Source organism: Talpa europaea (assembly GCF_964194135.1).
Source record: "Talpa europaea genome assembly, chromosome: 7".
Classification (NCBI taxonomy): Eukaryota; Metazoa; Chordata; class Mammalia; order Eulipotyphla; family Talpidae; genus Talpa; species Talpa europaea.
The window spans coordinates 3,859,303-3,928,515 of NC_140074.1; the positions used below are offsets into that span (position 1 = coordinate 3,859,303).

Sequence of the window (69,213 nt, forward strand, 5' to 3'; positions counted from 1 at the left end):
GCCCATCCGCCAGCCCCAGCGCCAAAGGCCGGCTCTGGTCTCCTGCTAGGCAGGGGTCATTCTCCCCATTTTGAGGAGAGGAAGCCGAAACGCTCATGCCCAGCTCTGCGGACGCTCGACGCTGAGACTAACGGTCAGCTGCGGTCTACAGTTGAGAAACCGGTTCAGAGAGGGACACCTACCCAAGGCCGCACAGCCACCCCTCCCCCACCCAGGGCTGCTCTGGGGGTCCAGGCCAGCAGAGTCTCCAGAACACCGGCCGTGTTTCTGGCCTCTGCCTCTGCCACGGCTCTGGCTGGCTCTTCCCCTGGCCCGGGCTGCTTTGGGGCGCCAGCTGAGCTGACGCTGTCCCTCTGGGAGCCCCTGAGGTGGAAGGGAGCAGAGACTGATTTTTCCCTCTTCTCTGCTTCTAGCCGGGCTGGCAGAACGACCAAGACGAGATCCTTGCCTTTGCTGAGGTCTCGCTCAAGCCCAAAGGGGGTGAAAGATGGGGGTGAGGATTTCAAAGCAGGAGATAACAAGAACGGTGCGCACGCTGTTGAGGCTTCTGTTGAAGAGCGGATGGATCTTTGGGGGAGCTCAGTTCAGAACAATCAAGCCATTCACCGGGGAGTCCCTGGGAAAGCACAGATGCTGCAGACCGCGGGGCGAGAGGTCTGGCTCCCGAGGTCCGCGGGCACCAGGCATTTATTTCGTGGCGAATTTCTTATCTCACAGTTCTGCAGACTGCAAGTCTGGGCTGAAGTCAAGGTTCAAGGCTGGCTTCTTATGGATGCTCTTGGGGAGACTTTGCTTAACTTGCAGCTTCTAGAGGCTTCTCGTGTCTTCTCTCCCGACTTGCTTCTGTCTTTATAGCTTTGCTCCCTCTTTGGAGGAACTTTGTGATGGCGTTGGAGTCACCCAGAAAATCTAGGATAGTCTCCCCATCCCAAGATCCATATTCAGTGCCATCTGCAAGGTCCTTTTGCTGTGGATGGCAGCATATTCGTGTGTCTGGCGGTTGGCAGGAGGGCAGTCTGGGGGCCACTGTTCAGGCAACCGCCCATCTGTGTCAGTGTCCAGGTTGCTGTGAGGGTGGACAGCTCAGGCTCTGTATGTGCCGGGACCCTCAGGAACACTGCGTCCTGGGAGTTCCCGGTCGGTGACTGGCTTTACCTCACCCCCAGAGGCAGGCACTGCTGAATACCTTCAAGATCGTAGATTTTGAAAATTTGTGAGAATTTGTCAGGGGGGTGTGGTCCTGGCCTGTGGCTACTTGGCTACTTCGCGCAAGCTCCATCCCCTCGAGCATCAGGGGCCGGAGTAGCTCAGCGCCCCGCTCCCCATGGGCTGTGGGCGGTGCTGAGAGCTCTGGCCTCCCTCCCTCTTTTGCGCCTCCTCCCACTTTATAGAGATCCAGCAGCTGCCTGCTCTCTCGTCTTCCCAGAGCTCCTGCCACCCAGATGCCTCCAGCAGCCCTGGCCCTGGCCATGGAGGGCAGCCAGGCGCTTCCGGCCTTCCTGCTCTGCAGCACGTTGCTGGTCATCAAGATGTACGTGGTGGCCGTCATCACGGGCCAAGTGAGGCTGCGGAAGAAGGTATGTCCTGGCACGCATCCCCTCCCGCTGGCTGCCTCCCACAGGACGGGGGCAGGGATGGGGACTTGGGGAGCAGGACTGGGGTTCTGAGTGCTCCCAGCAGGCTTTGGCTGCTTCCCAGCACACAGATCTGATATTTTTGGGGTGGAGTGGGAACCAGCACATCAGGAGTCTGAGAAATATTTAAGTGGAAATTCCCAACTCCCCAGCCAGGTTGCTTAGAAAGTCAGCAGAGGCCAGCTCCAAAGCAGGCTCTGTCGAAGCCTTGCAGGCGGAGTCTCCCCCTTTAACCCCAATCCTTGAGTCAAAACAGCACAAAGAGGCCAAAAGCTGAGGTGGGCAGAGAAGGATCGGGCAGCCCGTGGGGACGGCAGGCCCTGCACCGAGGGCGCTACCGCCCTCCTGGTCATTGCGGGGCTGCTGACCACCCTCCCAGGCAGGCGGAGACCAGCTGTTCCTGGCCACTGTGCCCCGGCGGGCCCCTTAGTCCAGTTCAAAGGCAAGGACAGGCTGGCTCTGGCATCACCTGGGGGGTAGGGGGAACTTGGGGCATCAGGGATTTTGCCAGGAGCCAAGCTCAGCCCCCCCGCACAGGTACAGGCAGGACTGAAGGCAGGGCAGCCCCCCACATGAAATAAGTCAGCTTCCCGACAACTCTTCTGGGCTGAGCCGAGCTGAGCCCTGGCTGGGCAGTCTTGTGCTCCAGTTCTGTCTGCAGGGTGTGCAGCCACGTGGGCTCCAGAGAGCTGCCCACTGAATGCCAAGCCCCCCTGAGGGTGTCTCGAGTGCACAGACCCCGGGCAGGGTCACCAGAGCTGAAGGCCTCCTGCCACAGGGCCCATGGAGAGGCACTCTGGGCTTGGGGGCTCCTGTTCTGGACGTCCCTGCTGGAGTGGGGCAGTGGCAGGCCCCCCAGGCCGAGCAGACGGTGCTGGGACAAAGATTGTAATGGCTCCAGGGTCAGAAGCAGATTTGCTAGTGGGTGAGCTTGCGGGGACTGGCTTGCTCGGCTGCCTGCAGGGAGCAGTGCCCATGGGGCTGGAGCGTGACCTTGTGATCGCTCCACTTCCTGTGAGAGAAACCGACATTCGTTGTGAGCCCTCCTCGTGCCTTCTCCGGTTCTCTCACTCTTCATGTTGTGGATGAGCCCACCCTGACCCAGAGTTCACACATGAGGAAGGTGGGCTCAGGGAGTTCAGAGACCGTCAGTTAGTGTGGAGCTGAGGTTCTCACCTGCACCCTCTCATTACACTTGGTTCAAAATCCAAATCTTTCAGGTGCCTCCCGGACCCCTCCGGACCCCTGAAATATCCCCTTGGGCCTCTGCCCTTTGTCCTTAATGCTCTAACGTGTATTGGTTTTCTATTCCTCCAACATGCCCATTTTCTGACCTCAGGACCTTTGCACATGCTTCTCATAGTGCTTCAGATGCTGTTGCTACAAACTTCTCTTCATCTGGTTAATGTTGATGCTTCCTCCAAGCCTCAGCTTTAACATCACTGCCTTTGAGAAGACTCCTCTGGTCCCCACACTAGGTTAGGTGTCCTAGAAACATTAACCTGCTTTCTCCTTGACACTCACCACCTTGGTTCACAGATAACTCCCCTGTCACCCTGGGAGCTTCACAAGAGCAGAGGCAGGAGGACCCTGGCTCAGCCTGTTGAGCTGCTGTAACAAAATGCCGTGAACTGGGTGACTTGTAGACAACAGAGATTTATTTCTCACAATCTGCAATCTGGGGAGTCCAAGATCAAGACGGCAGCATTTTCGGTGTGTGGTGCAGGTCTGTTTTCCTGACTCGTAGACAGTCATCTCTACCTATCCACACATAGTTGAAGGGGTAGGGGAACTCTCTGGGGTTATGAGGACTGCACCCTCATAACCTAATCACCCCCGAGGGCCCTACCTCCTAATACCATTACATAGCGGGTTGGGCTTCAACATTTGAATCTGGAGGCCACCGACATTCTGTCCATGCAGAACTGGCACGTGCAGATGGCAGATGCTGGTGAACAGGCGTGTGTGTGACACATGGCTGCAGTCCCAAGGGATCGGGAGGCCCATCTCACCAACAGTAACGCTCAGTCGATGTATTCCAGGCTTTTGCCAACCCGGAGGATGCCCTGAGACACGGAGGCCCCCAGTATTGCCGGAGCGACCCCGACGTGGAACGCTGCCTCAGGCAAGTACAGGGGGGTCAGCTGAGGTTTTCTGCAGTAATTTAATTTAGTCATTGATTTAATTTTTAATCAACTGTGGAGAGTAACACATGCTCACAGCTCAGGATTACAAAACCAGAAGAATATTCAATGAAAATTCACCCCCTCCTACCTCTGAGTCCCAGCCAGATCTGCTCTCCAGGGGCAAAGGCTCTTAGCAACATCACACATCCTTCCAGAGACGCTTTCTGCATTTATAGTCAGCACGATGATCTCTGATCACCCTCTGATCTCTACCTTGCTTTCCCCACATCGTGGCAGAGATTGCTTCCTCTCGCTGGTGTTGGTCGTTCTATCCGTGCTGTCACACCTATGCTATCTCTATGGATGAGCCACTTTCCTGCTGATGGATGTTCAGGCTGATCTCCGTCTTTCTCTGTTACGAATGAGTCCATCAAAACCTCATCCATTTGCCTCTGTGTATGTGCGATGCAGTCAGATGGTAAGAAATTATGCCAACTGGTGCTGCAGTCTCCTCCCCCAGCTGGTGTGCGAGGAGTTTCTCTCGGCCCCACATCCACTGTTAAGACAGATCCCTGCCAACATGAGCGGTGAAAACGTGCCCCCCATTTCGGTTTTACTTTGCATTTCCTTCATTCAGAGTGAAGTTGAACATCTTTTCATGTACTTAGCAACCCCCCAGTCGATTCCAAACACATTTTCATATTAGAAAAATCAGAACTATTGTTTGCAGAGTTTGGGTAATATTTTCAATACCTAGAGGAAAAAGGAAAAACCACCCACAATTCTAATCACACTGACATTTTCTTCTAGTTATTCTTTGTCTTCTACATCTAAATTTGTTCTTAAATTTATGCCTGACTGATATACCCAATTTGCGGTTCTGATTTTTTAGATTTATTTTACTTACGCATATAAGTACTGGGGTGTAGGCTGGAGGTGTGGAGGCAAAAGGATTCACCAGAGACAGAGCGGGGAGCAGAGCAGGTGGGTCCACTGAAATCCACTGCTGAGGGGAGCAGCGGGGAGACAGGAAAGGTCTGCCGCGCCATGTGGGTAGCTCCCTGGCCAGGGAGGGAACTCGGGCCGCAGTGGCTGGCGATAGCTTCATAGTGCTGAGACTTCACCCCTGCGCCACCAGGGAGGCCTGGGGTTCTGATTTTTTTTAGTTAATATTGTTTTATGGGCACTTTCCAGGTCAGTAAATATCACTCAAAAAAAAAAAATGATGCTTCCAAAATGACTGCACGGTTCTCTTCTGTCCAGTCTCACTTGGACGGCCAGGCAGCTCCCTGTCCGCTGGTGACACCAGGGGCCTGGAGAGTGAGGAGGTGGCTCCTGGGGAAGGGGCTGCCGTGGAGAGGACGGCCGCTGAGCAGGAGTGAGGCAGGAGGCAAACTGGCAGAGCTCTCACCAGTCCCGTGCATCACAGCGGACATGGGTGGGACGCTGCTGTATAAACAAAGGGAAATTCTTTTATTAAAAGTGTGTGTGTGGGGGGGCGGGGAAGGCCTTATGGTTTTCATGGCCGTTGAAAAGAAATTACGTACTTGTGGTTTTAAAAATTACAGAAATGTGTCACTCGGGAAGTGAAACTCTGCTATTCTACCCTTTCTAAGATGGCTACAGTAGATCCAGCCACCCATCCAGCACTTCATGAGCACCTACTATGTGCAAGACACTGTGTTGAGCCCTGCTTGGACTACAGTGAAAAAAGCCCTCTCCATGTGCCCGTCCGCTCTGGTGGCCCACACCCAGCCACACCCCATCGCCCTGCCTCTCCCGGGCAGTGGACAAGGAGGTGAATGAGCGGTCAAGTTGCCACAGGGGCAGCCCGAGCCAACTCACAGGGGCCTCCAAGAGGAAGGGTTTGGCTTCCCCCAGGGCACGGGGATGAGGGGGCCAGGGATGCTGCAGTCAAGCTCCCTGAGGCCCAGGGCTGGCAACCTGGTCTTACCCACACTTGGTTAATTTTGACTGACTGTCGCTGTGCCCGGCAGAGACGACGCAAGCCGGCTCATTCCACCCATCGTGGACTTGTTCTCCTGAACGAGGTGACCCACCCCCGCTCCCCCAGGCCAGGCGTCAAGTGGTTGAAATTCAACTCGCTTTGCGAGTGCCTCTGGGCTAAGGACGGTTTCTATCCACCCAGTACCTATTCAGTGAGGACTTGCCCTGCCAGATCTGGGGGTGACTGGTCTCCCCCAGGCTCCTCCTCCATCTCCTGACTTTACATAACCTTGGGGAACCTGGTGGAGGGTGCTGAGAATCAGACATCCTGTCCGTTACTACCGGAGAACTGGCTAGAACCTGTCAGGAAGACCCTGGAAGCAAAGCTAGTTAAATATTAGACCAGAGCATATTTTAAGCTGCTGTTAGGGCCGCCCCGCCGCAGGGCCGGGAAAGCTGGGACATCCAGGCGCTGGTGCATCTGCCGGGGGGTGGGCACAGGCTGGCATCCCACTGTGCGCCGGTGCAGGGAGAGGCTGGGAACCGGGTTCCAAGGAGGATGCTGAGAGCAGCCACCTCTTCCTGGGGGTGCAGCCACAGCGAGGGGCCGCTTCAGAGTATCTGTTTGGTGTGCGTGGACTGCATCTGGTCCCGGGACCGCAGCCCTCAAGGCCCGTTGACATCACTCGACACCTTCAGTGGGTGGGTGGGGACTGAGGCCCAGAGCGGGAGAGAGACCTGTCCAGGAGCCAACGAGAGCCCCCCAGGACTGGGGCTCTCAGCCGGCACCCCTTCCCGCCTCACCATAACGTGTTTCTATTCCTCTGGCCTGGGTGTCCGAGGGCGTTCGGGGGTCAGACCAAGAGGGCAAAATCGGCTTTCACGTTCATGCCGGGACGGTGTCCAGACGAGGGTGACAGAGACAGAGAGGGCAGCTGGCCTCAGGCTCGGCGTGGATGTTCTCAGCATGTCTGGAGACCATGTACCGGGGCCCGGCCAGTCTCCTGAGGAGGGGCCTGGCGCTGAGAGGCAGGAGCAGGCCCGAGGGGCCAAGGAGCTCGGCTCGACTGGCAAGTGGGTCCAGCCTCCTCTGCTCCCAGCCTGCCCTCGGCAGTAACCTGATTTTCTCTATTTTATGCCTGTTTTGACACTAAGCAGCCAGTCTGTCGTCTCAGACCTGAAATTAAGGAAGCCACCAACGCAGATGGGCAGGTGGGCAGAGGGGAGAGGACGCCCCGCTTGGCAGCCAGCAGCCGTCCCAGCCCAGGCGGCCCGGGGGCAGCCTCGGTCCCCAAGCTGTGACTCCATGCTGTCAAGGCTGGTGTTGCAATGTTTGCCGAGCAAGGGGCGGGCCTGATGCGGGAAGCTCGCGAGCCCAGACTAGTGGGAATTTGCTTTGGATGACTTTTACCTTAAAAAGTGGTTGTTACTGGAATGACACATTTGGCTCAGCGTCTACCTGCTATGTGACTCCCAGAGCCTGCAAATCAGACCCTGGTCGGGAGGCAGGAAAGGCTTGCTTTCTTCATCCCAGACTTCCCGTGGGTCCTTGCCTTGTGGGGGCCTCACTGTGGCTTTGTGGGGACACAACCCAAGAGAGGAGAGTGGGCTGGGCCAGGCCCAGGGGCTGAGGGTAGAACTTCGGCCCCTCTTAGCCCTCGGTCCCGGAGCCCGGCTCAGCACCAGCTTTGTGGTTTCCTGCAAGGGCCCCTTCCCCGCCTCCAGCCCTCCTTGCCCTGCACCCTCTCACTCCCCCCGCATTCTGCCCGGCAGGGCAGGGCACCTCTACCCCCGCTGGAGGTCTATCCTCACCCCTCCTTGCCACCTCCTGTCCATCCTCACTCCTTTCCCAGCGTCTCCCCTCACCCGCTCTTCGGGGCTGGCCCTATCTGTGTCCCTTAGACTGTGATTCTGTAGCACTTTCTAAAAATGGACTCGCTCCTAAAACAGAAACACTCTCTGAGGAGCAGTCTCTGAATGCGCAGGTCTCACGGGCTAGCTGTGCTTTTCCAGAAACTTTCAGATAAATAAGTATCGCAAGAAGGCTCGTCCAGGTGGAACCTCTTGCGGGTCACCTGTGGCAGCTAGACCTTGTGGGGGGCACTTCCCGGGGGTGCTCTCTGAGAGCAGCCCTGGAGGAGGGCACACTGCACCTTTGCCACCAGAGGGACTTTAGAGAAGCACATGGTGCCTCCTCCTAAGTCGGGTGAGCGACCGGCTTGAGTGGCCCCGTCCTCGGCTCCCTCTCCCTCGTCCCTGTGCTCAGGATCTGGCCAGCACCTGCCTCTCTCTGGAGTGGGCAGACGTAGGCCTCCCACCCCCAATCACTCCAGCTTGCGTTCCCGGGGACCTGGCCCCAGGTTGGGATTCAGGGGAGAGAGAGGAGGGAGGCGCACGCTGGCATCAGGGTGCACAGACAGAGATACCAATGGCTGTGTCCTGAGTTTGGCCAAAGAAAGATCCAGGCCCTGCTGGGTTTACAGAAGCTTTTAGACACGCAGCCTCCTCATCAGCCTCACAGGACCCCTCTCCAGCTCTTATCCAGCCTCACCTCTCACGAGCCAATCTCCACCCTCTGGCTGCACGAGCCACTTTACTGTCTCTTGAATGCACTGTGCTCATTTCCACCTCAGGGCCTTTGCACATGCCAAGCTCTCTGGAAAATGCTCCCCCTATTCAGCGAGCCCCTCATCACTCAGGCTCTAGGCAACCGTGGCCTTCTCTGACCACACTCACCTCACAGCAATGGGTGATGGAATGCTCCAGGCCCCCATCCCATGGCCCTTGCCTAAGGACTGCCTTGTCAGTGGTGGGGGGAAGAGGACCCTGCAGCAGGTCACCCCAGGGGCTGCTGGGCCAGCCCCGTCCCACGAGCACAGCCTTGGTGAAATGCCTGCCAGCCGGAGGGCCGGGAGAGGGCTTTCTATTTCTGTGGCGCTCCAGTGCCTCACTCATGTGGCCTGTTCTCGGGGAGGTCATGGCCTGGCCAACGCGTTCCTATTAATTAGAGCTTCCAATATGCCGTCTATGACTCCAGTCACTTGCTCAATCTCTAATTTATGGGACTTGATGTTCCTACTCTCAAGGGAAGCTGCCCATCAGCAGGAGGCAAGGAAAATGTGAACCAACTCTTAGCAGATGTGGGTGGGTTTTCTCTCTCGGTCATGTATTTACAGCGGGGCTACACAGGGCCCGACCCCCACCCCCGCACGCACACACGCACACACGCACACACGCACACACTCGATTATTTTAAACAACAGAAAGCAGGACAGCAAACTGAAGCCAAGAGCTCCGCCAGGCCTGCGATTGGCCGGCTGCAGTGAGTGGAAGCTGTCCTTGTTATTCTCACCCTTGAGGGCGGCGGGGGCTGGCTTCTTGCAGAGGCAGAGGCAGACAGAGCCAGGCGTGGATTTCAAGGGCTCTCAGGCTCTGGCTGGTCCACCTGGGAAGGCCCAGGAGCCCATGTGCGTGGCAACCAGCTGGGGTTGCGTCAAATGGAGCCTTTGTCCTCTGAGCCCTGGTGTCCCAGGTCAGCAGGGAAGAGGGGGAGACAGGTGGGGGCTGGTCCTGGCAAGCCCCAAGGCTTCGCATGATCCCAACATCAGCCTGCTGTGGCTCTCGCCCGTTCCCCGGGCTTCCTCTCCTCAGCCAGCTCGGGGTATCTGGCTGTCTCTTTGTCCCTGCCATGAGGACCCCGAGCTGACCCCACCAGGGGTGGCCTTTCAGGACAGAGACTGGCCCCAGTGCTTGTGCCTGGCTCACGCGCCCCGTTCCTTCCAGAGCGCACCGGAACGACATGGAGACCATCTACCCCTTCCTGTTCCTGGGCCTCGTCTACTCCCTGCTGGGGCCCAGCCTTTTCATCGCCCGGATGCACTTCCTCGTCTTCTTCCTGGGCCGCATGGTGCATACCGTGGCCTACCTGGGCAAGCTGCCCGCGCCCACCCGCTCCCTGGCCTACACCCTGGCCCAGCTCCCCTGCGCCTCCATGGCCCTGCAGATCATCTGGGAGGCCGCCCGCCACCTGTGACCGCAGCCGGCAACCCGGGGCCCCCGGAACGTGGACTCAGCGCCCTTCGGAGACCTGCCACTTCCTGCACCCAGCTGAGCGTGGGCCCTGGGCCCTGTGCAGACGGGTGTGAGTGCTTTTGGGTGTGCGGGCGTGCACACGTGTGTGCCTTGGGTTCCTGGGTGAAGTAGCTGATTGGAAACACTTAGAATCTGGTTGTCAGGAGAGACATTCCTTCCGCTCAAATGGCACAGCACCGCGGAACACCCTCCCGCCGCCTCCCTGACAACGGGGATCTGATCGGACTTCGTTCCGGGGCCTGACCCTGGGGCCACTGGATCTGCGGCTGTAACGGATGAGACCCGTCCCCAGGACTCCAGCCGGCCAGCGGACAGGGGCTGACCCTGCGTCCTCGGCCAGCTCCCGCACACGTCCCCGTGGCGGCCTGGCCTGGGAGTCACTGCCAGGCCCCCCAGACGAGGGCCAGACCCCAGGATGCAATTTTGCAGTTTCTCCAGGGGAGGTTCGGGGTGGGGGTGCCCTTACCTCCTTTTGTCCCACCGTGTGTCTTTGCTGGATCAACCAGTAAAAGGAAATTTTCGGCTCTTTCAGAACCACAAATGTGTACCCTTGAGCGATTGAGGGGGAGGGGCCTCTTCTAGACTCTTCTTCTAGACACCTGTGCCTTCAATCATTGCACAGAGTCATCTCAGCCCGCAGCCTGCAGCCTCCTGAGGCTCCTTCCTGGCGTCCACCCCGCCCAAGGTGCCCGAGGCCCCGCTCCTGGGCACTGCTGCTGCTGTGTGTCCATGGTGAAGCGCCTTGACCAGAGCATCCTCTCAGGGCTCCCTGAGGCCCTCGTGCCTCCCGCCAGGGCTCAGTTCACTCAGGTGGATGCTGAGGGAGATGCCTGGAAGCGTAGGTCACCTCAGGATCCGCCAGTCAGCATCCAGGCCTGGTTGCAACCAAGGGCACCTCTACCTTGCTTTCCCTACCCGCGGCCCCCCACGGCCCCCTTTTCTCCAGCATCGGGAAATCTCCCTGCACCTGGACATGTCCATCTCCCATCACCCTGCGGTCCCCCAACTGCAGCTAGGGGGCTGATGAATCTGCAGCTAGGGGGCTCAGGGAGCCCTCGGCGCGGGTATCCCGGCTCTGACACACACACACCCCCCTCCACCCCCCCAACCCCGCCACTAGAGGGTCGGGTAACATTGCCCCCTGGTGGCGAGACCAAGGCTCCGCTCTGGGGCCGCAGGGCAGGCTGAGCCTTCATGGCGAGAAACGATTCCAGGAGGGAAGCATTTCTGCCTTTTAGATGGTGGAAGAAAGGCTCTGACAGGAGTGGTCACTCACCCAGAGTCCCTGAGCCGAGGTAAAGCCGGAGGAGCGCCCTAGGGTGCCTCGGTGCCTGTTTATATCCTGTGGCTGAGCTGTGCGATGCCCGGGGGACTCTGAGCCGCAGGACTCCCTGCAGCTCAGTGGGGTGGGCCCGAGGGCCTGGGACTGTGCAACAGCCTCCCAGCAGGGGCCCTGCTCCAACCTGGGCCCCCTCCCCCCCAAAGCCAGGGTGGCCTCCCTACCCCCAACCCCAGATCTTATCCTCTCCCCCTAGGGTGTGTGTTGGGGGGCAGGGGTAGGGCAGGCATAGGACAGGGTCTGCACTGCTGCCCCAGCTGTGCCTGAGTCTCCAGGTCTTGGAAGAGCGCCTGCTCCCGGGGCCTTCCCACAGGGAGTGCAGTGTGTGTGAGATGAGTGTGGGTGCACGCGCGCGTGCACATGGCGGAGAGCAGGCTTCGGGGGTCTGGGGGGAGGGGTATCCCAGATGGTGGTGTCTGTGCAGGGGGCTCGAAGTCCCCATGGCCACCTTGGACTTACTTGCTTTTACCATCACTTGGAATTTTCCTTAAAAACACACCTGCACTTCCTCCTGGGGCTTTCCTCGGCCCCTGGGGATATTCCTGCTCCCTGGACCCCACCATCCCAGGGGCCTCGCATCTTTTCAATCATCTTTGACTGTGGGATCGTTCCTTCTCCAGGCCACGTCAGCACAAGCCGAGCTTCCGCGGGCATCTTTGTACTTAGCGCCCTGAACACCTCTGCTTCTTTAAGCTTCTTTTCTAGAAGCCACGTAATTGAGCCAATGGGACACGCCCGTTTCTAAGGCTTATTGTCTTGCAAAAAGATGGTTCCAATTTGGATGGATTTTAAAGAGTTTTGTCAATTTTTAGTACCCAAGTTGGGAAATTTGCAAGTGTCTAAATAAGAACTAGAGACCACCCACAATCCCACCTCCCTGGGAACACCACTGTTCCTGTTATGATCTAGGACTTTCCCGAATTTTTTACTATGCATGTAAAATCTATTGTGTATAGGATGCATAAGGTAGCCTGATATAATTATAAAATGCACCTTAAGCGTATAATATGCATAGTAAGTGTATGTTGTGTATATGTGTGTATCTCCAGGAGACAGAGGCTGTGAGGTGGGTGGCATTTCTTCACTCTGGTGACAACAGTCCTTGCTCTTGGCATCTGCCAGCAAAGAAGACCTTGAGTTGCTTTGCTTTTAAAGTTTGAATTATGAAAACAATAGATTTTCCAAATCTAAAATTATAACATTGAACTATTCTTTCTCAAACCACATGCTGACACATCCTCCGACTGTCTAGAATTTTGCTGCTTTTGAAAAAGTTGACACTGTACTGCAACACTCGCTGCTGGGTTTTCACTGGCAAAGGAGGGGCGGTGAGGAGACTGCCACAGGCAACTGAGGGAGTAGGGAGCAGGGTGAGTGGTTGGGACGGGGACAAGAAGGGTTACATCTGGAGAGGGAGGCCAGGGCTCAAACCCCTGGCTTGGGTGATGAAATTTTGCTGGAAGGGCCCCAGGGCGCCATTGGCGGCGTGAGGCAGAGGAGGAACATGACAGACAGAGGCTGGTACGTTAGGGCAACCAACCTGTTGGCTTGTGCAGAAGGGCCTGAGAGGCGAGAAGACAGGCATAGACTGTGAGCAGAGGCCTCATGCCTTCTCTGCAGTGAGCCTGGCGTGGGGTTTTCTGGGTATATCGAGGGCAGAGCAAGGTCAAGCTCAAGGTAGACTTTCAAGACTCTCCACTCTTATTCCTTTTTCATGCTGTGTAACAAGATGCCACAAACACAGCTGCTCAAACAACACCTACGTGTGCCCTTAATGTCAGGAGTTTGGGCTCAGCTTAATGGGTCCTCTGTCCGGGCCTCGCAGGCTGCACACAAGGCTTCCTCCCAGCTGAGACCCTCTGGAGGCCTCCTCAGGGTCTGCTTCCCGGCTCAGGACTGAGCTCCCCAGGGTTGCAGGATTGTGCCCTCTGCTCCAAGGGAATGGCCCCTGCAGGGGCAGCTCACAACATGGCTGCTTGTTGACCAGAGACGGGAGAACCTGTCTTTGCTTCCAATCTCTTCTTCCGGGGACACCTGGACTCTCTTTTAAAGGGCTCACCTGGCTGGGTCACCGAGGTTAACCTCCCTTTTGATGAAGCCAAAGCCAACTGATTAGGACCATAGTTTCACCTGCTAACGCCCTCCTCGTTGCCATGGCTACGCTCCCACCCACCCCGGGAGGGGCTCCCACAAAGCTGTGGCCATGGGGTGGGGTGGTGGAGCCCCTTGGCCTACCCACGCTTTCCTCAGCCTCCTTCCCGGGGTGTTTTGGTTTGCAACTTCCCAGATAGTTTTTCACCTTGCAGGTGTGAAATGTGTGATAAACACCTTGTGAGGCCCGGCTCCGCCCCCCTCGGCCCCCACCCCATTTGGAGCTTAGAGAGGGAAAGGCTGGGTGACAACATGCAGACGTTTTCGGGGCTGTTGGTACAGCCTCTGGAGGGCGTGTGCGGAGTTTCACCCCGCGCCCCTGCTGATGCTTTGGGGTTTGCTCTCGCTTTGTCCTTCAAGAGGTCGGTCCGCGCCCGCCGCGCCCCCTGGCGGTCAGGGAGGGGAGCGCCCCGGGCCGTGCGCCTGGCCGTGACTCCACAGCGCCCCCCAGGGGCGGGCGGCGGAGGCGCAGGCGCTGACACCCCCCCCCCCCCGCGGTGGTCCCCAAGAGGACTCTCCAGAAGAGGGGGCGCCCAGGGCGCAGGGAGGGCAGGCAAGCACAGTGTCATTTCGCCCCAGGACTGCACCCCTTTCCCTGTGCTCCTCTGCCAGAAACACGAAAGCGGCTGTTCATGGAGGGTCGCAGCCAGGACCCCATCCTGGGGGGTTGCAGCATGACCCCCGCCTTACAGAGGGAGAAACTGAGGCCCTGGGAGTATCTAGCTGCAGCTAAAACTGGTCTTTAAAGAGCAAGACGCTTTCCTTCAGTTTCTTTCTCTCTCTCTCTCTCTCTCTCCCTCCTTCCCAGCTTGAATTGCTTTACTTGAAAAACAAACCACAAAATAGACAGCAACCCACAGTGCCCCCGCCAAGCTGGCTTGGCCAAATGGGCCAGGGAGGCAGAGAGAGGACGACCCCAAGGCCTCCCTGCTGGGACGGAGACTCATCCTCATGGAAAATTATATCCCGGGACGCTGCCCATACAGGCCTGCAATTAGGCCGCAATAGGGACAGTGCGGTTGGAATATATTTTTTTGCCGGGAGGGCCCCCGCCAGCCCGCGGCTCCTGCACAGCATGTGTGGGTGATGACGCGGCTGTTTTCTCCAGTTCGCTCAGGAGGAAGTGACAGTGACATCCTTCTGCCCACGGCCGCACCAGTGCCTCCGTGGGAACTGGGCCCCTGGCTTTTTCCAAGGTTGGCATCCTGGAGACCCACCTTCCAGGCCCCGGCCAGAGCCCCACGCTCGGTGGCAGGCAGCCCCGACCTGGGATGCTTTGAGGCGCCTCCCTTTGGATGGGGACTGGAGAGAGGCCTCTGCCTGTCTGAGCTCGAGCACTGGCTGGAGGTTTGGGGGGGCCTGTCCCAGTGGGTGCTCATGCTCCATTCAGGACTTTCTGGCTCAGGGATTCCAGGAAGGCCGTTCTTCCTGGTTCTGGGACCCATGGGCTGTCACTTGCCGGTGCAAGTGCCCCCGGTGGGGACAGGAAAGGGGGGATCTCAGCGAGGGAGGACCCAGCTCAGGCCAGTCTGGTCCCCGGCTCCAGTCCGGGTGGAAGGGCAGGCCAGCACCCCAGAGGCCTTTACGAGGCAGGTCCTTTTTCTAGGGTCTCCTCCTCCATCTTGTCCATGTTCCTGAGCCAAAACCTGGCCCCAAAGCTGCTCCCTCTCCCTCAGTCCATCAGGTACCACATCTGCCCCTGCTGTGTCCGGACACCTCCTAGGTGCTCCCACTGCTGCCCCATGGCCCTCATGCACACCAAATCCCTCCACCAAGCTGACCCCCTCCATGGCTCCCCACCAGCAGCATGACAGCCAAACTTTAATGCGTCCAGGACACCTCCTCCAGGAAGCCTGTCCAGATGACTTAGACTTGGTTTGGGGTCTCTGGGGCCAGTGAACCCCGTGTGAGCTCTCACTCTCAGGGCCCCAGCACACAGTTCAGGGAATGAATGGCAAATGGAGCAGAGGCCGGAAGTGAGCAAGAAAACAGCTCTGCTCGCCCTCCCAGCCCCTTCCAGGGCACAGGTCTTGCCCTGGTGTAGCAAGTCAGGCGCCTGAGCCAGCTGGCAACAGGGGAGCAGAAACCCCCTCCCCCATGCCTTCAATCAGAGCCTGTGCTCCCTCACCCCATCAGTGTACCCCCCACTCCTGCCATCCAGGGTCCCAGCCCCCATCTCAGGGGAGAAACCGTCCACCAGCTGAATGAGGAAGTCCCACGTGGCGGGGCCACCTTCCCGGGACAGGTCTGCCCTTCTGAAGGGGGCAAGGCCGAGCCCCAGGACCACGGTCCCGTGGGGGGGATTTTGGATGAAAGGGGAGAGAGAATATAAAGGGACGAATCGGGGGAGGAAGGGAGGGTCCTCACTTGACCCGTGGGAGTACCTGCACCTCCTAAAACAAAGTAGGGGGCAGGATTTCATGTGCTTTGAGCTTTTGGAGCTTTTGGGGCGGTGGCTGGGAGCACTGGAGCTTCCTGGGCACTGGGGAGCCGAGGGCAGGCAGAGTCAGGGGACTGGGTCCAGCCCACATCGAGGTGTGGTTTCTGTGAGAGGTGCCCCTGCAGGGGGCAGCCAGCTTCATCCCTTGGCCTGGCCAGAGTCCTGCTTCCTGGGGGCTGGCTGGGGCCCCTTTCTGCAGTATGTTAACTTCCCTGGGGTGATTCCATCAGAAGGGGTGGCAAGGGCCGAAGGTATTCAGATCACCCCCTCAGCCCAGTGCCAGGGGCTGGTGGTGCCTGTATCCTGTCACCCCCAGGTACCATCCGCCACTGGGTAGGCTGGGGGACTTGGGAGGTGCTCTCATGGCCTCAGCTGCCCTGTGGGCCTGCTTGGGACTTTCCCTCTGCACCCCCACTTTCTGGGGCATTTGACCAGGCCCCTCATTGTTCAAATCTCCACAGGGTCCCACATGTCTGCATGCCCAAAGCAGGGGACCAAATTCTAGCATCAGCCCCACTTACCCCCTGACCAGTCCAGAAACCCATGGTCACCCTCTGCCCCCACCGTCTGGCAGACAGACACTCCCTGTCCAGAGAGGGGAGGGGCCCCGCCCGGAACCCCACAGCAGGCTTTCTCCCAACACCTGGCGTTCCCCGTGGCATCGAGCTGGGGGGACGGGTCCAGGGCAGGTCTCTGTCCCCCTTGGGCTGGCCTAAGCTAGGCCAGGGGCCCGTGACCGCCACAGACCAGAGCAGGGCCCCAGAAGGCTGTCCCACGTCAACTTGGGGCCCTGATCTGCCCTCCCGCAACTTCGGGGGCTCAACACATTTTTATTTCTTAAAGACAAAAGATTTTTGGTTTTAATACACAAAATGAGTGAGGTCCTTGTGAGCGCCTGCCCCGCTGGCCGGCCCAGCCCCTCCGAGGGCGAGGGCCGCAGTCTGGGGCGCTGGGGACGAGGGGCTGAGCGGGCCCAGCAGTCTGGCTGGGGAGAGGGGCCAGGAGCGCCCGCCAGCCGGTCCCGGCTCAGGCGGAGGTCACGTGCCGCGGGTCTCCCTCTCTCCAGCTGTCGCGAGGCCGGGAGGTGGCGGGGTCCTGGTGGCCGGCGTCAGTTCACCGTGGGTACCTGGCTGTGGTGCAGACTGAACTCCTTGGCCTTGAGACGCAGGCTGGCGATGCTGTTGGCCATGTTGACCCCCGGGGTGGCGGGGCCCGAGCCTCCAGGGCTGTAGGGCGGCACCGTGCTGGGGTGACAGGAGACACAAAGACACCCGGTGAGGCCTGGCCGCGCGTGCTGGGTCCCGCCTCTGCTCCTCTGGCCTCCTGTCCTCTGCTGCTCTCCGAGCAAGCCTTCCCCTGGGGTGGGGACCCCATAAGGCTGCAGGAATTGGGGAGGAGGCCAAAGTGCCCGGGGCTGGCATTGCGTTCCTGCTGGACTAGAAGCTTCTGAGAGCAGGGTGGGTTCCGGGTCACCTCCAGCACCTGCACCGGGGCACAGGTGAGCAAGGTGGGACGCACACACCTGTTCTTAAGGACCACTCTAGGCTGTTCCGCCCCAGGTAAGGACAGGGAGAGAGGAGGAGGGGGCAGCTGGGGGCTCTGGGAGGCCGGCATGGGCATCGCTGGGCTCTGCTCCCGTCAGCTGGCCCCAGATCTCACCGCCCACGAGAGCTCAGCTCCAGCAGGGCAGCTCTCAGATTGAGGCGTGGAAGCACCCCTGGGCGCACAGAAACTCGACTCCCTGGCACCTTCTCCCTCTTTCTTCCTGCCCTGCCACTTCCAGGGTTGACCCCAGCGTGGACTGGGGCCTTGGGGTCCGCCCAGGCTGGCTCTTGTGCAACATGGTCACATGCACTCACGGGCACAGCTGTGCACACTCACACCCACACACAAACACACTCACATGCACACTCAGGCAACCCTCACACACACACACTTGCCCACACACCACAGAGGCCCCCCATCACCGGGGCACCTTCACAGCTCTCTCCCGGTCCTCAGGTCTGGCTAGTGCGTCTGCCAGCAAGGCCCCCGCTCACCTGTAGGGGGACGAGGCTGTCCAGGAGAGATAGTCGGGGCTCAGGGCGGTGGGCCGGGGCGCCACGGGCTGCTCCATGGCGGCCTCCTGGCTGTAGGACTTGAGCAGCGAGGCGGAGCGGCTGGCCAGCATGGCCCGCTCGTTTCGGCGGAACTTGGCCCGGCGGTTCTGAAACCAGACCTGGGTGAGGGCGGGAAGGAGGGGTGAGCAGGGCGCGGCGGGCTGCCGGGCCCGAATCCTCGTGGACTGGGTGTGCCTGTCCCACCACCAGCCCTGCAGGGGCAGCTGCACCTCTAAGCCTCAGTTTCCTCACCCGTAACGTGGGGGTGGAGAACGGGCGAGTGGATGAAGGAAGGGGTAATCGCACTTGGTCACTGAGAGGCTGTGCTGAGCGGGGGGCGTCCTGGCCCCTCACTCATTGCTGGCACAGAGGAGGCACCTCACGCTTTGACTTCGATTTATTAAAACCCCCGTGCCAGCCTCTGCTCCAGGCACTTTACAAATATATTAGCTCGTTGGATTCTCATAAATAGGCCCGGGGGATCCGCACTCACGGAGGTCCCGAAGGAACAGAGGGGTGCGGTCACTTGCTCAAGGTCGCACAGCTGGTGGCAAGGCTCGCATGTGGACCTCAGCCTGCAGGCCCAAGCACTCTAGCTCGGGCCTCCGCAGCGGGCACGGCCACCCGCGCTCACCTGCACGCGCGCCTCGCTGAGGTTGACGCGCCGGGCCAGCTCCTCCCGCACGAAGGCGTCTGGGTAGTGGGTGCGTTCGAACACGCGCTCCAGCGCCTGCAGCTGGCTGCTGTTGAACGTGGTGCGGTTTCGCCGCTGCTTCTTCTTCCGCTTGGCTGCACTGCCCCGTCCGGGGCTGGGACACTCACCTGCGGCAGGGCGAAGGGTCAGCAGGGCGGGTGCACACAGTCCCCACCAGCACCCCCAGCCCCTCCAGGGTCGCCACCCAGCAGCCAGCTCAGCAGGCGGCTCTGAGCGCCCCACCCACGCCTCCCCCTGCAGAGGCAGGTCTAGGCGGGAGCGGGAGACCTCCCTTCATTCACTGCTCCCTCCCTTCATCTGCCCACGCACTCCTCCTCACCAGCTTACTGAGCACTGGTGACGTGGCAGGTGCACAGTGCTGGGGCCTGGGGAATACGTGAGCAAAAGCAGCCAGGCCCCTCGTGGGGGCCAGGGGCAGGCACCGCTGCCAGGAGGGACCACTCGCCCTGCCAGGGAGGAGCCGCCTAGTGTCCTCGGCACCCGGCCAGGCTCCGGGCAGGGTAAGCCCTCCACGCACATGTGATGACACAGATAAAGAGCAGTAAGGTCACGATTCTGGGGGCCCCCACACAAGCGCTTCGGCACCCGCAGATCTTCAGGTGCATACAGGAGCCCTACAAACAGTTGCGGTCATCCTCACCGCTCCCAGTTCACTGAGGGAGAAGGACCAGGGCTTCAGCCAGTCCAAGTTCAAGTGCCCAGTAAGTTACCGGTGGAGCAGGATTTCAACCACCGGGCAGATGCCAGCGTGCTGGTCCCACTCACCAAACCCACGCTGCTAGCTGCCGAGAGCAGTCCCGAAGAGGCCCTGGGCCCAGAGGTACCCTGCTCTGCTCCTGACACCTGGTCTGCGCTGGGCACCGGGGGAGATGAATCAGAGGCTTCATAGGCAGGGGAGGCCTGCTACGGAGTAAGGCCTCCGTGCCACAGAGTAAGGGCCTTGCCAGCTCCGGTGGGTCACAGGGACACGTCAGGGTGCGCCCTCGGGAGGGGTGGTGCTTTAACTGCCCTTCCAAGGATCAACCAGAATTTCCCAATCATCACAGGGCGAGCGGGGAAAGACCAGGGGTGAAGCCCAGCAGGGCAGCGGACCACTGGGCTGGGTGCAGAAGCAGCAGCCCAGGGGAGGACACCACACCACCCCGGGAAGGCACGGGTGAGCGACTTCTCTGCAACTGTCACCTTCCAGGCCTGTCCTCTCTCTTGGGAGGCTGGGTTGGGGATTTAGCTACCGTTTCTACATTCAAATTTTTACCCAAGGGCAGAACCATTGACCCTTCATTTTCTAGGGCCCAGCTCACTGCCCATTCCTCCAGGGAGCCCTCACTGACCACCCGAGACAGTGAGGAGTCCCCTCCCCTCCACTGGGCTTACCCAGCGCTTGGAACCAACACAGCCCAGTTCAGGGCCCCCTTGTGTATCTGATCTTCCTATTAAAATGTGTATCTTACTCACAGTGTCACGGCACAAGCCACGGAACAGATTCCGCCCCAGAGAAGGGTGCAAGGCAGCGGGCACACTCTCTCTGCCAGCTCCACCCCACACTCGCATGCGTCGCGCTGCGCACACAGCACTGAGGCCTGGAATCAGTCATATTGCAGGCACCATCCCATCTCGCCAAGCCCAGCCTGCTTCCTCCTCACTGCTCCCCACATTTAATTGGCCCTCAGACTCCCCCCGACCCGTAGAAATTGGCTTTTTAAATTCATTTTTTGGTTCCCCTTCTAGCATTGCTTTTACAAATGCTCAATGTGTCTACTTTCTCCCCGCTCCTCGCCAACGGCAGCCGCGTGCCGTCCTGCTCCCACTTCCCCCCGCTGACACGCGCGCCCCGGGAGTCCCCCACCCAGGGCACAGAAACCATCCCCACCCTTCCACAGCCCGCGGCCCAACCCTGTGCCATGAGCCCAGAGGGGCACTCGGTTTGTTTCCAATCTCTTGCAACAAAAAGCAGCCACCACCAATAACCTCAGGCAAACACGACTTTCTATTTTTGAAAGTGCATGTTCTCCACAGACTCCTAGAAGTGGGGTTGCGGGGGCCATGAGAACCCCCTCCCCCCTCCTCCCTTCCCACCAGGAGGCCTGCTCTGCCCAGGAGCTCATGGTCAGCCTCCTGAATGGCAGTGGGCACCTCACGTGTCTGCTGCCCTCCATACACCCCACCTTCTTCACAAGGCACTCAGCATCGCTCAGCTGAGCACCTAGAACACCCCAAGCTGGGGAGGACCCCACTGACCCCCTGCTTTTTAACAAGCTCCCTGGTTAGCAGGCGTTACCGACCCGCTGATTGGGATCCAGGCAGAATTGTCCAGAAGTGGTCATGACTGTGGGGGAGGGGAGGGACAGGGGGCCTTACAGCTGGGTTTGGACCGGAATTTCTCAAAGGAAGGTAATTTTGCCCCAGAGGGCATGTGGCAACTGCCGGAGCCATAAGCTGGGGTGTGCTACGTGCACCTCAATACACAGGCGATCCTCGGGTGAGAAATCCACAGGGGGAGGGGGAGGGTCGGGTCAGCACCGCCCCCTCGGGGAATTTGTGCAAACGTGACCAAGTGGGGGTGGTGGCTGAGGGGCCCCCCGGGAATGGCCCGGCTGGGCCGCGTCAGTCTTCACTCCTCACCGCGTTGCTCCAAGAAAAGGCAAAGATGGATGGGGATTGTCTGCCGCCTGGGCCGTCTCTCCACCCTCCTCACTTGGGAAGAAACAACAAAGATTCCTGCGCTGGACACCGGGCTGAGCAATCCAGCCCACGCTTGGAAGCTTCTGGAACACCAGCCATACTAGAAGAGCCGAGTTCTGTCCCCTCCCGGCAGGCCGCTGGGCCATGTGCTCAGTGCAGGAGGCATTTCAGCCAAAAAGACTTTTTTGGGAAGTTTCTAGCAACTCGGAACTGAGGGTGTTCCGAGTGGAACACCACTTGAAAAACACGTTGCCCGCCCAGGGGACACCCACGCGGGGCTCCACCTCCGCAGCCTGGCGGGCACCTGGACAAAAGTGGGGCTCCACAGCCTCTGCCCAGGGAGTCCCCGCACCCGCTCTCAGGGGTCACCAATTCTCCACACGGGGACACTGAGTGGGGGGGCCAAGGACAGGTGGCTGGGATCACACCCACGTGTTTGGGGGCCAGCAGAGGAGGCTGAGTCTCCACGGGGGTCTCCTACCTCCACCTCCTTCCTGTGGTGAGGGTGGGGGCGCTCGCTCTGGGTCATGGTTGGGCAGGGGTCTCCAGGGTCTGTTCTGAAGGCTGACCTCACCCCTGGGAGCTGCGAGGACACCGGCATGTCCCAGGTCACCCGAGGTCCCCGCGAGGCGCTCCGCACAGCAGGGTGCCCAGGGCATAGCCATTGCTCAATAAACGCACGTCCTTAGCTGTTACTGCTTTTGTGCCTGAAGACGGCCTCATGTCTCAAGGTCCTGGGGTCCCCTCACCCCAGTCCGCTGTAGAAAGACGGGCCGCAGCCCCGGCGGGGTGCAGGCGGATGAGAGGCAGGCCGGGTTGAGGTGACCAGGGCTGGAGCCGGCTCTGGACTTGGCTGGGCCCTGGGACCCACGCCTGCTTCCCACCGGATGTGCCGGGTATTTGTTACCATAAATTTCTGAATCACCTCCTGAGAAATGCGCTGTGGTGGGCGTGGATATCCTCTGGGCTCCACGCTTGGGCTAAAGAGCATTTGGAAAATAAATAGACTGAGCCTGCGGCCAGCGAGGGCTGTGTGAGCAGGGCTGTGCCTGCCGCTTCCTTTTGTTAAAGTCCTGCTTTTCTCTGCCATTAAAAATAAGGCCTGAGGGGCCTCCCTGGTGGTGCAAGGGGTTAAGTGTCAGCACTGTGAAGCTGTCTGCAGCCACTGCAGCATGAGTTTGATCCCCGGCCAGGGAGCTCCCCACATGGCGCAGCAGACCTGTCCTGTCTCCCCGCTGCTCCCCTCAGCAGTGTGTTTCAGTCAATCTGCCTGTTCTGCTCCCCACTCTGTCTCTGGTGAGTCCTTTCACCTCCCCCACACCTCTGGCTCACACCCCAGATCTTCTATGTATAAATAAATAAATCTTTAAAAAACAAAATAAGGCCTGAAATTGCCTTCGTCGAACAGGGCTGTGAGGTGGTCTTGGAGGGGCTGGATGGGGAGAGGGAAACAAACGTGGCCTGTGGCCTGCGGCCTGCGGCTCCTTAAAACCAAAATGACTCGGTCCCCATTAAGTTACCACGTTAAAAAAAAAAAAAAAAAAAGACCAGGGCACCGTTTTCTGCCATTAAATTATTTCACACGTCCCATTTATGTGGCTGACAGGGGGCCAGAGACATTTAAAAACTGCTCTCAGCCAAATGATCAAGTGTCCCTTGCTCCTCTCCCCTGCACCCTTGGTTTTCTTATTCTGTGTAATTTAAGGACCTAAATGGTCTGGAGGGAATTAACTGCAAATTCTCCCTAAGACAAATAAACGCAGCCTCCCCGGCCCTGCCTTTCTCCGCTCTGTTTGTTTTTGCTTCAAATAGTCAGTTCGCGCCTGACCCCAGGGCCGCCGTGCGCTCCAACCCAAATAAATAACTTTTATTAATTAGCATTTATTCTGACCAAATAAGCTGCACTCACCCCCGAAATTGTGAGCACTGCCAACATACTCGCGAAAATAAACAGCGGATCCCCAGGAACCTGATGGGGGTTTGACAAATTAACACCGGGCCTTGGGCAAAGAGCACGGAAGCAGCACAGAAGTTTACAGCCAGGAACTCTGAGGGGGCCGCGGGGAGGTCAGCAAAGAACACGGTCCCCCCACACCCAGGTCTCTTAGTAGAAGATCTGGGGTCCGCTGAAGGACCTGCGGGGGAGGACTCAGATGGAAACTCTGGAAACCGTGTCCAGGCTGCGTCCCTGGGCCCCAGGCCCCCCCAGGCTTGAGGCAGGATTTCTCCCCTCCTCAGATTCGAGGAGAGGCAGGACAGCCCGGTGGTTAAAGAGGCGAAGTTTCCGGGTTAGGGTCTCAGGTCAGCCCAGCTCCCCATCAGAGGGGCCGGGGGCAAACTTTCCACCCCCAGCCTCAGGAATCTCACTGGAAATGGGAACAACAGAAATTGCCTCAGGGAGCCCTCAATGGCAACCCTACCTGGGCAGCTGTCAGCCTGATTTTACAGATGAGGAAACTGAGGCACAGAGGGTTAAGCAACATGCCACAGTTGCACAGCTAGTAGAGGCTGGAGCTGGGGTCTGAGTCTGCTGATGGGCAAGAGTCCAGGCTGTTAATCACCTTGGCAGTGGCGACCCTAAAAGTAAAGGGCCTCCCCCACCCCAGTCCTTGTGAAGCGGGGTCCTGAGGGTCTCTCCAGGGGCTTGGGGGTATGGGACAGCCCAGAGGAGGGACGCTGGAGTCGACGGCGGCATCTCTGGGGCTGAGGCACGGGCATGGCGCTGGGCACATGGGCTGGGGGCTGGGAGTGGAGTACGGGGCAAGGTGGATTCTAGGAGGGGAGGCCTGCAGGCTACCTGGCCTCTGAGACCTCAGGGCAGGGGCAGGCCTGGCTCTGAGTCAGGTGAACAGCATTTGAAGGAAGGACAAGGAGGAGGGAGGAGCAAATGGTCCCTGGAGAAGCACATCCAATTCCAAGTCTTCCCCAGGAGCAGGCCCCACCAAGGCTAGAACACCCAGGCCAGGGCCTGAGAGCTGGTTTCATCTCTGGCCTCAGTCCTAGTGCTCAGGCACCAGGGATGAGGCCGGGGGGAGCGGAGGCTCTGGTGAGATCACACGCCACTTTGTCATCAGTGTCCCCCTGGAGGCCAGGCCACATATGGGGGGGGGGGAGGGCAGGCAGGACTGTCTGCTTCACAGCAGGGTCTTCCTGGGATCTGGACTCTCTCCTCTAAAGCACAGAGGGCCTGACGTGCTGTACATATGACCCCAGGGGCCACTGGACCCCCCTCCCACGCCCCAGGAAGCCCCAGCAGAGAAGCCAGTAGGCCGAGGGGATCTCAGCAGCCAGATGGCAGCCTGTGCTTTTTCCCACCCCGGGGTCTTTGCACATGCTGTCCTTTCTGCCTGGAGCACGACGCGCCATTGCCTGGCCAGCCCTGACCCAGCCTTTGGTCTGAGCCTCAGTGCCCTGCCCCACAGCCTCCCCTAGTCCCCAGGCCAAGATAGGTGTCCCCGCTAGAGACTCTGGAGACCTCTCCCTCACGTCTGCTGTTAAGTCGTTCTGTTCTGGTGATCTGCTCCCTGCCCGTCTCGGAGGCCAAAGATAGGTGGGGTCTGGCTCTGCCTCGGACGGCTGAATCCCCAGGACCTGGGCAGAGGTTAGGTTTCAAAACTTCTCTGAATGAAGCTTATGTTAATGAAGGACTGCCGCGTTCCAGAAAAAGATGGAAAGTCTTGGCTTCCAAAACCCGTTCCCTTTTACCTAAAACCACATCTATGGTTCCTTAGATGTGGCACCCAAAACGCTAGCAACTAAAGAAGAAAAAAAAATGCATCAGACTTCATCAGCATGTGAAACTTTTGTGGACCCCATCTGGAAAGTGAAAAGACAACCCACAGCATGGGAAGGATATCTACAGATCATATAAGGGAATTGAGAATAGAAAATATAAAGAACTCTGATAACTGAACAATAAAAATGACAATATAATTTAAAAATTGATCAGGGACCTCCCTGGTGGCACAAGGGGTTAAGTCTCTGCACTGTGAAGCTGTCCGCAGCCTCCGAAGCACGAGTTCAATCGCCGGCCAGCCAGGGAGCTACCCACATGGTGCAACAGACCTCTCCTGTCTTGCCCGCTGCTCCCCTCAGCAGTGTACTTAGGTCAATCTGCCTGTTCTGTTCCCCACTCTGTCTCTGGTGAATCCTCTCAGCCCCCACACCTCTGGCCTGCACCCCAGTTCTTGTATGCATAAATCTTAAAAAATAAATAAATAAAAAATAAAGCCAGACCAATGATCTGAATGAACATTTCTCCAAAGAAAACATACAGACGACACATCAGCACATGATAAGAAGCTCAACATACCCATCCACAAGGGTCATGACGAGACACCTCAACCCCGCGGGTGGCTAGGATCAAAAGTCAGATAATAACAAGTGTCGGTGAGGATGTGAGGAAATTGGAGCCCTCACGCACTGCTGGTGGGGGTGTAAGATGGCACAGTCACTTTGGAAAACAGCCTGGCAGGTTGTCAAAATGCTAAATCTAGAAATACCAGAGGACCCTGCAATTCTGCTCCTGGTATCTCTCCACAAAATCTGAGAACATATGTCACCACAAAACTTGTGGACGAATGAATGTTCATAGCACCATGACTCATATTAGCCAAAAAGTGGGGACGACCCACATACCACCAACTGATGAATGGATAAATGACACTCAGCCCATGGTCATGGGGGGCTAACACGAGGCTAGGCTCTGAGAAACGCACAGTTAGGTGGTTTCCTCGTGTGAAATGCCAGAGTGTAAAGACTCAAAGGACAGGGCAGCCTGGACAGCGCATATGTGTAGCTGATTGGGACCATGGTTGTTGACCAAGCTGTGGTTAAACCATTCATGGCTGTCTCCACATGGCGGAATATTACACAACTGTCAAAAAGGAACGGCGTGTTGATCCAGGCTACAAATTGTATGAACCTTGAAAACATGGTGCTAAGAGGAAGAAATCAGTGCCAGTCAGAGCAAATCTATAAAGACAGAAAGTAGATTGGTGCCAGGGACTGGGTGAGGAGGGAGAAGGGGATTGGAAAGCGACAACTCCAGTGCAGGGTTTCTTTTGGGGGGTGATGAAAATGTTCTAAATCTGGGTATGGTGATGGCTGCCCAGGGGGAGATAATACGGATTGCTGGGTTACAGTTTGAGTGAGTCCACTGCACGGTGTGTGAGTCAATGAAGCTGTTATATAAATAGGACACAGAAAAGGAGGAGGAGACGGGGAGAGACTGGGGTGGCAGGGAACGGGCAGGAAAGGGGGTGCTTGCATGCTGGGAGGGGGCTGTAGGAGTGGGGGCCACAGCAGGGACTCAGTGCTGCTGGGGAAGCCCCAAAGCTGAAGCTGCTCTGGGCCGGGGTCTTAGGGACACATATGGCCACACATTCCCCAGCCGGCCCACTGGGGAGACTGGTGGTAAGGACGGATGGAGGAGGCCAAAGCTTCTTTTGAGTCCCTGGAGCTTTTGAAAAATGGCATCATCAGGCCTGAGGGCATGGGGAGCGAGGATGGAGTTACAGGCGGGAGAACATTCATGTTCTATTCTCAGACACAGAAAAGGGCTGGATGCCAAAGGCCAGATACGGGGGACCATATCAAAGGCTCTGGGGTCCCTGGCACCTCCCCTCTTGTCCCCAGGCCATGGGTTCTTGGCTTGATGGCCTTTGGCCCAATGTTCCCAGAACCAGGGGTTCCAACTTTCAGGCTCCCCTCGTCACCGCTATGGTCAGCCTGGTCTTCCCCACCCCTGAGACCTCCAAACCAAGCTCCAGAGAAAGGAGACACTGGCTGGAGGGGGTGCAGGGTGGGCGGGAGCTGGGGAGTCCTTCAGTGAGAAGAGAAGCCTTCTGCTCAGAAGTGGGTGAGTCTGTCCCATCTGGGTTTGATCTAAGGCTGGTGGCCAAATGCCAAATTCAGTGTAAAGCCTACATTTTAATAAAGGGCTGGTGTCTGCAGACAGCTGCCCCTGTTAACCATTTCTAGATCAGATGAGGTTGCTGCTCGGGACCAGGGTGGGGATTTGCCTCCCATTTGGGAGCTCCTGGGTCTCTCAAGCCAGTGGCCAGCAGCTGCTGGGCAGCCGGGATGAGGCTGGTGGCGGGGGGCAGAGAGCTTCCCATTTCCTGGGGCTTGGTTGAAAGAGTCTGCAAACAGCTCTGGGGTGTCCAGCCTGTCACCTCGTCTTCTCTAGGACTCAGACCTGAGGAGACTTTACAGGTCCCCTGTCAGAGCCCCTCATTTTGCAGATGGGGACATAGAGGCACGGGCAGTAATGTGGCCATGGGCTCCCAGTCAGGGACGTAAGTTCTGTCCACAGCAGCCCACCTCTGAGATCACACACTTTACTCCTCTGTGCTCCTATCTGTCTTCTGGGGCTCCCTGGGGGGCTGTTTCCGGGCCCCAGCAAGGGGGCATGGTGGAGAGAGCGCGTTGCTGCCTGCCGGAGCATCTGACAATGAGAGAAACTTCAGGTCCTCAGTTTCACCGTCTGTGCAAGAACAGGATCTACCCTCCCTCTCAGGGAGGCAGAGAGAGGACAAAACAGCCCGGGCTTTCCTGGGAACACCCCACACATGACCCCACTATCACTGTTCTCCAGTGAAACCCAGGCTCCGGCTTACCAATTCTGTCCCATCTCAGTCAGAACCCCCAAAACACAGAGCTTTGCTGCTTGCTTTGGGGAGGGGTTCACAGACTGATCCCTGTCTGCAGCCCCCCTAAAAGTTGAGCTTGCACCCTGAAGAACCTGCCATTCTACTTCTGCTCCTCCTTAGGGTCTCCTGGCGCCCCCCACGGAGCGCAGCAGACACAAAGGCAGTGTCCATCGTCCCTCTTCTGCGGCTGGCGGGAGCGCTGTGCCCCCAGTGTGCTGCACGCTGGGAGACGTGGCCTTTAAAGCACTGCTGGAGGGTTTGATGGCCCATGTGTGAGTCCCAGGCTCTGGAAAATGAGCTTGGCGGGGCTCAGCGGAGGGCCTCTCCAGTGTCTCTGCCGCTGGCCCGGTGGGGCTGGGGGGTGGGGGAGCAGGGCCTCTTCCTCCGTGGACTAAGCTTTGAGGATGTGCCTGGCCAGGGTCACAGAGCCCTGCGTCTCAGCGGGGTTCAGAGAGGTGAAGTCACCGACCGGGTCACCCAGCCTGGCGGGATGAGGCAGGGGGCCACACCCAGTCTGTGTGTCCCCAAAACTGCCCTCTGGAGGAAAGCTGACCTGGCTGGCCATTCCCAACCAGGGTGGGTTGCCACTGCGGCCTGCGGGGGGTTTCTCCTCTCCATGCTGGGGCTCCCGGCCGCGCAGAGCCTGTAGCCGCTGCCAGGAGCCAGGGCCAGCCCCGAGATGGTTCCACCTCTGGGCTCAGGTGCCACTCCTCTCCAGATGTGCACATCGGGGTGCTCTGCTCACACCCACCAGGCTCCTGGCCCCGGTGCCCTCGGAGCTGTGGGTCCCCAGCTGGGTGTCTGTGAGTGGGCGTCATCTGCCACCCACCTCTGCCAGCCCCACCAGCTGGGCACAACTGGGATCCTAGGCACTGGGCCCACTGTGACTAGGCTGACGTGCTCCCAGTCACACCCTGAGCTGCAGCAGCCCTAGAAGAGTCTCCCTGAGTGAGCCACCATCCATCACCCTGTGGGTTCCCAGTTGTCCAGGTTATGCCTCAAGGGGCAGTCCGTGGGGGTGATTCCCCGGGACCACCTGCTTTCCTAAACTGTGCAGCCCTGCTGCCCTCGCCACCCCGCAGGGCCCGAGGAGGCGCTGACACCAAAGCTTCCAGACTCCTCACAGGGTTCCACTGGCAACTTGCTCCAGAGCTCTCTGGGCAGCTTGTTCAATGGGAACATTTTCATCCCATCCCAGGGGATTCTGATCCACAGGCCTGGGGCCAGCTGGGAGCCCGCAGCAGAGTGTCCCTTGCCACCAAGCTGAGGAAGAGCCTGGGCTCTGGGGCAGCATCTAGGAAGGACGCGTGAAACTGCCCGTCCACCCTCCAGCTCTGCATGCGGGGACGGCAGCCAAGCCCCCATGCGGGCTTCGAAATTTCCATCAGTTAACAGGAAATTAAAAGAGAAATTCCGTTCTTCGGTCCCACTAGCCACATTTCAAGGACTCAATCTCCACACCTGCTAGTGGCGGCCATAGTGGACAGCACCACTGGGGGACATTCTCATCACAGAAAGTTCCAGGAGGTAGAACTCCCTTAGATGCCTCTGCCACTTCCTCCTCCTCTTCACTTTTTTTTTTTAACTGAAAAAAAATTTTTTTTTAAGATTTATTTATTTATTTATACAAGCACTGGGTACAGTCAGAAGCGCGGGAGGGTGAGAGAATTCACCAGAGCCAAAGCGGGGAGCAGAGCAGGCAGAAGGACCGAAGGACACTGCTGAGGGGAGCAGCGGGCGGCAGGAGAGGTCTGCACTACATGTGGGACCCTCACCAAGTGGCCGGGGATCGAACCGGCGCTGCAGAGGCTGCGGGCGGCTTCGCAACCCAGCACTCAACCGCTGCGCCACCGGGGAGGCCCTCCTCTTCGCTTTTTTAATGAGAGGAAGCAACTGAAACAACAAAGGCCAACACTGACAGACATGTGAACTCCTAAATCCTCCCCCATGCCAGCGTATCTGTTTAATTTTTTGTGGCCTTTCATGCACCCACTTAAGTCAACTTAAGTGCACGTGAGTATCATTTTCTTCTTGTCCGCATGCAGCACTGATTAAGCGCCCAGGATTAATATCCGCCTTCCCCGGGACACCATGTATGGCTGCACAGGTTGTGCACTGCACAACTCAGGGACACCACCCCCACAGACCAGTGTGCCCCTATGCCCTGATAACCTGCCCAGTCACATCCCACTCGGGTAACATTAGCTGTGGTACCGGGGATGGGTTGTGCCGGGTCTGGATAGCGCCAGCGTGATGCTACAGGTCACCGGCTTCCTGCTGCGAAGGGTCCGGGCCGGGCTCGAGCACGCGCTGGTCAGCATTCCTTTAACCTCCACCCTCCACCCTCCACCTTGGTTCCCGTCCTCTCTGTCACAACCATGTGAGTGGTTACATCATCTTACCTAGCAGGGACGCCAGAACCGCTCGCCCAGCCATGCCCTCTTGGCGGACAGTTAGGCGCCTTCCAATTTTTCTCTATTGTAAACACTTGGAAAATGGCTCATGTTTTTGTCCTTCAGCTACATTTCCAGTCCTGCCTCCCACAGCCAGGCATCGCTGTGCCGCCCTCTGGCAAGTTCCTCACCTCTCTAGACCTCACCTCTGCATTTGTCTTTGCATCTGACTTTGCCTGCTGTTCCCAGAACACAGAACTCTGGATCCAAAACAACATCGAAAGGACGCCCTTCCTACAGAGCCAGGGGATAAACACCTGGACACACGCACGCGCGCACGCACACACACATACACGCACACTCTGCCCTGAATGTGCTTGAGGAGTCTGTCCTTCGTGGAAACTTCTGGGGCAGCCAGGCCGGCGCAGGCAGGAAGCCCCGTCACAGCCACACACAGGATTTGCCTCTTCCTTCTCAGAACACGGCACTGCAGGCCCGTAATAAATATGGAAGGACTGAATATATGAATGAATGAATGAATGAATGAATAAATGAATGAATGGAATCTGGGTTCCAGTTCTCTGCCCACCCAGACTTTTATGCACTATGGTTTAGTAAACCAATCTAAGCTGTCCTGCTTTCCTGGCCCTCCCAGCTGCAGAAAGTAACTCATTTATTGGTTTTTATAAACTTAGGGGCCCGCGCACGAGCCAGAGAAATCCCCTCCCAAAGGGAAAGGCTGACTTCGCTGGTGCTCGGCACAGGGGAAGAGCCCGCTTCTCCCTGAAGGGAGGGGCAGAGAGGAGGGCGCCCTGGGGTGGCTATCCTGCTCCCCTCTTACCTGGCTCCAGCCCCTCCCTCTCCTTCCTAAAGGTTAGGGACAGACCCTTTTCTTGAGCCTCCAAATGCAAAGGGGAGCTGGTTCCGAGCCCCGAGCTTGGTCTCTGGAGCCTGGCGGCCTGGGTTGGAACCACCTCCTCCGCTTGCCAGCACTGTGGCCTTGAGCTTGTCACCGCTCCTCTGTGGACCTGGGCTTCCGGACATGGCGAGATGGCCCCCTGACAGTGGGGACAGCCCCACAGCACCCCAGGACCCTCCCCACCCCCACCCTGAGGCCCTGGAGAAGGAGCAGGCTTCTCCACCACCTGCCCTTCTGCCAGTGTTGATGTCGGTAAGGCTGACACCCCCTTCCCTCACTCAGCATCCCACAACTCCAGCACAAGGAGGGTGGCGAGACCGGGAAAAGCCACTTTCCACACATCTTCAAAGGGTTCCTCCAAAACTTCTCACCAGCCTGGCCGGGCCGCACACCAAGGGGACCACCCCGGCCAAAGACCCTGGGCGAGGCCACCTTCTGGCAGCCAGAAGCTGGGCTGGGGTTGGGGCTGGGCTGGGGCTGGGCTGGGGCTGGGGTTGGGCAGGGTCTGGGGCTGGGGCTGGGGCAGGGTTGGGGCTGGTGTTGGGGCTGGTGTTGGGGCTGGGGCTGGGCTGGTGTTGGAGCTGGGGCTGGGCTGGTGTTTGGGGCTGGGGCTGGGCTAGTGTTGGGGCTGGGACTGGGCTGGTGTTGGGGCTGGGCTGGGGCTGGGGCTGAGGCTGGCTGGGCCAGACTGGCCCCTAGGTGGGACCAAAGTGTCCTTTTTCCACCCCCCCATCTTCCTAGCCTCCTGTGGCAGGAGTACCCCCACCAGGGCAGCACCCTTGCAGTGAGACCCCCGGAGCTATGGGCCCCAGCCCCCATGCTCACTTCACAACGCCCAGCGGAGGTCCAGAGAGGGAAGCGGCTGGTGCGGGAAGCAGAGCACCCCCGCGCTGCCAGGTAGGGGTGGGGCGCGCTCCCCACCAGCCGCCAGGGCTGGGGACCATCCTGTGGCTGACACAGACCTGCCAAGTTGGGACAAGTCTCAATGAAATCCTTGCATTTTCCCCGGTGGGGGAAAAGCCCCCTTTGCAATCACCTAGAGATCACCACCCCGACGTTTCAACCCCCCTTCCCGGCTCGCCTCCCCCCACGTTGGCATTTCCCAGTAGGGCCCAAACTCCGTCTTAGGGGAAACTCTGACTCAGAACTTTAAAAATCTTACACACAAAGTTAAGAAAACAAACTTTGGGGGGGTAGGGAGGCGGCGGGAAGAGTCCCCGGCCCTCGCAGGGGGCGTGGCAGGGCTGGGCTCCGAGAGGCCAGGCACCCCTCCCCAGGGGCCGGGCGAGGGGGCGCACCCCACCCGCGGGAGCCGGCGCCCCGGGGGTCGCTCTCCCATCTGGGCAGGGCGTGGCGGGGGGGGGCGGGGGTCTCCTTTCCGCACCCGCGGGCCTGGGGTCCGACCCGAAGCCCCGGGGGTGCCCGGCCCGGCGCGCCAGCCGCCGCCCCGCCCGGCCATGTGCGCGCCAGCCCGTGCGTGCGAGCGCGCCGCGCCGGTGGCGGCCAGAGCGGCGCCGCGGCACATCTGGTTCCAGGCGAGCCCCTGGCGCCTGCCTCGCCGCAGACCCGCGGCCCAGACACACAGACGTTAATAGCCCGGCGCGCCCAGCCCGCGCGGCCTCGCCCGCCGCCGCCCAGCCGCTCCGTGGGAGTGCGCGGGAGGCGGCGCGGCCGGGGGGTGCGCGCGGGGCGGCCGGGGGTGCGCGCAGGGCGAGCGGGGGGTGCGCGCAGGGCGGCCGGGGGGTGCGCGCGGGTTGCGCGCGGGGCGGGCCCACCTCCCACCGCTGGCAGCCGCGTCTGCGCCCCGGCTCGGACACCTCCCCGCGCGCCCCCCGCCCCCGGGAGCAGGAGGCGGGTCCCGCGTGCCCGGCGAGGACCGCGGCCCGGGGCTGGGGGGGCGCCGCACGCGCGCGTTTCACACCCGCCCACCCCGAGGGCGGGAGCCTAGGCCGCCGCCGGCCCGCCAGAAGCCCCAGATGCCCAGAGCGCGAAGCCGAGGCCGGAGAGGGCGCTCCCGGCGGGGCGGGGCGGGGTGCGGGTTGCAGTCAGCGGGCCGGAAGATGCGTGCCCCACTGCGCTCCGGCCTCAAAGCTAAAGCACCGCCTGGAACCCGAGGTCACCCCAGCTCAGCCCAGGGCAGCAGCATCCCCCGGGCCTGCCCGGGCTGCTTGGAGAGGGCCCGGGCTCTGACGCAGGCTTGGTTCACCCCTGCCAGCCGCCCAGGCCCTCCAGCCCCTGGTGCCAAGGCTGCAGTGGGGTGGTGAGCGGGCGGGACCGCGCATCCGCCCTTTCTCATTGCATTTTCTCTCTCTGTCCGTCGTTCCGTCCGTCCGTCCACCCACCCACCTACGCACGCATTTATTTATTTTACTGTGTCCTTTAGCCCCTGCAGGTTGAGCAAATTGCAGTAATTTGTTGGCTCCAGGTTAAATGTTCGCATTCTCCCTCCGCAGAGGGGACTTTATAAGGAAACGGACCACATCAAAGTGCCCCACTCGCCCTTAAACTATGGGATAAGAGCATTTTTCCTGAGCTGCTTACACGACAAAGAAGTAGTTCTGTTCAGAACTTTCCCATTAATACCCTCTGAATTCACTCAGGGGGCTTGTTAACTCGGGCTGTCAGAAATTCTGGGTTTGAGAACAAAACCACACTTTTAAAAAAGGTCCTAGCCTGAAGGTAATAGCTCTGCAAGGGCCCCAGTGAACAGCCGGGCTTGGGAGACTGACAGGGAGTCTCTTTTTACTTTCCAGTCAAGTCCCACCTTGAAGGTTGTGCCTAGGCTGTCGAGGTCTGGGGGGGATCAGCGTGGAAGGAGGGGGAGGCAAGCAAGCCAGAGGGCCCGATCCAGCTCTCAGCCCCCCTGGACTCTTCCCCAGAGGACCCGGGAGGAGGCAACGGCCAGACTCGGGGTGCAACGGCCAGTCTCGGGGTGTGAAAACCAAACCAAAGGTGCAAAGTGGTCAAGTGGAGCCAGTAACCGTGACTTTGAAGGGAGCCGATCCCGCCAGGCCTCTGGCCCTGGTGGTCCTGTCCCTGCAAGGGCCGTGCCTGCTGGTTCAGACAGAGCCTGGTGATCTCTGGTCCCAGAATATTCTCACCTTGCCTCTCCCTCTGCCTGGTGGGCTCCCCTGCGTCCCCCTTAGCCAGAAATTTCTGGAAGGGGCGCTGACTGCAGGTGCTCTGTCCACACTCCTGGGTCTGGGTGGGGTAGGGAGTATGCCTAAAACTTCCCCAACAGTCCTGGATCTCTGTGAGGTCTAACCATCTTCTGTGGGGTGTTACGTTTCTCCCTGGGCAGCCAGTGACCCCAAAAGAGTACTCGGTGGGTGTTGTGGACCTGCCCCTAGGCCTCTCCGAGTGGCTTGCAGCATGCCCCATTTCTTCTTTCACCAAAAGGAGCAGACTGGGAGGGGAGGCCCTGTGCCCAGCAGTGCGGCCTCCGCCTGACCACCAGAGCCATGGCAGACACCAGAGTGCTTATCCTGACTCTGCAAAGGGCTCCCCCAGATGCCCTCCGCGAAATCCCCAAAGATCAGGCACTTCAGCACAAAGGACCTTGCGGAATCCTCACACCTGTGTCTCTAGGAAGCCGGCGGCGCCATCAGCCCATCACATGGGTGAGGGACGGATAGGAGAGGTCTGCTAACTTCTCAAGGCCACACAGCCCGTTACTGGAGGAAGTAGGATTCACCCCCATGTGCCAGACTCCAGCACTGGAGCTCCCGGCCACTGGGCCACACTGCCTCCCAGTGGGCAGGGGAAATATCCCTGCCACACCTGCAGGAATCTGCGCTTATCTCTTCCCGGGCAGCAGCAGCAAGGGGTTTCCAGACTGCCCAGGCCAGGGGTGCTCGTGGTGTTATTCCCGTCACCACTTCTGGCCCCCTGCTTGTAGCTGCTTGGAATACTGTGTTAAGAATGGTTTTAGGACCCCCAGTTAATTAGCTTCCTGGGCTCAGGAAGGGGGTTCTGACAAGGAAGGGAATACCTGCCAATCTGGAGCCTGTTTCCACAGTCCTTGCTCTACAATGAGAGGCCAGAGAGGAGGTGTGACTTTCCCAAGGGCACAGGGAGGGTTCTGGAAGAGCCGGAGCAGGGACACAGCCTTTAGTCCCCACCAGGGACTCATTCAACCACATGTGACACAGCAAACAATGTCACATGTGCCACCATCTCCACATCCCCACCCCCTGGCAGGCTCTTTTTGGGAAGTCACACACAGGTCACAAAGTCCATTTGAGGATCTCCCTGGTGGCGCAGGGGTTAAAGTCTCTGCACTATCAAGGTATCACCAGCCACTGCGGCCTGAGTTCAATTCCTGCCCAGGGAGCTGACCTCTCCTGACTCCCCGCCGTTCCTCTCAGCAGTGGATTTCAGTAGATCTGCCTGTTCTGCTCCCCACTTTGTCTCTCCTGAATCATCTCACCCCCTGCACCTCTGGCCTACACTCCAGTTCTTGTATGCATAAATAAACAAATCTTTAAAAAAAAAAAAAACCAGCCCATTTGAGAGCACTGTATTCAGTTCTGTCTCTTTAAGGAAATAAACAAGCAGCAATCTGGGGTCGCCCGGAGACAGAGCCTGGCACAAGGGCTCAGGGGGTGCAGAAAATGACCCACCCTCCTGAGATATTTTCAAAACAGGGACAACATCCCACCTCCTGCACAGACCATGTTGCTAGGTAAGGTTGGCCAGGAAATTTTGCCCCAAGACCACCTTTTTTTTTTTAAGATCACCATGAGAAAACTTTTTTTTTTTACCAAATTAAATAATAAAGCGATTTTAAAAATGGGCAAAACACCTTAACAGGCACCTCACCAAAGAAGATCTATCCGTGTCAAATAAGCACAGGAAAAGCTGCCCCACTGCAATAGCTGTCAGGGAAACGCACATTCAGTGAGACTCCTGACTCAAATGGGCGGCATCTGGCCGCTGAGGACACCACACGCCGGCCAGGCTGGGGAGCCCCACAGGTAAGGGCGACAAATGGCACAGCTGCTCCGGGAGGCAATTTGGTGAATCAGACCACACTAAGCATCCTCTCACCCCAAGATCCAGGAATCACGCTCCTCATCCGCCCAAAGGAGTAGAAAACGTATGTCCACACGAAAAGCTCCACGTGAATGTTTGCTCATAACAGCTCTTGGCATAACGGCCCAAACTCAGAAGCAGCCCAGATGTCCTCCAGGGGGTGTGAATCAATGAACTGTGACCCAGCTAGACATGGAATGTCACTCCACAGAAAAAAGAAAGTTCTACAGAGCCATGAACAGTCATGGAGGAAATTTACATGCATATGACTAAGGAAAAGAAGCCGATCTGAAAAGGCCACGTACTTTACGATGCCAACCACATGGCATTCTGGAAAAGGCAAAACGATGCCATAAAAAGATCAGCTGGGGGTGAGGGGAAGGGCTGAAGAGTGAGCACAGAGGATTTTTAGGGAGAGTGTGATGATTCTGTATGATGCCATGGTGGTGACTGTCTGCCACAGGGTCTCTGTCCAAGATGCACACATCTGGGGTGATAATGATGTACGGGTGCCGGTTTGTGGGTTGTGCCAAGGGACCACTCTGCTGCAGGATGTTAACAGTCAGGGAGGCTGTGTATGGAGGGGGGCAAGAAATAGATAAAAAAAAGGGGTGCCTTCCTGGTGGTCCAGAGGTTAGTCTCAGCGACATCACTGCTGCCGCCTGAGTTCCAGCTCCCGGCCAGGGAGCAGCCCACATGGCGCAGCAGACCTCTCCTGTCTCCCCGCTGCTCCCCTCAGCAGTGCATTTCAGTGGATCCACCTATACTGCTCCCCACTCTGTCTCTGGTGAGTCTTCTCACCCCCCACACCTCTGTATCCCACTTCTACGCAAAAATAAATAAAATCCTTTTTTTAAAAAAAGAAATAGATTTAAAAAAGAAAAAAATAGATTGAAAAAATCTGTATTCCTGCCCAAGTTTGCTGAACCTGAAGCTGCTAAAATATAAAGTCTATTTAGCAGGGGAAAAAAGAAAAATATTATATGAGAGGGGCCCCTCGTGTATAGTTTTTGCCAATTTCTGGGTAGAAAAGCTTCCACCATGACCAGTTTCGACCTGCAGTGTGACATCTAGGAAGGGGACCTGAACGAGATGGTCCCCATCCCCAAGTTTCCACTTGTAGCTTTTTGACGTTATGATGGTGGGAAAGGAAGGCGAATTCAGTAAAAACTGTACTTAGAATTTTCTTTAATTTTCTCTCTTCTCTTTGAAACTGTACTTTACTTCCCCCACCATCTCTTCTATCCCTTTGACCTTTTCTCCCTCCCCTGCTTTACCTCAGAAGCCTCACTTTGTTTATTTAGTGGCTCAGTTTTTGGAAGTATTGTGCTTTGTCGGAGAAGCTGCGAGATAAATACCTAGTATCTGGCGTTGTCAGGCTCCCTGGCTTGCCCACTTGCCGTGAGCGGCAGCCGGCGGTCTCCCCTATGCCCGGTGCTGCTCCCCGGCAGGATGGCCCCTCCTCTGACCCAGTCCTCTGTCCGTGGACACCCAGTTGCTGGAATGGGTGTCAAATTTTGAATTCTGATCTTTCCCGGGACAACGCCCGGAGCTCCCGGGCGACGCTGGGGCGCTGGCGGCTCCCCGTCAGCCCCAGGGTCTCGGCCCACCCTGCCCAGGCACCCCGGGCCAGTCGTGCTGGGATGTGTGTTCTGCGCTTTCTGCACCCGTCACTCTACAAAACGCCCGTCTGTGTCTGAGATAGTTGGCACTTTGCTGTAAAATAAGCCCTGCCTGAGATGATTGTGCCTGTGGTAGGCTGACGCGTTGTCAGCACGGTTGAGGCTAAGTGAGGCTGAGCGTCGAGGTTCGGTAGCTTGGGTGTGTTAAATGTACTTTCAATCTCCGCTATTTTCCACACCTGATGAGTTTCTCAGGCTGGGAGCCCTTGGTAAGTGGGGGGATATCCGCTGCCCACATATCACAGACACCGATCACCCCAAGAACACAAATAACAAATGCAACGGATGACTGGAATGCCAAGTTTTGGGCACACGTTGCCTTGGTTTTAACCATGCTCTGTGGAATTGCAAATTTACGCCATTGCTGATCGCACCGGGGTTGGACCATCGGCTCTCGGAGCCACGCCGGCTGGCCCCAGCGCCCACTATGATTTCTGGCCCAGCTGAGGGTATTTGCCTTTTCCCTCCTGTCTGTTCCCACCTGGAGGCGTCTTTTGCTCGAGACGCACCACAGGGCACAGCCTGTTTTGTATCTGGGTGCCGTTGAGAGGCACGTCTGCTCCGGCCCTGCAGCCCCTGACCGCGGCCCAGGGCAGGTCAAGTCCCCAGGCTGACCCCGTGACCAGGCCTGGGGCCTCCCCGCACACGTGTGCGGCTGGCTGACGCTGCTCTGAGCACCGAGCCGCATTCTAAGGCAAGTTGCTCCCCTCAAAAGCAGGCCTGCAGCTTTCATGTCAACTCTCAGGGAGAGACGGATGCACCCCCAAAACAGAGGCCCAGGGGGAAGGGGGGCAGGCTGTGGGGTGGGTGGGGTGGAGCTGGGGTCCTAGCCCAGCACTTGACCTAGTCGCTGAAAGGGGGGGGTGAGGGTAGGTTGAACTTTTTGAAATAAGACGCTAGGCCCCAGCCTCCGACGCAACAGATTTGGGGGGCCCTGTCAGCGTTCACTGAAAGGTCGATCGTGCAGCCGGCCCTGAGACCCACTCACTGTCGATGCCACGTGCATGGTCTTTGGGTCTCAGATCAGCCTGGAGCCATAGGCCACTGACCCAGTGAGCCTCGGGTTCTTTCGCCATGAAATGGAGGTTCACTCGGTAGCCAAGCGCAGCGCCCGGCGCTCAGCGGGGGAACCAGCGATCATGGCGGAATCCGCAGACTCGCTGTAAGGTAAAAAGTGTCAGGCTTTTCTACCCTCCCGCCATTAGGATGGATGGTGGACCCCTGAGGTCCTGAATGCATGCCTGATGGCGGGCACCTGGAGTGGGGTGTGGGCGTGCATAAGTGGGTGCACCTGGGCTAAGACTGCGCTTGTAAGGGTGGCGTCACGGGGACGCCAGCAGAAGAATGCACGGGAGAGCAGAGAAGCAGAACCATGAGAGGAGCAGAGAACAAGACCCCCAGAGAACACCGGAGAGCCCAGAAAGAGTGAAGACTTGCTGGGGGCTGGGAGGTCGACCAGCCTCCCAGCCCCCCAGCACCCCTGCCTGCGGTGTACCAAGTAAAATCCCAATAAAAGTCTGCAAAAGCCTCTGAGGGCTCCAGGACTTCTCCTTTACCCCGTCTGCTCGGGTCCTAGAGAGCCTGCCCTGTGTCATCCTGCCCCCGCACACGCGTCGAGCAATCCCTGGTGCCGCTCCGGGGCGTCATGGGCTCCGCTTTCAGAGATGAGGAGGCCCAGGCTCCGAGAGGGAGAACTTGCCCCAGGTCAGCCAGAACCTAGTGAGGTGCCGGGATTCAGACAAACCCGGGCAGGCTCAAGGTGGGAGGAGAGCTGGGCGGGGAAGGCAGGGGGGCTGGAAGAGGAGGGAGCTGGAGAGAGGACGCAGGCGCGTCCCCCTGTGCTGCTGGGGCCGGACCCCCAAGCCATGGCCCTCCTGGAAACTGGCATGAAACGTGACTGGGCTCACCAGCAGTCACCTCCCTCCTACGCGCCCTCATTGCTCATAATCCCAGGGAGTCTTAGATCAGACACTTCATCGCGTTCTACAGGTGAGAAGCACGCTGGGGCGGTGGCAAGCATGAGGCAGGGCGCAGGCAGGCAAAGGGGGCCCAGAGGCCGGCAGCCCCCCTGGATCTCGCCTTCTCTCCCGGCCTTCCCCCAGCCTCCATCAGTCTCATGGCAGTGGCTCGTGGGCGGCCGTACTTACAGGTACACACACGCCCACGCGCACGCGTCTCGCCACCAGGTGTCCTCAATCAGGTGTACGTGCCCTGTGCTCGCCCTGCTCAGCCCCAGGCGTCCGTGCGTGCCCGTGCTCACGCTCCCAGGTGCCTTTTGCACAGACGTGAAATCACATGTGGGCGATGGAACTAGGAGGAAAGCAAGGCCACAAGCGGTGGCCCTGAAGGCTAGCGGCAGGAGGCGGAAAAAGGCTCCACTTCACTCCATCTTCCCTACAGAGGGTGGTGTGGCGTGAACTGGTGAGCCGGGCCTCCTGCAAGCCCTCACCTGAGAAGCCCTGCCTTGAAGCCCGACGCTCCCTGTGCCGTGTCTGCCCTAGCCTCCTCACACTGGCTTCTAGGTTGGTCCCCACCGCAGGCCTGACTAGACTGAGCTCCCTGGTGTTGCTGCGGGCCCAGTGTCACTGCAGGGCAAGGGAGCAGCAGAAACGTGGACCCAGTGGGCCCTCCTGGCCTGTCTCCCAGAGCAAAAAAGATCTTATCCTGACATCATGGTGCTTCTTGGGAAAAACGTGAGACTAGAGGGCTTTGGCATGCGTTGGGTAGGGAGGAGGAAGAAGGCATGGAGAGAGGGCAGAGGCTGGGGGTGCAGTTCATGGTCAGCCCTACACCACGGGGCTGGGTCCAGTGTGGCTCCTCAAACTACCCCCCTTCCCACCAGGGGACCCTTGCCAGTCCTCAAGGCCCTTTCTACCTACCCTCAGCAACAGTGTGGCGTTGATGTTGCTGACTTACATTGCAAAAGGGGAAACTGAGGCTCAGAGCATTGATGTGGCCTGGCATCTGAGCTACAGTTTGTCTGTCTGCTCCTGTCTCTTGAGCCACATTACCTTTTTGCTCCCCAAAATCCCAGGCGTTCCACCCCTCCCAGCCTGTTGAAATGAGTCTGTAGATTCAGTTTCCCTGTCTACACAGCACATTGCTCACGGATGGTTGTGAGGATTCTTCACAAAGTGGTAAAGACAAGGGGCCCACAGGCTGGCAAGCACCCGGCGGACCTTGGGCATACCTCAGCTACCCAGAGGTGGGGGCTGCAGAGGCCACATTCCTGACTAAGCCCTGGGGCCCATCTCTGCCCCGCCCTTCCTCCCTAAACGCCAAATGCAGCCCACATCTCAGGTACCAAAACTGACAAAGCACCCCCCACCCCAATCAAATGCCTCCAGACCCCTCTGCAGGGGGCTGCTCTGTGGGGGGGCTGTCCTTCAGTAAGCACCAATCAAATATGGAAAAGAGCCTGCAATGGGCTGGCACATTTGCTTAATTCTCCTGTAAGCAGGGCCTGGCCCCCACCTGGGTGCCTCTGATTTCATTAGCATTCTGCCAAGGTGCCACCCCCCCCTTCCCGCCACCCACCAAGCCCCCGCCTCAAAAACCCAGGATGCTGGAGTTTTTTCAGAGAAGAGGGGAGGAGGCCTTAGGAGGAGGCAGTGGACTGCAAAGACCACTGCCAAGTTCCTGGTGAGCAGGGACCTGGTTCTGAAGGAATAAGCATTGGGCTGGGGAGGAGGGGCTCCAAGGACCAGCCTCGCCTGCCCCGGGACCCCCAGCCCCACGCCCTTAACCATCAGCACCTGCTTCCCGAGAAGACTCATTCTCCTCGCCCCGGTCATGAGCAAGACCCAGGGAAGAGCCCACACAGCTGGCCACCAGAGCCTAGTCCCAGCCTCAGGACCCCCTCCCTCTGCACCCCCCACCTGTCACTTCCATCTTGGCATAGGCTGTTCCTTCTGGTGGGAGGCTTTCCCCACCTTGTCTGGAAGATCAGGGCAGTCTGGCCTCTCAGCTCTCACCTTAGGTACCCCTTCCCGCAGGAACTTCCCACCCAGGAAGGCTTGGGGGCCATCTGCCTCCCCCCACCACCCCTTCACTATCACTGATAAAAGTCCTGGGGACTGGCTAAGTGAGTGAGTGAGTGAGTGACTCCCTGCAGCCCTAGGTCCCCGATGCCTAAACCCAAACATTTCAAAGGCAAATGGAAGCTGGAAATACGTTGTTTTTTTTTTTTTTTTTGGTCCCACAATAGTGCTGAAGGGTCATTAACAGAAGCTCACAAAGTGTTGAGGGGCCGGGGGCATGTCCACTGGACGCCAGGCTCACCGCCTGCTGCAAGGCCTGGTGTAGGGTAAGGCAAAAAGTATCAGGATTTTCTGCCCTCCCGCCATTGGGCTTAATGGTGGATCCCTGTGGTCCCAAATGCATGCCTGATGGCGGCACCTGGAGTAGGGTGTGGGCATATGTAGATGGGATTCACCTGGGCTAGGACTGGGCTTTTAGGGGTGGCGTCGCAGGGACGCCAGCAGAAGCTGAGAGAAGAGAAGCAGAAGCAGCAGAGAAGCAGAAGCAGAAGCACGAGGGAGCAGAGCACCAGCGACCACCAGAGAAGGCCGGAGAGCCCAGATGAGTGAAGACTTGCTGGGGGCTGGGAGGCCTGTCAGCCTCCTGCCCCCCCCCCCCGACCCTGTACCCCTGCCTGCTGTGTACCTGGCAAACCCCAATAAAAGCCTGCGAAAGCCCCTGAGGGCTCCAGGACTCCTCCTCCTTTACCCTGGTCTGCTGCATCAGAAAACCTGCTCCGTGCCCTTCCTGCCCCTACACCTGGGTAGAGGGTATTTTCTGTGGAGTATTTGATGTAATGGCAGGGGGTGCTGCTATGGATGGGGCCCAGGAAACCCCCCGACAGGCCATGCTCCCCAGGCTTGGGCAGGGGGAGGGCCCCCCCTTCTGAAGCTATCCCAGGTTTCTGCTACCACCCCTCGGCACAGGTCAGGGGCTGCTCAGGACCCCGGGCGGATGGGCACTCAGCCCGGGAAGGACGGGCTTGTCCTGGTGGAGATGCCAGGGGTGGCCCCCAGGCCGGTTGCCTGGGCCTCCTGGACAGATGTCGGCTGGTTTGGGGGTCACGGTTGAGACAGACACCTGGGTGAACCCCTGCTCTCTACCCAGAGGCTGCGCGACCTTGGGGAGGTTACTTGAGCCCTCTGAGCTCGGCTGCCTCCTCCACGGAGCAGGCGCAATCGAGGCCCGTCCGCGAGGTGGAGGCGAGATGGTCCAGGTGAGCCCCGCGCGCCGCCCGACTCCTCGGGATGCGCGCGGAGCCCCGCCCCCGCGCCGCGCCAGCCAATCAGCACGCAGCCCCGCCGCGAGGGGCTCAGGTGGGCAGGCGCCCAATCCCCGCTTCGCGCGACCCCCCCCATTCGCCCCGCGGTCCGCGCCGGGCTCAGGGGCGCCCGGAGTCCCCCTGGTTGTGCCGGGATGCGTCGTTTTCCTAGTTTTGCTTGAGCTTGTGAGGGCCAGTATCTCCCCAGCGGCGGCGGAGTCCCGAGTAGCCCTGCCGGAGCCCCGACTCCGGTGGACGCTCTTCCTAGCGCCGGCAGAACAGCTGTAATGTGGCCCCCACCTCCACCCCAGCCCCGAACCCCAAGTCGGTGAGCACAGCGCCGGAGGAGGAGGACCCGTGGACCCGCCTTTGGAACTCTCTCCTCTGCTCCCAGCTTCGCCCCTGCCACATGGCTGGTCAGGGGGCCCCCCTCTTCCAAGTAATTTGGGGTGCGCAGCTTTGCAGCCTGTCGGGTAGCCACCACCTTGCGTGGTGGGTTAGTAGGGTTGGGAAGGCTCTGGGGTCCCATCCTGGCCTTGAGGCCTACTTCTGCCAGGTGCCGGCTGGGCAGCCTGGGGGTGGTGACTCCCCATCTCTGAGCCCCAGAGGCCCCTGTGCCTCTCAACCTGGAACTTAGGTGGGCGCTGCAATGAGCGCCAGCGGGGTCACCGTCGGGCCGGGTCACTGTCTGCGGACTGCCTGTCTCCTGTCACCTGGCAGTTCCTGGCGGGCTCAAGAAATGTGTAGGTGGGGAGGGAACCTCTGGCACCTGTAAAATGGGCATTGTGATAGCCGTCTATAAAGGTGGGGGGCATGTGTGCCCTCTTAGTCCATAATGGGGCCTGCCCAGAGGGAGATTTGCTACTGTTTGGGGGTGTCCCAGCCGGGGCTTGGCTGGACGGTAACTTCACCCACAGAAGTCACTTTCCTGGTGGCCTGGCACAGCCAGGGAGGAGGGGAGAGGGGAGCGGCCTGACGGAGCCCCTCCCAATGGCTGTTCCTGCGAGCTCCAGGCTTTTGCGGGCTGTGCCAAAGGCTGGGTGGGGCTGCACATCCCAGCAGTCCCCACGGACGCACACAGCCCTGCTGAGAGCCGGGTGGAGACGGCCTGCACCCCCTTGTCTCTGGTTTCCCCCTGAACTGCCAAGAGACAATGAGGATAAACAAGTCTACTCACAAGGCCCCGCCCCAGGGTGCGGCCGGGTGGAGGGAGAGTTGTTGCCTTAATATGGAGCTCGTTTGGGTTGGGACAGTTCCCAGTCCCCACGCTGGGACATGAGGGTCCCTGGGGACCAGTTGGCTGCCAGGGGTGTGGCTGGGTCTGCAGCCTGCTCTCTCGGGGACCCACATGTGAGTTAATAATAGCAATGGCAGTAACAATAACAAGAGCAGCTGCCATGGGCCAGTTCCACGTGAAGTGCTTCTCTCCCAGCTCAGCATCCTCCCACCCACCTGTCATCATCCCCGCTTGACAGATGAGGAAATGGAGGCTCAGGCTGCAGAAGCCAGTCAGGCTTGGTCTGGCTTGCTGGCCCCACTCTGGATGCCTTTCTCTGAGGCCTCTAGGGCGGACAAAGACTTGGGGTTCAGCCCTTGACTACCGACTCCCTGGTGCTGCTGCCCTCTGACCAGCACTAGGCCCCATCAGGGACTTAGTCCATGAAAAGGTAGAGGAAGGTCCATGTTGGCAGAGAACCCCCCTCGGTCCACCACTGCTGCCAAAGAAAAAGGGGTCAGTCGGGATCTCCAGAGCCCCACGTTCTTCTGTAGGGTTACGAGTGCCCGATGGGACACACCCAGGTCACTCTGTAATTGGGCTCACTCGATGTCCCCCCTCCTCCCCGACTGGGGCTCTGTCCCACGCTGTCTGTCCTGTCCACAGACCCACTATTCATTTTCCATCTGGTTCTGGTTTGGGGAGGTGCAGGGAGGGGGCAGGGTGTAGGAAGAAGCTGAGAACTGGCACCCGATGGAGGTAAACCCAATACCTTCACTTCTTGGCACCCCAAACTCTGCATTTCCCCCTGCCACCCGCCCCTCAGGCCCCAAGATCGCTGGGTTGTCACGGAACCCGCACTGACAGCTGCATGGATAGGGTCCTGGGCCCGGTGGAGACCGGCTTTCTCAGGAGCGTCATGTCTAGCGAGCTCGGTAGGCACCCAGGGGTTGGCGGCATGTGTGCGTGTGTGTGCATGTGTGCGCGTGTGTGTGAGCGCTGTCTGGAATCCCTACGGGAGCATATCTGAATATCTCAGCCTTCCTCCCAAACCATCTTATCCAGACTTTCAAGAAGTTGCAATTAATCTCTCATTTGAATTTTTAACCTCAAATGCCACATTATAAAAATAGTTGTGTTGTGTTTTATAGATGGTATTTGTCATGAAATTATACATGGTCACAGTTTGTGCCACGGAAAATAAAGCAAGATGCCTGGTTCCGCACGGGAGCAGTGGTGAATTCCAGCCAGACTGGGGCCACATCAAACCCACAGCACCCTCCAGGGGGGCCCCCAGGTCACCAGGCCAAGCTGGCGGCAGCAGAGGGGCCTGGGGAAACCTCCTTCCTTGCTCTTCCCTCTCTGGAGGGGGTTGATAGTCCCACTGTTTGTCTGCCTCCTCCCCCCAAGTGTCAGGGCCAGCGAAAGAGAAACCGGCATTCCCTGGGCGGCTGCAGGGGGCCCGGTGGGCAGAGAGTTGAGCCCACACTGATTTGAGTCCATTGGCTCCTCGGAACCCAAGCTCCAGGGACTCACTTTATGCCCATTTTGCAGATGAAGAATTTGAGAAACAAGGGCTTCCCCAAGCCCCCCTAATGTTTGGGGCCAGAGTCCCACAGCCCAGCCAGGCCCTCCCAGCAGGGTGTCCTGCCCTGCCACATGGCAGGGCCCCACTTGTGGGGGATGCAGGGGGTGGTGCCTGTCCTGGGGTCCTACCCCCGCCTGTGTCAATAAGCTGATCTGGTTTCTGTCACTTCTTCCTGTCTCTTCTTAAGGGAGCCCTGAGGGGTGGGGTGAGGGCTGCCTGAGGACTCAGGGCCAGCAGGGGTGAGGACAGGCCAATGACAAGGCACCCCACATCCCCCCAACACCACATGCTGGGCCTTAGCTTCCTCGTCTGGAAAATGGAGCCATAAGACCGCCAACCTCCTAGAGTATCTGGTTGGATCCACCAGGGGGTTCAGCACGTAGTATGTGCACAGTAAACAGTGCTCACTGCGGGTCTCAGTGGTGATGAGGAGGGGCACCTCATGGCCTCCCCATCTCTGAACTCTGCTGTCAGGGCCCGGCCACAAGCACCCTGCAGGCCCCCCATTTCTCCAGGGAGGCAGGATCTGCAGCCAATCGGCCTGGGCCTGCTTCCCTCTCCCCTCCTCCTGGTGAATGATCTGTTCATGGATCCGCTTTCAGCTCAGGGGTCCTTGGGCACCCGGGGTTGGGTGGGAGGTCAGACCCAGGGGCCTGCTCTGCCCCGGTTCTGAATGACCCCTGCAGCCTCCCCGACTCAGGGTCTGGAGTCACAGTGTGGCTGGGCTGGGGGCCGGGGGGCACAGCACACAATGGGTTACCCATTCATCACATCCCACAGGATGGGGAGCACCCAGAGAGCCACTGGGCAGGGCCGGGTGCTCCAGGCACCCATGAGGGCACAGAAGGAATTCCCACCACTCTTCTTACACGAGGAGCAACGCCTGAGCCTCGCCATTCCCTCCGCCTCTGCCCAGGAACCACCAGGCTGTTTCTCCCCTCTGGGCCTCTGTTTCTGCTGTTCCCTCTACCAGAGCACCCTTCCCAGCCTCTTCTCACGAACGCCATTCCTCCCTAGATCCCTTCTGAAATCCCACTTCCTCCAGGAAGCCTTCCCTGAATGTTCAGACCAGAGAGGGGCCTCGCTGTCCTCACGGCAGCCACAGCAGGGCCCACCCTCCCCTTTCCGTCTTGGTGGCCTGGCACCCAGTAGGTGCTCAGCGCATATTTGGGGAAGGAAGCGAGGAGGGAGGGAGAAGCCAGCCCGTGGAAAAGGCGGCCCCAGAGGAATCACCGCCACAGCTACAGCCTCCTTCAGACAAGGCGCCCGCACTCGGCTGGCACTGCAGCTTTGCTTTCTCTTTCTTCTTCCCGGTGAAACCAGAGTCGTCCGTTTTTACTTCTTGTCTCCAGCAATTTCCCGCTTCCAGCCTGACGCTCTCCCGCCCGGGGCGTGGCGCAGGGCCGCGGGCTCTGCAGTGAGGCTGGCCTGCCAATTAAGTCACCGAGTCTCCCTCAGAAACACGAGATTCCCGAAGACTGGCGCCCTCGTGGGCTCCAGCCCCCCCAGCTGCAGCCCCCGCATCGCTGCCGGCCCAGCCCTACAGCTTGTTCCTGAAGGGGGGCGGGGTCCAGAGGCACGACCTCCCCTGGGGTATGGCAGACACCGCTTCCCTGGAGATAGGGGAGCCATCTCTCCCTGGCAGGGCCGGGGTACCCCGCAGCCCTTGACCACCTGGAGGAGTACAGCACAGTACCTGGGCTCCGGGACCCTGTGCTTTTCCCGGGTGACCTCGGGCAAGTCACTTGGCTTTTCTGAGCCTCAGTTTCCCCCACTGTCCGGTGAGGATGACGCCTCACCGCCCTCCGCACCGGGCTTCCTTAAACCAAGGGCAACGCATGTCTGGAAGGCAGCCCGGAGGCGGGGGCCGAACCCGGGTCCCCTCAGAGGCAGAAGCACTGTTTTCTGCCATTTCATTGCGCAGGAACCGGGCCGAGGGCCAATCTGTCCTTTCTCCCAGTTCTGGGGTATTTTCCATGCTTTCCTCTGCTTCTCTCTCCAAACGAGGCCCGGCTTCCCCGGCTGCGGGCCGGCGCTCGGGCAAGTCATCGCCCCTCTGCGCCTCGCCTTGCCCGGCTGGAGCCACAACAGCCCACGCCCTTTCTGAGCTCAACTCTCTCCTGCAAGGGGACCTCATTAGTTCTCAGACCACGGGAGGGAAACTTCCTGGATAACCCTCTTCTCGGAGAGCAGAGCCCAGGTCCCCAGCCGAGCGAGGCCCTCAAGTGCGGGGGTCACCATGCCCGCCCCCCAGGGGCGCTGCCTCAGCCACGCCCCAGACCCCTGGCTCTCTTCACTGAGGAGGGAGGAAGGCGAGGCCAAGCAGGAAACCCCGGTCCCACAGCGTGCAGAGGGAGGCCCAGGAGAGAAGGGGCCGGGGTGCCGGGCTCACCCATGGGTGCGGCGCCCCTTGGGGAGGGGGCCGCCGAGCCTGAGCCCTACGAGGCCCGCTGCCCGCTGGCTGGACCGGCCGCCCGCGGCCCCATCTTGAGAGCATTAGGGGCAGCTGTTAACAGATGTTTTCTGTTACGTGTTATTTGTTAGTCTAATGAAAGGAGGTGCACTCGCTTTCAAGACCTCGCCTTCTGCGGGGGTTTTATATGGGAGGCCCGCGCGGAGCTCTGGCGGGGAGAGGAGGCCTCGAGGCCCCTGCCAGGCGCGCCCGGCGGCTCCGCTTTGATTCCGAGGTTTGCAGCCATCCGCGGGGTAATTCCAGCCCTGGTTAAATGTCATTTTTAATAACGCCATCTCTGGCGTGTAAACGTTTGTGTGCAAGGCGAGGGGGGGCCCGAGGGGGAGTCGGCGGTGGGGAGCACAGACAGGGAGGTGGGGGGTGGCGAGGAGGCAGCTGCCTTCCACCGTGCAGTGGATCTCCCAACCCCAGGGGTCTCCAGAGAGCCCAGCCTGCAGGGTTGGGGGGCAGAGCAGCAGGCAGGTGAGTGGGGTGCGGAGAGGTGGGCTTTTCCAGAGACCGGAGGGACAGAGGCCCCTCAGCTCTGCAGTGGCACTCTGACCGCCCCACCTGACCACGTCCCGGCAGCTAACGGAGTCAGGATGCTGAGCGGGACACACAGAACCTTCCTCCTCTGCGGCAGCCCCTTCTTCCTGAGCTTTGCCGGCCTGGGCTGGAATCCAGCAGGCGCTGGGGGAGGGGCCGCACCAAGGCTCTGTCCTGGGGGCTGCCTCACCAAATTAGCTCTTTGGGGACCCTGGGCTGGGCCTCAGAGCAGCTCCATCCTCCCCCTGTGGACTGCAATCTTCCAGGGACTCCCACGGATGGTGCCAGCCCCTGCTCCCAAGGCAGCACCCCCAGCCTCTCCATCTCCCGACCCCCTAAGAGGGCTGTTTTCCACTCAGGCAAACTTAGGATGATGATGGAGGTGCAGAGAGGAACCTTCCAGAGTTTACCCTTTATGCACCTGACAACAGCTGTTAGATGCAAATGCCCAGGCCTGGACCCTGGAGACCATCATGCTATGCCAAATGCCAGCCCGAAACGGGCCTTCACCAGACCTAGCGCGGGGCCTGGAAACAAGCATTTTAGCCAGGTCCCGGCGGCTCTCAGGCAGTGCTTCCTGGGACAACACGCTGACAGATGGTCTGGCCTCCCTGTTTTACGGATGGGGACACAGAGGCTCAGACCAGCAACAGGGCTAGAACCTGTGCTGTGGGGCTGGGCAAGGCAGGGCGGGAACCTGGTCTCCTGCCCCCCGGTCTAGGGGTCCTCTCGCTGCCTCCCATGCAGCAGATGGGGGTGCAACGTGCCCTCACTCTGTCCACTCCCCAGTGACCCAGGCACTTGTTCGGCTCCAGGAGGGGGCAGCCTGTGCAAGTTTGGGGTCCCCAGCCCAGGGCCTCCACCGCCCACACTGCCACCTCCCAGGACCTTCTCCAAAGGCCCGAGCCTCCAGCAGTCCCTGTCAACCGCGCGTCCTCTTGGGCACCTGGGTCCTAGCTAGCTCTTAGCTCAAAACGTATCCCCCCCTTCGAAACCCTCCTCCTGCCAGCCCCCCACCTAACAGGAAGGGCCGGGCTGCCCACCTCAGACACTGAAAAGCAGAATGGATCATAAAGAGGGTCCAAATATAATCTCTTCCAGAGCCTGCTTCATGTTTAGGACACAATAAAAGATGTCACTGCCGAGCAGGGTTCCGCGGACGGCGCCCTGTCCTCGCGGAGGCCCCCGAGCCAGGCTGGGAACAAGCAGCCCCCAGATGTGGAAGGGACACTGAGCAACGGGGCCAGGCTCACGGGGGTGGCGAGGGCCACCGGTCACGTGTGGACCTTCATTCCGGCCATCTGAGGTCCTTCCACTCCGGGATCTGGCCGGGGCAGGCTCTGCCCTGCTGCTCCCCACAAGCCCAGGCTCCCAGGGAGGCCCCTGCCACTTCCGAGCAGCTGCAGCCAGCTCCCCCTGCAACGTGCCCCTGGCCCGGCCTCCCCCTCCTAGCGGCTGGACGCTGAGGGCACTCTGTCTCCCCTCCTCTGCCTGCGCAGCGGGGGAGCCGGGCAAGACAACCTCCCCAATTCTTCCATCTAAACAGGAAGCTCGCGCGGTGCCCTCCTGCTCACGCCTCACAAAGGCACTTAAGCCTTGGCCGCACCTGCCATGGGGCTGCCCACCTGCCCGCTAGCTGCGGGCGCCGGGCCCTGAGCCTGGCTCCACCACCGGGCTGGGCCGCAACCTCGGAGATGCGCGATGCGGGCGGGGCCGGGGATGTCTGTCTGCGAGCCCGGGAACGTCAACCTGCCATGTGGCTCCCAAATGCCAGCCCGCGACCCGGCTTCCCCCGACCTACCGCAAAATGAGACAAATAGGGGCAACTTGGGAGCCTTGTGTTCTGTCGCGTCAGTTGAGGACTTTTTTACTCGACATTAAGAGGCTGACGCGCCCTTTCTTGGGTGAACGGGTGAGGGCCACGAAATGGTAGCTGCTGTGAGCCAGTGGCTTTTCCCAGCAAACTTGTAAAGCTGCCCGCTCTTGGCTGCTTCCTTTCTTCCTGGCTTGAACGGGAAGCACGAGGCAGACAGTGCTGGGGGGTGATTGTGGAGTGAATGAATGTCCTGGGGTGGGGTCAGGCCCCTCGGCAGCTCTCCTGTGTCCAGGTGACTGGACGGGCCTGCAGAGGGCAGGGGTCACGCTCATTAGTTCCAGGCGGAGGTACACGACCATGCGCCTTCTCACACCTTCCAGCACCTGGAAGCCGGGCAGCCAGATGCTGCCAGACCTGACCCCTCTCTTACACATGGGGCCCCGAGTGCCTCCCGCACCTGCCTGGGAGTGGACAACCCTGGCGAACCCCGGCATTCTCAGGGCTCTGGGGACACTGGACACGCAGAGCGCAGGGCTGTAGAGCAGGACAGGGCCAGGCTTGGAGCCCACAATCATGGAACCTGGGGCCTTGAAGGTGGCACCCCTTCTCCCAGCCTCCATCTCCCCTCCATAAAGTGGGGAGGTTGGTAGGGAGAGAGGGATGAGGCCTGTGGCACCCCGGCCAGCGCTCCAGCACCAACCTTCCTCGCCACCCTCAGCCACACTCCAGGTCCCTTCCACCAGGGCGGGTCGCCCAGATCCTGCCTCATCCAGCCTGACTTTACATCCCTGCCAGGACAAGCCACTGTCCTTAGCCACTGAGAACCCCCCAATGCGCATGCAAAGGGCCCTCCCAGCCCCCACGCAGGGCAGCCCCCATCTCCTTCTGCCTCCCTACCACCTTTTGTTCCCTAAACTTTAGCCACAGTCCCCCCAACAACCAGGTGGGATCCCCCCTCCCCCACTCTTCCAGCTCAAACGTTTAGCCACACAGGAGACCAGGACTTGGGGTCCAAAACCAGACCCCAGCCCTCCCTTCCCAGATGGGACACCTTGGGCTACAGGTAGCTCTGCCCCTGGGGGCCCCCAGGACAGAGAGGGCAGTCACTAGCCCTGCGGCCTGCAGGGTGGCGGTGGGCGCCTCGGCGGGCGGCACGTAGCAGAGACCCTTTCCCACCACGGCTGGGCCGACTGGGTGTCCCGCAGAAGGGCCTGGAAGGGCCACCACGTCCATCGTCCCCTTTTCCCAGGTGGCAGCAATGAGCCTGGTGTGCGTTTGGGCACAGGTGATGGGCGAGCAGGCATTGCCATGCCCCCGGGTCACCCCTGCGGCCTTCTGGGCCCCTGGGCCAGGCCCAAGCTCCACCCAGATAATCTTCTGGGCAGAGGCACAGACCACCCTGGAGTCATGAATGTGGACAGCACAGCCCCTCCCTGCTGACCCGACCTGGATGCAGACACTGCCCCGTCCCCCACGTCCCCCTGGTTCCTCGGTCCCTCACCCCTCTTCTCTCCTGCTCCCTGGTTGTGTGCAGAGGGGCACCCTCCCACCAGAGGACCCAGGGAGACCCGCCTGCAGCCGGGTATCCTGGTATTTCCTCAGCCTGGGTAAAGTCATAAGGGCACGGAGACCCCCTCAGGCATCCAGGCACCGCGCCCTTGTTGGGGGATGAGGCCCAGAGAAGGGACGTAAAACACCCAAGGTCACTCCCGGAGATGGCAGCAGAGGGCAGGACCCAGACCTGGGTGTCCTGACCCCCACCAGGCTCATTCGCCTCAATGGCTCTGCCCCCCCAGGAATGATGAAGGGAAAGGAAGAGGGGACGGGAGGGGGAAGAAGGGGATCAGCCTCCACTAGAAGGGTTCGGTTCTGAAGAGACCCCTTGGGGGTTCCCCCACCAGTCCTGCACTTTCTGGGGGGCCTCCTCCCGCCTCCCTCATCCTCAGCCTCAGTTACGGGGGGCCTCCTGGTCAACAACTGGTCGACAGTGACAGGGCGGTTCCCCAAAAGCGAAACACACAATGCCCACATGATGCAGCCATCCCACTTCCGGGTGAGCACCCCAAAGAAGTGACAGCCGGGGCGCGGGCAGATGATGAGGGCAAGGAGACCTCTCAGCAGCAGCAGCATTCACAGCAGCCCCCAAAAGGAGGGACCCGCTGACGCTGGCGACGGTCCACACCAGGGAGCCTCACTCCGCGGAGAGGAGACCCTGGCCCGGCCACTGCGGGGCCCTGGAGGGGGTCATGCTGCGGGAAATAAGCCAGATGCAGCCGCACAGAGGGGACGCGGCCCCACCTGCAAGGGTCTGCAATGGCGGGGCCAGGTGTGCGGAGGTGGGGCGTGGGGTGAGTGCTCAGGGGGACAGGGTTTAAGATGGGAAATCCTACGTGAGGCCTATTTTAGCACAAGGCCCCGCGGCCTTGCCCGCCGGCACCCCTGAGCCGCCCATCACCCCAGGAGCAGAGTGGCTCCGGGGACAACTCCGGGGGGGCCCACGCCTGCCCAGGCTCCAGCCTACGCCGCTCCGCCGCACCCTGGACTCCAAGTGCCCTGCCGTCCGGCCCCCTGGGAAGGGGAGCCTCTCGGTCCTGCGTTCCGGAGCAGGTAGGGGCCCCGCGGCCCGCAGCCCCAGGCTCTGTCTGTTTGCAGAGCGGGCCCGGTCCCTGCTTCCGCCCTGCCCGCAGCAGGGAATGCTTTCAAGAAAATCTCCGTTATTAATGTGGTTTCTTTTGTTGGAAGTCGCTGCAAAGGCAGCAAACGAGGATTTATTTTCCTAACGTGCTTGGCATAGCTCCGCGGCCTCAGCATCGGGCCTGGGAGGAGCCGGAGACCCCGGACGGCTCTGAGTCACCGGCGGAGCCGCGGCCTTCCCGGTCTGCTCCCGGGGGAGCCGGGTCTGGGGAAACTGCTGGCAGGCACAGGCGGCATCTGCTGACGATGGCTTTGTGAAAACCAAATAGCCAAAAGAGACATGTTTCAGAGCGTCGCGCCTGCTCACGGCGCAGGTGGAGGACAGAGCCGTTTTCTAGCGCGCGTGTTCCCCGTGACCGCGTGTTTTCCTAAGCGGGAACGCCCCACCTCTCTTTGGTGTCGGTGTCTTTCTCTGGGTCTGGAAACAGCTCCAGAGGCCACAGGAAAACCTGCTGCTGAGCCTGTCTGGGTCCCTGGTGAGACGCCTGGGGGCCGCGGGCCGGCACCGGAGATCCAGGTCACAGGCCAGCCCGGGCCCGCGGGCCAGCACCGCGAGGGCTGGTGCCAACTTTGGAGAGGGATCCAGTGACGCAAGCTAGGGCCACAGGATGAGGGGTGGCCGGTCCCTTCCCCAACCTTGGGAGGCCAGGAATTCACAGTAAGTGGCAGAGAAGGGACCCCTGCCTGGGAGGGAAGACTCTGGAAGCTGCCCGGGGCCCACAGCCTTCTCCTCCAGCTGCGGCCTGCAGGCCCAGACCCTGAGAGCACGCCCAGGGCGCCCCCGGGCCGGCGTGCAGCCGAGGGTGCCTCCCACCCTGCTCCTGCCTCTCCTGGGAGCCCTCCTGACAGTGGACACCCCTGGAACGCACCCAGTTGGCCTTGGGAGACGCCTGACTACATAAAACATTTGGATTCATGGACTAGCAATTTGTTTTCAACCCGAGTGTAGGATCGCCTCCTTTTAATTTTGCCAAGTTGGGACATTAAAATCAAACAACCTCCAGTTATTAACCTAGTTCGTAAAAAAAAGGGGGTGTTTTAACCTTTCAAACAAGTAGGAAACCAGGACATTCAGCTTCCTGAAAGGACTCTCCTAGTGCCCGTATGTCCATGCCCACCACAATTTTCAGAGGCCTGGAAAAAAATCTCCCCTTGGGCCAGGAGCACGGAGCTGGGCCGCAGGGCCCCAGGGCAGAGCTGCGGGTGCCAAGGCAGGAGGCACCCCATGAACGCGTCTTTGAGTCCCCTGCCTGCACTCCCTTGTCCGGGAAGGAGAGGCTCACCTTGGGAGGAGGCAAACTGAGTGTTGCCCTCGGGCCCTGGCCGGCGGCCCACGCCCAGCATCCTCAGTGCCAGGTCTGGAGTTCCCAGAGTGTTGGAAGCCCCTCCGCAGGAAAAGGCCCACAGCACCCCACCCCCAGCCCACACCTCACTCCCCGGCTTTCATCGCCAGTCCTAGGAGCCTGCTGGGGAGGCCACTAAAGGCTGCCCGTGGCCTGACCAGACCCCAGTGTCCCTGGGCGACACAAGCCGTCCTGGGTTTCCCCAGAAAAAAATGCTCCATTTGGGCCTTCTTTGCTGCGTCCAGGGGAAGCCACTGCCAGTATCCACCATCAGGGTTCAGGCGGAAATGGGGGCCCCATTCCCTGGCCAGGACTTGAGTATAGGCTGTTAGGCCTGCTGCCTTCTCCCCCATGGTCCCTGCATTCCTGTCCTCATCCCTGTCTCTCTCTCTCTTCCTTTTCTTCTCCCTTTCTTTGGATCTTTCTTTGGATCACCTCTCTCCACCCCTGGGGGTTCCCCCATTCATCAGGGTAAACTCAGAGACCTCTCCTCTGCCCTGAGGGGAAGCAGGCTCCCTCCCTGGCCCCCCCATGAGGTCCTCAAACTAACCAGGCTCAAACTAACCAGGTCCTCCCATACCAGAGGGCACCCCGCTTTACCCCTGACCCAAGCACCTGACCAGACACCTCCCTTTCATCTCTCTGTCAGGGAAACCCCAAATCCCAGGGTTGGGTCACCCTGGCAGGCGAGCAAGGTGCCAGTCCCCTGGGGCTGGCAGGTGGTGGGGCTGCGCGGTCACCAGTGGCTACTGGACACAGGTGGCCCAGCTGGGCAGGCTCTGCAGGTATGTGATGAGCAACAAGTTGTCTCAGGGGTCCCCCACTGAGGCGCGTACTCCCCACAGTCTCAGACCACGCTGCGGTCACCTGGGCTTCCCCGCACCTCCTCCCACCTGAGAGCCAGACATGCAGCCAGCAGGGGCCCCTGAGACCTGGAGGCTGGTGCAGGAAGCTGGACCCAAAGCTGGGCGGGCGTCAGCTGGGAAACTCGTCAGGGACCCCGAGGCTGCAGCAGGACAGGCTGCTCCCCAGGGCCGGCCTCCAGCCACTGCACCTCCTCTTCGGGGTGCAGTGAGCTGAGGGGACCCTGGGGCTCCCCTGCGCCCAGGAGACTGCCCAGGGGAGGGCCTTTGCTTCATCCTCATCTTCCCCTGCTGGGGCACCCCCTCCCCCTTCCCACGGGCTCTGGGCGCTGGGATCCTGTGTGACTTTTTGAAAAAAAGCCACTTGACTGGGTTGTTTGTTTTTTAAAGCCCTTCCTGATGACCTCTGACCTCGGTAGGGGAAGAGAGGCCCTGCTGGCTCGCTAGGGCGCCAGTGGGAAGCCTCTGGGGGCGGGGCAAGTGGGGGGCAGGCGTCCGCACCCCCCAAGGAGCCCACCTTGAGAAGCTGCAGCGACGGGTGGTCCTGCGGGACAAACCCGCGGCGCCTCCTCCCCGAGCCTCAGTCTCCCCAGCGCGCACAGCACCAACCGCGCGCGCTTCCAGGCCCTTCGGGGGCGCGGGGCCCTGGGGGTGCCCCCGGGCTGGGCCCAAAGGAGCAGTTCCCGCGCCCCGGCGGCTCTGCCCTCGCCACAGCCCCTCCCCGGCCGAGCGCTCCGGTGGCCGCCGCGGGTCCCGGACGGCCGCTCGGTCCAGGGCGGCCACTCGCTCCAGGACGGCCACCAGGTCCAGGGCGGCCACTCCGCGGCGGCCTCGGGCCCTGCTCTCGCGCGGCCGCGGCGCCCAGGGCTGCGCCGGGAGGTCCCGCCTCAGCGGCCCCCCCAGCGCCCCGCTGCGCCCCAGCGCCCCGCTGCGCCCGGGCCGGGGAGCCGCTCGCTCTGCCCACTCGCCCGCCCCACCGCGCGCCGGCGGGCTCTGCCTCCCGGCTGCCCAGCCCCGCGCCCGCGCCGGCCCTCGGTTCCCACGCCCTCGGGTCGGCGCCCACCCCGCGTCGCCGCCTCGGACCCGCGCCCCGCGCCCCGCGCCCCGCACTCACCGTCCTGCGGCGCCGCCTCGCTGCCGCTGCTGCCCCCGGACGGCTCCCGCGCCGCGCCCTCCCGCGCCTCGGGCCTGACCGCGGGGCGCGCCGCGAGCCGCCCGGCCGCCGCCTCCTCCAGGTCCAGGAGGTGGCTCACCGAGAAGTTCTTGCGCGCCTGGGCGCAGTCGCCGGGCCCCAGCGCGGGCGGCGCCGGCGGCCCCGGGCCCAGCGCCGGCTTGTCCAGGGCGAAGGCGGCCGCGCTGTCCATGCCGCGGCCCCGGGGGCGCCGGTCCCTGCTCCGGGCCGGGCGCGGGTCGGGTCGGAGCCGCGCGCCCCGCCGCCCGCGCTCCCCGCCGCCTCCCCTGGCCGCGCGGCCCGCCCGGCGCTGACGTCGGGGAACAAACTTTCCTCCTCCCTGCGCCGCCGCCGCTCCGAGTCGCCAGCACGAGCCGCTCGGCCACACGCCCCTTCTTGAGGAGACCTCGCCCCTCCCGCCCGCCGCCCCGCCCGCCCCCCCGCGCGTGGGGAGGGGGTGTCCCGGCGAGGAGCCGGCCGGGCGGGGCGGGGCGGGGGCGGGGGTCCCCCTGCACCCTCCCACCCGCGCTGTAAGAAGTGGGAAGTTCGGCGTGGTGGGGTGTTTTGTTTGGGTGTTTTTCTTAGTTCCCCAACAAGTGTGTGGGGGGCGATCGTTAGGAACTGGCAGCACCCCCCATTCGCACATTCCTCCACTCGGATGGGGGAGCGGCTTGAAGGCCTTTGACAGGGAAGATCTCAAGATCTCGGCCTTCCCCGAAGGCCAGAACCCCAGGTCCCCGGGGGTTGTGCCTCCCCTCCAAAGCAGTGCATTCTCAAGCTTCTGGGGTGCAGCGCCTTCCCCCTACCCACAGACACACACCCCTGGGTGTCCACTCCCAGGATGCTCAAGGCCCTCCCAGAGGAAAAGCAAGCAGAGAAGAGTTTCCCTCCAGAATTCCTGGTGGACACCGCGCGGAGGGTAGCCAGCCAGCCAGCCAGCCTGACAGATGGCCACAGGGAAGGCTTAGGTTTTTGTTTTTCAAGGATGCCCTGTGGCGGAGCTGGACTGTGGGCTCCAGATGCCACAGGTCCTTGCCCTGGCGGGCTGTGTGCTGGCCTGGCCCGCTGTCCTCCCTGCCATCCCCAAGATGATGGCCTGAGACTGTCTACTGAGTGTCCTCTTGGGGCTCCAGAGCTAAGAGCCCACCCTGCACCCACCCCCAAAACCCGCAGACCAGCAACCTAGATTCTGCATGAGTTTCCCCACCAGAAAGGAATCACCCCTAAATGAGGTCCCTCCACTGATCTTAACTACGGCCCTCCGTGGCGGAGCACCGCTGTGCTGCTGTGGGATCTCAGACACGTCCCCTTCCCTTCTGAGCCCCAGCCCCTCCCTTGGGGAATGAGTTTAACGAAGCAACTCTGTCCCAGAAATTGCGGGGTTTGTGTCCCAAGTGACATCCTGGGCCGGGTCTAGAAGGCAGGGTGGTGCTGTCCACAGCTGGAGCTGGGAGGGGCTGGAGACACCATCTACACCCATTTCCTTGGACGGCAAATGGGGAGACTGAGTGCAAACACAGAGATTCCGCCCACAGCTCGGACAACCACTGCAAGTGTTTGGTCCAAGCCCTTTTATTGTTCAGATGGGTAAAGTGAGACCCCAGGGCAGGGAAACTCATTGCCAATGTCTCCATGTGAGCCCCCGGTCCCCAAGACTTCCTTCGTCTGCTCGTGCGTGCAGGCATCCATCCTTCCCGCGTGGAGAGGGGCTGCTCTCTCGCCCAAGATGGTTGCGGTCTGGCCCCAGCATCCTGGGTGATCAAATCTAGACCTTCCGCTTCCAGCTGTGGATCTTAGCAACCTGCTTAGCTCCATCCTCTCAGTGACCTCATCTGTAAAAGGGGCTGTTAGGAGCATTAAAAAGTTGACATGTGTGGGGTACCTCAGTATGTGTTATCAATTATTATTTTTAAAACATATGTTTCAGGCCTCCCCGGTGGTGCGGGGGTTAAAGTCTCAGCGCTATCAAGCTATCGCCAGCCACTGTGGCCTGAGTTTGATCCCCAACCAGGTTGCTGACCCACAGGGCACAGCAGACCTCTCCCGTCTCCCCTGCTGCTCCCCCCAGCAGTGTGTTGCAGTAGGTCTGCCTGCTCTGCTCCCCACTCTGTCTCTGGTGAATCCTCTCCCCCTCGCCCCCAACACCTCTGGTCTACACCTTAGTTCTTGTATATATATATAAATAAATAAAAATAGGGCCTCCCTGGTGGCACAAGGGGTTAAGCACCGCACTGTGAAGCAATCACAGCCTCTGCAGCACGAGTTCGATCCCCGGCCGACCAGAGAGCAACCCACATGGCGCGGCAGACCTCTCCTTTCTCGCCCACTGCTCCCCTCAGCAGTGTATTTCAGTCAGTCTGCCTGTTCTGTTCCCCACTCTGTCTCTGGTGAATCCTCTCACGCCCTGCATCTCTGGCCTGTACCCCAGCTCTTGGATGCATAAATAAATAAATCTTTTAAAAATAAATCAATAAAAATAAATCCTTAAAAAATAATAAAAATAAAAAAATGATAAAAATAAAGAAAACATATGTTCCAAGAAGCAGAGCAGGACAGTGATGGCAAACTCGGGTTCTGGAGCTGGGAGGTGGGGGGTGGGTTTGAATGTGTTCACTGCCATTTACGAGCCACGTGGCCATAGAGAAATCATTTGCTGGTCCTGTCTGAATTGGAACCCTCGTGTCTGCAATAGGAATAGCAAAGGGATCAATCCAAAGAGTTCTGTGAATCTGGCATCGTTGTTGTCATTATTGGGTTGTTTCTACCTTTGCCGTCCCTGGGGCTGAGGCCTGGGAGGCACAGGGATTGCAGAGCAAGAGGATAGACTCTTACATCAAAGCTCAGCCCTTGAGCAAGAGATGCAGGCCTGATGCAGCCTGGAAAGTCCAGGGCAAGTCCAGTTAACTCGGGAGGACAGCACTCATGGCCCCAAAGGGGTGGGGCTAAAAACAAACCACTTCCATGGTGATTTAGATAAATCCCATGATGCTAATCCAGAGTGGGGGGCGAAGAGGAATAGGACCCCAGTTTGGAACCTCTCAATTCAATAAGCAGTTATGGAACCAGGCACTGATCTGCACAGTGGGGATGGGGAGGAGTAGAAGGGCACAGAGCGGGTCCCTGCTCTCCAGAGAGGATTCGATGACCAAGGCATGGAGCCTTCATTGGGAAGTCCATTGGGGGTGGGGTCCTGGCTCTGACTATGAATATTTGCCCCAGTTTCAAAAACTCAAGTGCTTGAAAAACAAAGTTAACTTTAAAAAAAAAAAGCTTATGTTGAAAAAATTTTTTTAAAGATTTATTTATTGATGCATACAAGAACTGGGGTACAGGCCAGAGGTGTGGGGGTGTGTGTGAAAGGACTCACCAGAGACAGAGCAGGAAACAGAACAGGCAGACTGACTGAAACACACTGCTGAGGGGAGCAGCAGGCGAGACAGGAGAGGTCTGCTGCACCGTGTGGGTTGCTCCCTGGCCGGCCGGGGATTGAACTTATATTGCAGAGACTGGGGTTTGCTTCATAATGCGGTGCTTAACCCCTTGAGGCACCAGGGAGGCCCCTTATGTTGAGATTTTTAAACACACACACAAATGAAAGTAAGACAATAAACAACACATGTATCCTCTCTCAGAGCTCTCTGACACAATGTAAGTATTCAATACATTTTTTAAAATTAGTTTAATGAAAGAGGTTGAAGGTAATCATCCTATTTATTCTATATTGAATTGGAATCCTAGAAAAAGCAATAAGACAAGAAAAAGGAATGAGTGAAAAGTAATTTTAGAGTGCATCATTCTATAAAATACGTTCCAGAAGGATGGAGATGGTCATAGTTATTATCAAAGATGAACTCTGTTGTACTACTTTATAACTTGCTTACTGTGTCATGAAAAATCTACATTATTCTCTATTGCTAGTTTAGCCAGAGTTATTTTCTTGGTTATAATGCCCAGAAACAGGATATCTGGATGAGGTAGATATACCTCAAAATAATAACCTCCCAAGGATGCCACATCATAATCTCTGGACTCTATAAATACGGCAAAGAGTGAGAGTAGTAGATGGAATTGTGGTTGCCCGGTGGATAACCTTGAGATAGAGAGGTCATTTGAGATTATGTGCGTGAACCCACATAACAAGGGTCCTCCCGCAACAGGGAGGATCTGTCAGAGTGATGTGAGGTAAGGATTCCCCTGGCCAGGGCTGGCTTTGAACTTGGAGGAAGCCACAAACCAAGGGATGGAGGCAACTACTACAAGCTGAAAAAGACAACAAATCAGATCCTTCCCAGAACCTCCAGAAAGAAATGAAGCCCTGAGGATGCCTTGATTTTAACCCAGACATCTGACATCCAGAACTGTAAGGTATTGACTGTTCTTCAATACGTCTGCATGTCTTTAAACGCGGAGCAAGGAGAAACAATGTGAGGTCAAAGATTCTGCAAAAGATGAAAGATTTTTGATATATTTTCATGGAACCTCCGGGAAGGTTGGCTCTATTTCTGTTCCTAAAAGTTTCTCTCTACCCCTGTTCCAATGAGCTCTTTCGTTTCTTTGCTTATTTGTTTGTTGCGACATTCTTAGGGTTTTACTTAATACAAATAAAATGTGCACAGGAGCTGCCTATTCATTCTCTTTGCTGCATGTCCCGGCACTGGGATGAGGGGCTCTGCAGGCCAGCTGGCTGACCTTTCTGCAGCACCTCTGCAGTTCTTGGCGCCCTCTCGGCAGATCTGTTGCACATCAGCAACTTTGTTACTTCCAGTTCCTGGAAATTGTGCGCTTATGTCCTAGAAGGACTTCTGGAAGCCACTGGGCAGCATGTATTTGCTTTTCTCCTTATTTCCATTACCACAGTTGCATATCCAAGAACTGGTCCTTGAATCTTTTTTTTTTTTAAAGATTTATTTATTTATGCATAGAAGAGCTGGGGTACAGGCCAGAGGTGTGTGGTGGGGGGGCGGAGAGGATTCACCAGAGACAGAATGGGGAGCAGAACAGGCAGACTGACTGAAATCCACTGCTGAGGGGAGCAGTGGGGAGACAGGAGAGGTCTGCTGTACCATGTGGGTAGCTCCCTGGCCAGGGATGGAACTCGTGCTGCAGAGGCTGAGGATAGCTTCACAGTGCTGAGCTTACCCCCTTGCGCCACCAGGGAGACCCTGGTGGTCCTTGAATCTTGTCTGCATAGGTCTGGATGCCCTTCTTGGGCCTCTTTTTCATGATCTTGGGCTTCACTAGGGACCTAACGGCATGATGCTGAGTAGATGGTTGCCACCTCCCTGGACAACTGGCAAGAGGGATAATTTATTTTAAACTCCAAAAAGCATGTCCTTGCCGAAACCTGCCTACCTTGAATTATTGCTGATGGTAAGTATTTTGGGTATGTAATGACCAACTTGTATTTTTAATTTGTAAAATGTCCATGGTTACTACCCATTTTTCTGCTGGAACAGTTCTCTAACTTACGGAGTTTTATTAGTATCATCCTTTGGTCATAGCAACCTCTGCAAGACACTAGATCATTGATGAGTCAGGGAACAGACCCTGGTTTCACAGGTGGGGAAGCCGTCGAAGGGGGACATGGAAACCTGAAGCTCTTCAGGTTCACCTGGTCAGCCCCGCGGTCACATCCCGAGGTGTCCCTTCTGAGGGGAGGGCTGAGCAGGGAGGGATTCCTGCACACACAGCACACGGGCCACATCGCGCTCACTGACGCACGCCTGGGGAATCATAAACACTGCCGGACGATATGACTCAGACGAGACCAGGCATGACCGTGACAGACCCAGGGTTCTGTAAATATTGTGTCAGGCTGCAGTCACAGCGGGGCTCTCTGCTCATCCCAGACCCCGTCCACCCTGTGGGAAATGGAGCTGAGCCCCCGGCCGGGATACTGGCTCCCTCCCTCAGCCCGGAATTTCCCTGCCTCAGTTTCCTGAGGCTCTCCCGGTGGGCTATCCTGCTGGATACAGGTTGTCAGCAATTGGCAAGGGTTGAAATATTATATCCCTTTGAAAAATATTTCTGTCCTCCCTGCAAATCCAAAGATGAAGGTGAGTGTGCTCCATGACAGCTGAGGCAACGTGCTGAATCACATCGTCTCGCAGCCTCCACACCACCACCATGTGAGGAGGAGAAACTGAGACTCGGAGAACTTAAGCTCTGTGTCTTGGTAAATTTGTCAGGGTCCTAACTATCTTGCTAAGTGGCTCCATGAAAGTTTAGGCTAGAAAGTTATCTGTTTCTCTTGAATTATGCTCTCTTTAAAAAAAAAAAAAAAAAGCAAATAATGAGATGTGGGCAGCCCATTGAATTTCCCTTTTTGCCTGGGCTGCCAGGAAGCCCAGAGACAATGCGAAGACATAATCACAGAAACTGTCTCCAGGAGGCAAGTCGGTGCTATGAGACTACCTTCCCGCTGCTTCTCCTCCCACATGGCTTTGTTGTTTCCCTGTTTTTAAATCTTTCTGACAACAGGGCACTGTGTCGCATTCCAGCAGAGTGACATGGACCGGGTCACTTACCCTGTTGCATTTCAGTTTCCTTATCTGGAAATCGGAGGTCATCATGGCACTATCTCACAGCGTTTTTGTGAAAATCACAAATGAAGTGATTTGTATAAATTAAAGCCTCACATGAGCCAGGCGCATGGAAAATATTTGCTAAATATACCCATGCACATGGGAAAGGCTTTGATAAAGCCACGAGAGCTGAGAAAAGTGGTCCTCAGTGGGGAGAGTGACTGTGGAACTGCTGTGTGACTTTGGACCATGTGCATCCCCCTCTGGGTCTTAGCTTCTTGCCTACAACCGCCTGCTCTCGCCTCTTTTCCTGTGTCCCAGAGCCTTACATGGGAGAAAAAAGCAGCTGATACAAACCCTGACCCAGCACACAGTAGGGCTTCCTAACTGGTCGGTCCAAGACTGAATACTTGGGGATCAGAATCCCCACTGCCTGATGGGACTGCCCAGGATGGTGGGCCATGGTTGGTGCCAGGGTAGAAGTAAGGTGGGACTGGGGCCGGGGCTGGGGTCCCAAGGACGTGGCAGGGACAGGATTAGATCTGAGTGTGTGGTCACATGACAAGCTCCTGTGAATACCTACTGCATGCAGGGCTCCCCATAAGTAGAGCTGGGTGCACACGTGGGTCTCTAGACTCTCAGCAGGCCCCTTGCTGCCCTCCAGGGGCTGTGGTCTTTACAGGGGAATAGTCATGTGCAACTCATCTCATAGCAATTATGGAACACCTACTGTATACCACCCCAGGGGCGCACCAGGCCCTGGCGGGACTCTCAGGAGATGCTGTGGCCTGAGCAGCCCCATCTAAACACAGATGGACCGAGCATGTGACAACAACAAAGCCACCTTCCAAGCCTCGGGCTCTGGGTTCCTGGAACAGAGGTGACTCCCAGGATCACCCTTATTGGGGGAGCCCCGTCTGGCACTAAGGTGGAGAAGCTAAGGCTCAAAGGGGAAAGAGCCCACCCCAAGCCTGGGCATGGCCCTCGCACGGCAGCTCTCTGGAATTCTCTCCTCCGTCCCTCCCCCTCCTGCCCTGCCTTCCCTGGGAGTCTGGGAGTCAGGGGAAGGATGCTGGGGGCGAGGAGCACAGGACGAGGCCTGGGGGAGCCCCAGCCTTCACAAAGGCTTCCGGAGCCCTCAGGCCCTGCCTCGCTCCCTCCCGGGGCCCAGCAACATCTTGCTGTGATTACTCTGCGGTGAGAGGGGAGCAGCTATGCAGGCTCGCCGCCGCACACAGCATGGGGCTGGGGGGGGGGCTTGTGCAATGATGGGGGTGCAGGGGCTGAGGGCAGGCGGGGCTGAAGGATGGGGAGCCAGGCTTTCAGCTCACCGGCTTAATTGGGGATATAATAGTTATTATTATTTATAACTTGCTCTTGAACCCTCGGCGGGCGAGGGTGTTCACAGCCCGCGCTACCCAGGCAGGCGTTAAATAATTAAACCAAGGACCTAATCGGTGGCGAAACTCCCCGTGGGCTCCCACTTCCTCAGTTTGCTGATTGCTGATATTTTGGGGGTGAAATATGACCATTTTTACGATCAAAGAGGTCAGCGTTCCAGAGGAAAGAAACGGGGGGAGCAGGGGGGCGGTGGCCTCTTCCAGTTTTCTTTTCCTCTGACTCCGTGGGCTGGTAAAGTTTCTTTAGACATGCAAAGATTTACACACCTTTCTGCGGGGAGCCTTAAATGACCCCCGACTCCTCACACACCCGCCCAGCGGTGCAGGAACAGTAAGTCATTGAGAAATGAGCGCGCCACCCCGTCACCGCGCCGCGGCCTTTGAGAAGGAGAATGTCTAATGACTTTTTTTGAAGTGGAGGTCAAGGTTTTTTAAATAAAACAATCTGTATTAATGCAATTTCCTCTTTAGCCGGAGCATCGGGCTTTTTCCCTATTTCTTTGGAAACGGGCGGCAGGGATGGGGCAGGGCCTCATTTCCCCCCCCCCCCCCCCCCCCCCGCCAGACAATGCATCCCTAATGAGAGACATTTATTTTAAACTCCGTACATCATCACCCTGTCAGGGCTTCCAAGCGGGACCCCCAGCCTCCCTCCTGGATGGCTGCGGATTAGCGGGCCTGTGGACGGCCTGGCAGCCGGCGGGTTCCCAGCCCGGGTTCCCCCGCCCCCTTCCTGCTTGTGTGTAAACCTTGGCCACACTTTCTGCACCCCTGTCCCCCACCCGGCCCGTGTGGTCACCCAGATCGTAGTGCAGCCCTTTGGCCTGGGTGCTCCACCCCGCCCCAGCCCACCGGGGCCCGCTCTGCCCCTCTGACTCTGGAGGGCTTCCCCGCCGCCCCAGCACCCAGCAGGAACCTGGACCCCTCCTGGTGGGTTGGTCACTTCGCCCAGAACAGTCTGAGTTCTGGTCCCCACCCAGCCACTCACCAGCCTATTTCCAGAACCTTCTTTTCATGTGCGTCTGGGATTACCATGAGGTGTGAGAAGGTGCGGCTGGTTGTTCCCAGCACCTGCCTGGTCCCCACCGCACCTGTCCACAGAGCAGAGGCAGCCCCCTAGCAATTGCTGTTCCCCTGTTCTGAGGCCCAGGGCAGAGCCTGGGGCTGACCTGGCCAGTGTCTCCCTCTTCCCCCCTCACAAGCTGGCTGCACCTGAAGGCAGGGCTTAGCACCTCCATCAACACGTTTTTATTGCGCCTTGGCAGTGCAGGGCCTGGGCTGGAGCACTGGGAAGAGCAGCCGCCCAGCCCCAGCCACACAGAGTCCAGTGGGGGCTGGGCTGGGGAGGGGTAGCCAAGGGGGCTTCCCCGAGGAAGCCAGGGGTTTTAGCCCATCCTGGAGGCAGGAGCAGAATTGGGGAGGGGGCGGTAAAAAGGGGCCAGGTCTCGGGGTTGTCGTGCAGGGGACCTGGAGTGTGCAGAGGCTCCATAGAGCCCCCAGCCCAGCCTGTCCCCAGGGCCCCGGCTTGTGGCACAACTTCTATGGTCTCCCCCTGCCTCACTTTCCCCTTCGTGCCACGGGCTTGGATGACATTTGTCAAGTGCTCTGGTAAAGATGCAGCCAGGCCCTGCAACTTCTTGTGCATGGATGGGGGCTGGGAGCCTTCCTGGGCCTCCCCGGACCCTCCTGGGCTGGGCCTGGGCTGCCTGGGGGACCAGGTTGGAGCTGGCCCCCGGCCTCGGCTCACGGCCTCTTACAGGGAAAGAGTAAAAACGGATCTTCGCCTCCAGGACGCAGGAGGGGTCAGGGGAGGGCCTGCCTTCTCCGGCCATCTGGGGAGGAGGATCCCTTTGTGGGGAGTCTTTGCAAGGACCAAGGCAGCTTGCAGGCCGGCCGCGACGGCCAGGGCAGGTGCTGGGGTCTCGGGGGGGGGGAGGGCATCAGCCAGAGGTTGCCTGTTCGGGGCAGAGGACTGGGCTGGCTGGAGCGTGGGAGCCAGGGAGGGGGCTGCTTAGCTCAGAGACCAGGGGCAGCTTTGCGAAGGTGCAGCCAGTTGGCTCAAAGCAGGGACGACTAGACCAGAGTCGGGTGGTCAGCGCGGGGACCATGCCGGGAGCACCCCCTCTGGCAGCGGGGCCAGGGCTGGGGTCTGGAGGGTCCTGTGTCACAGGGTCACAGAGACCCATTGTTGCTGTCCCCGCTTCCCGTCTCAGCCCACCCCGCCCAGGTGAGGTCAGCTCGTCGCAGCTACTGCCAGCACCCAGGGCCTCGGCCACTCTGGGCGCCTCCTGCTACCTTCCACACTGTGGCCTCCCGAGAGCCTGGCCCAGTGCCCGGCCCAGCAGGCACGAAATAACTGCCACACGAAGCCACCACACCTCGGTGCCCACACCACACGACTTGACTGGACCCAAACAGCCTGGGTGCAGACCCTGGCATGGCCTCTGGTGGCTCTGACCTCGGGCAAGCGGCTTGGGAAGCTGCTTAACAAATGGGGTTAATAGTGGTGCCTTCACCTCAGGGGTGTCAGGAGGATGCACCCCACGGTGTGTCTCCAGCAGGGCAGGGTTGGCCAAATGCCAGCTACCCCAGAGGCTCCTGGCTCGGTGTGCTGGTTTCTGGAATCCTCTCTTGGTCTGTAAAGTGGGCCTTTACCTCTCCGCCCTGGTCACACCTCCACAGCCAGAGCCCAGGGCACGGCCGGGCCCCTCCTTTGCCATCTGCCTCTGTCCCTGGGCCTGTCCCTGTCACCATCCACCTCCCGTCTGGGGAGACCATCAAAGTTGTGCCGCAGGCCCGGGCCCTGGGGACAGGCAGGGCCGGGGGCTCCATGGAGCTTCTGCACACTCCCCTGCCGCTGCCCGAGTCTCACCGCCGCTTCCCTGTCTTGGGTTTCTCTGTCTCCATCTGCCAGGAATTCTGCCCCAGAGGAGCCAATACTCCAGGGCTCTGCTGTGTTCCCTTTTACAGCAGCGAGATGGGAAGAGGGAGGCGGACGGGAGAGCGGGCGGAGGGGAAAATCAAAGCCCACATATTGGTTCCAGATGTGGCCCTCTCTCACAGCCCTCTCCAGCAATTTAATTAAATTCCCCCAGACAGCCAGGAGGGTTTCTTAATGATCAAATTTCCCGGCTCCCTCCTCAAGCGGGCCCACTCTGTCTCCCTGACGGATGGCCCACGGGATTCTTCCTGCCGTCAGCTTTGCCAAGCAGGGCTAGTGGGGGCGGAGCGGGGGGCTTCCTGGGGAGCACAAAGGACCCTGGCCCGGTCGCCGCTGCCCCCCCCCCTTCCCCAGGGGCTGCATCCTCCTCCGGCAGAGCCCAACTGGGCCCAGCTGCGGGACCGGAGGGGCCTGTGTCTCCCTGGCCTGAGCGCTGCCCCTGGTTGTTCTGCCAGGGACCGATGCCAAGTGGGTGCCGGTGCCAGTGAGGGGCCATCTCTGAGGCTAGGGCTCTGGGCTCACTGACCAGTCAGAGGTGGTGCAGGCCTCCTGGGCGCCCTCATCTGGCAGCCAGGAGGCACCAAGGCTCAGAGAGGGCAAGGCCTAGGCCAAGATTACACAGGCTGCGTGTCAGGGCCCTTAGTGGGGCAGGCTTGCCCGGGAGGGGGTGGGGGATGGGGGGTAGGGGGGGCCTCTGCAGGGACAGCCCCCCCCCCACCTGGAAGCAACGGGCATGGGCAGAGCGCCTGCCTGTGAGGCTCTCAGCCGGGCCGTGTCTGGAGTGGGAAGGAACTGAAGTGAGCCTCTGTGCTGTCACGATATTGTGCAGACAGGGCCCAGGGCCCCAGCCGCCCTCGTCTTGAGGTGAGGGGCTAAGGGAGTCTGTGTGGACTGAATGTGTCCCCCCCAAGTTGGCATGTGAAGCCCCAGCCTCTGATGTGATTTATTAGAAGGCAGATCTTTGGGGAGTTAGCTGAGCTCACGAGGGTGGAGCCCCAGATGGGATTAGTGCCCTTAGAGCAGCCGAGCCAACGTGCTCCACGCGTGCACCCTGGGGGCTGGCAGAGGGGGCCCTACTAGCTGGGGAAGAGGCCTCAGAATGAACCTACCTGGCTAGCATCTTGCTCTTGAATTTCTGGGCCCCAGAACCAGGAGACATACCTGCCTGCCCTACTTGACTGCAGCTTCTGAGCTGGCCGAGACAGCCTCTGGGCGCCTTCCCCCCCTGTTGCTGGGCCGCTGGGGCCCTGCTCTCCTCCCTGAAAAAGGCTGGGTCAGATGGGCACCGGGGCTGGCAGAGAAAAGGTGGTCTCTCGGGGACTCCTCCAAGGCTGGGGACTGCACCAGGGCGGGCCCAGCCCAGAACCGGCTCTCACAGTCCCCACGTTCTGGCCGAGCATGGGGCCACCCAGCGCCTGGGTGCAGAGTGGAGTGGGAGGGAGAGGGATGCCTGGGAGCATGGGGTTCTGGAC

The 69,213-nt window shown here is 59.4% G+C and overlaps 2 protein-coding genes across 2 annotated transcripts; one reads left to right on the forward strand and one right to left on the reverse strand.

The window, feature by feature from the left end:
* Window positions 1-1,408: 1,408 nt before the first annotated feature.
* On the forward strand, window positions 1,409-9,810 carry PTGES (prostaglandin E synthase). The gene is made up of 3 exons (XM_084236754.1): window positions 1,409-1,577; window positions 3,677-3,759; window positions 9,491-9,810. The coding sequence occupies exons 1-3, from the start codon at window positions 1,443-1,445 to the stop codon at window positions 9,738-9,740; spliced, it is 468 nt and encodes a 155-aa protein (XP_084092880.1). The 5' UTR covers window positions 1,409-1,442; the 3' UTR covers window positions 9,741-9,810.
* Window positions 9,811-16,631: 6,821 nt separating this feature from the next.
* On the reverse strand, window positions 16,632-57,069 carry PRRX2 (paired related homeobox 2; the record flags this gene model as incomplete). The annotated part of the gene is made up of 4 exons (XM_084238126.1): window positions 16,632-16,973; window positions 17,769-17,947; window positions 18,463-18,650; window positions 56,820-57,069. The coding sequence occupies 4 exons, from the start codon at window positions 57,067-57,069 to the stop codon at window positions 16,838-16,840; spliced, it is 753 nt and encodes a 250-aa protein (XP_084094252.1). The 3' UTR covers window positions 16,632-16,837.
* Window positions 57,070-69,213: the final 12,144 nt, after the last annotated feature.

Coding starts and splice junctions, on each gene's coding strand:
- PTGES (XM_084236754.1), top strand. CDS start 1,443: ATGCCTCCAGCAGCCCTGGCCCTGGCCATGGAGGGCAGCCAGGCGCTT. Junction 1,578..3,676: donor AAGTGAGGCTGCGGAAGAAG/GTATGTCCTGGC, acceptor GATGTATTCCAG/GCTTTTGCCAACCCGGAGGA. Junction 3,760..9,490: donor GACGTGGAACGCTGCCTCAG/GCAAGTACAGGG, acceptor CGTTCCTTCCAG/AGCGCACCGGAACGACATGG.